This window comes from Papaver somniferum, chromosome 5 (assembly GCF_003573695.1).
Source record: "Papaver somniferum cultivar HN1 chromosome 5, ASM357369v1, whole genome shotgun sequence".
Classification (NCBI taxonomy): Eukaryota; Viridiplantae; Streptophyta; class Magnoliopsida; order Ranunculales; family Papaveraceae; genus Papaver; species Papaver somniferum.
Window position 1 is genome coordinate 144,189,284 of NC_039362.1, and position 63,845 is coordinate 144,253,128.

Sequence of the window (63,845 nt, forward strand, 5' to 3'; positions counted from 1 at the left end):
TGCTAATTTCGATATTTTTGTGCTACATTACAGCATGTAAACGTAAAACCTGCACATTCTCAAGATCTTTCTATCAACAAAAAGGAGGAGTTAAACTGCTGTTAGATTGAGCGTCATTGGTCACAAGCTACAAGTTCAAGAAGTTTTCCAATACTTAGCATTAAATCTATCCCTACTCCTAGCTATCTACTTGCCTTGTGTTAAATCAGAATTCTAATATTGTAATTAAGATGCTAACTAGTATGTTTTGAAAGCACAAGACGATGCTGAGTGAAAAACATGCTTTTTGAATTTCTCGTTTCCATTCCTCAGCTTAGAGGAGTGTGAACTACAACATATATCCAATATAAGTACTGTTCAAGTTTTAAGTTCCATCCTTTTTAAATTGCCAAGTTGTTTTTAGTCTTCTTGGTTTCAAGCATTCTAGAGCTTTATCGGGAGTTCTTCAGGAAATTCTCAATGGAACTGTTTCAAGGAAAAACGAAACAGCCAAGCATTTGCCCTTAGCAAGACTTGGTTAAGAAAGATACTTGTGGCAGGGTGTAATTTACATGGAACTTACCTCCAGTATGTGATTTTCGTTGCTCTTGCAGAAGAGAAACAAAGTTTTGGAATTTGGGCATAGATATTAAAGATAGAGACTAAAGATGAACTGTTTTTGCCGTGTACATCATAGTGCATTTCTTATGGAATATGGAGAGCGATTTATTGCTTTATGAATAAGCCATAAAAGTTGCATATCTGAACACTGTACTGAATAAGCCATGTACTAAAAATAAGCTGGATCTGAGCTTCCTAGACGTTGCTGTACCATCAACTTATCCGATCCTGAAAACATGTCGGAATCGATATAGGCCACCCTCAGGTGGGAATCTCTTTGCACTAAGCCATTGAGATACAAATTTTTGTTTTATAGATTGTTGGGTTCCTCTTGTTCAAGAGAAACCCTCCAAAAATAGGCGTATGCCGCTTATAAACGGCAAGCATTCGGTGTTCTTTAGTAAAGCGAAACGAGAGTTGCAAAAAAAAAGAAAGAAAAAAAGAGTATCCAAACAGTACTACAGACCGATAATAACCACTAATCAACTGAAGCAGGGATTCAAAAACGGCCAGTGAATTCGTAGTAAATGTTGCTGTCAGAGTCCCATAATGATCCTGAACTCTTCGTTGTGTATTTGCTTCTGATTCAGTTTATTATTTATTGAACCCCTCTCGATTTCAAAATTCTTCTTCCAGTCGTGCAGCTGCAGTATTCTCTCTTCAATTGTATTTCTAGTTATCAGTCTTACAATCTTCATGTCTTCTTGTCCAATCCGATGAAGCCGGTCCATAGCTTGTTCTTCAACTGCAGGGTTCAGCCATGGCTCCAACAGGTATGCACTGGATGCAGCTGTCAAGTCTATCCCAGTTTCCGAATATTTAAATTCTACCAGAAGCACGGTAGGTGAATTTGAATCTTGGTTTGTGAATTTTGTCATCACATCGTCCCTTCTCTTCACAGTCGTCGTGCTATCCAGTCTCAAGACTCCAAAACCAGCAGATTTAAGTGGCTCTACAAGTAAGACCAGCATTTTTCTAAATTGTGAGAATACCACAGACTTCACTGAAGGATTCTCATTCCTAGCTGCAACCAGGAGGTTCAACAAAGCACGCACTTCGGAGGAGTAGGTACTACTACCACTTCTTCCAGGCAAAGACACGTCCATATTAGTATTTTCATCTTCATTGGTACAAGGCTCTTCTGATGGGGAAGAGAAAAGGTCTGATTTAGAAAGACGGTGACGGCAAATGGGACAACATTTCTTCTTATGCATGAGGGCTTTCAATATACACTTTTTGCAAAAGATGTGTCCACAGCATGTAATGACGATACCCGACAGTGGAGATATGCAAATGGGACAATCAAGGTAATCTTCTCGTAGTTTCGAGAACAACTTTTGCAGCAGTTCTGGGTTTTTGGATACATCTGCAACACCAGTTTCCCAAACAGCAAGCTTTAACATGTGATACAAATTTAAGATACAAATACTTTTAGTTCTAGGAAGACAAAATAGAGCAAGCACATATACTATGGTAATTATCTCATTGATACATGTACTTGCACGTAATAGAAAAAACAAAACACGTTGATACTTAAGGAGGAGTAGGTAACTCCCATGTTTTTGTGTTCAAAATGGAGGATGCGATTGAATCATGATCAGTTTAAATTAAAAAGAAGTGTTCCAAGACTTGTTGTACCTTCAATATTGACGGACTTAGGCAGTTCTGAAGTGCACGAGGCTACATCATTACACAGTTCACGAAACCTTTGCACAGTGGCGAGTATAACTGAATACTGAGCAACAGCACGGCCATGACGGATGTACGTTTTAACCACTTCCTTGGAATCCAATTCCTTTTGGTCATACTCCACTAGTTCTTCATCAGAAAGCTCCAGATAAACAGTCTCAACAGCTTTCGGAGGCAATTTGACCAGACAGTCAGCTTTTAATCTTCTCAACGAAATGGTTGTCACCAAGTCCTACGAAACGTTACACAAAACTACTTTGTTATATTTCAACAATGACTGAGATTCTGGCAGCTCAATACAGACAGATACAAGCAGATCATTGTAAGCTGAAGAAAAACTGTGCATCGATCAAATATCATGATGACAACACAAGCAGATCATTGAAATTACAATTCCTGAAAAAGCATTTAGCAAGGAAATAGAAGTTGGAATTGGAAGTGGATGTGCAGGCACTATATATCACACAACAACTTTATCTCCATCTGGACATAAAAAAAGGATAGACAATATTTAAAGTTTCTCGAAGGCTCCGGTTGGTATCTATTTGCATTACGCCGACGAGAAATATGTTGTGAGGGAGCCATGTGTTATATAAATTATAGTTTTGGATTAAGCCTGCATATACAAGGGAAAGGGCATGGATTTTTTTACCATTCCAGAAATGCAAAACTAACCACATTTTATATATAATTTTAATACTCAGAGAGTCAAGTAGAACCTTAATTTCATGTTTATACCAAGGATTGAAGGCTGTGATAGGAGAATGTACAATTACGTGTTTTGATGTGACATTTTGTGCAGTATCCATAGGACTAATTGTAGTGTGCTATAAACTCCTAATCCACAAGGAATGCGTCCACTTACAGAAAGCGATTCTGGTAATAGATAGCATATTGCTCAGTGAAACTTTTCAATCCAAAACTTGAAGGTAGGAGAACAATCTTAGATGTCAACTGCTCGAGCCTTCAGAAAGAATAAAAGGGTATAGAAGAGAGAGAGTTACCTGCAGATATGAGAGCCCAACCTTTCCTCTATTAAGAGGGTTTTGCACCAGGATTTGCCAATGGTACTTGACTGAAAATGGATAGAACCTCAGAAAAGCCATGGCATAATGCAGATCGTTTGAGCTGCTGACGATGGGCATACCCGTAACCACCCACCTACACTTAGCTCTTAAATTAAGAAGCTTTTGATCCTTAAAATTCCATCTTCTAAGTACATGTGCATCATCCAAAATAACTCTAAACCACTCCATACATATCAGAGCTGAGTTTACATAACAATTCTCAGCAACCACGGTATCGTAAGTGGTCAAAACGACATCATACTTGCAAAGTTCTTCAACCTTAATTTTATTACCATACGACAAACAATTTCAATGCATCAGGTTCTGTGTGTTCATCTAACTGCCTCATCCATGTTGAAATAACCGCCGGAGGACAAACAACCAATGTTGTTCTTTTAGAAGTCCATAAATTGCTAAGACAATTTTCGCCTAAGTTGTTAGAAGACTCAGCAGCTATTCTAGGTTTCTTCTGTGTTTCATTACTTTGTTCTCCTTCCATAGACCTCTTTCCACCCACAAAGAGACATGATCTTAGCTCATCATTTTCTTCATCTACTTCAAGATTTTCATTAACTAGAACTCTATTACTTGTGTTAGCTAGTGATGGAGATAAATTACATTTTGTATAAGAAGTATAATCAGTAGCTATAAGAGATAATAATGTTAAAGTCTTACCAATACCCATATCATCTGCAAAAACCCCACCTTTCAATGTTGGCCTAATTTGTGTTTTTGTGTTATCCAATAAATTCCTGTACAGAATTACTCCATGTTCATTGATCTCTTCTTCTACCCAGAAAGGCTGCAATTCTTCTGAATTCTCTCGATGATGTAACCAACCCAACCCTTGTTTTTGATGGGTATATAGATCTGTCTTGATAATTTCCTTTGAAGGTTCAATTGCTTCCCAGCTTGTATCATTCTTCTGGGAACTCAGATGCTCATCAAAAGTTTTCAATTTTATCTTTCTTGGACGAGCTCTTCGCCTTTCTTCCCTCCTCCTTTGGGGTAAGCTACTGCATATAGGAAATGAAATACGACGAGCAGGTCGTAAATTGTCCGACATGACAGAAGCAATCCAAGAGAAAACAAATCCGAAACTAGCAGGGGTAGTCCTCGAGTGATTTCGGGGGAATTGAGTGTATTTTAAATCTCAGGAGGATTTTGAGAGAGTTTGAGAGAGAGTAGGGAGTTTGAGAGACTTTTGTGTTTTTGAGTTCAGGGAATTTGGAGGAGTGTAGGGAGTTTGAGAGAGTTTATTAGAGGGAGTTTGTGGGAGTTCACTCCTAACTCATTCTCTTTTAAGAAACAATAAACCCTTATTTGCAAATAACATTGATCTTTAATCAAAAGAAAAAAATAAATGAAAATGATCATATCTGTGTATCAATAGTATGTTATTTTGTGCAACGAGATAATTTATTTTCCCTTCAATTTAACGGTCTCCATACAATTCTAACTCCCTTTGTTCACGAACATTTTCCCACATATCATCCGCTATACTCTTTCTCCATGCATTAGCTTCTTGACGTTGTTGTTCTTGAGTTTGTTGTGTCAAAATTTCATCGTCATTTACAAGCGTTGATGGATGGATATCTTCCTCTTCCTCGACCGGAAACTCATCTGAACGGCATTCTTTTCGTAAGAAGTTGTGTAGGCCTGCACAAGCTGTCATTATCTCCGCTTGCACCTTATACGGAAATGGAGGTTGAGACTTAAAGATCAAGAAACGAGACTTCACAACACCGAACAATCTTTCAACTACATTCCTCAAAGAAGCATGACGCATGTTAAATAATTCTTCAGCCTTTTTCGCATGATTACCTGTACCAGAAAATTCTTTCAAATGATAACGTTGGCCACGAATGGTGTTAAACAATATCGTCGGTTTGCAAACCCACCATCCCCAAGTAATATTTACCTGAATAAAACACAAAAAGAAAACTTCGTCAAGTAGAACCCGAATATAACTTAACCAAAAAACTCAAAACTTCACATTAGATAAAAGTAAAATTACCTTGCGGTATTTTCAGTCTATTTCTTTTTGTCATTGCGTCGTTAAGTATTTTCGAATCATGAGAAGACCCTTCCCATCCACTGAGCACGTATATGAACTCCAAGTCGAAGTTGCAAACCGCTAACACATTTTGAGATGTAATTCCATGTCGATTCCGATAAACGGCTGCATTTCTTTTCTCTACCATTGCTGGGATATGTGTACCGTCCATAGCTCCAATGCAATCCTTAAAGTAAGGATAAAATCGTGTACTCTCACGAATTTTAAATGGAGTTGCACTTGTTGGCTTAGCCATCATCCTCGGAGCTATAGAATTTAAAGCTCGCAACATTCTGTTGAAGTTTTTACTAACTGTCCACCGAGAGCGACCAAATGTGTCACGTATTGTGCAATATCGTGAACTTTGGCCAACAACGAGTAAAAATGTACCAAGCATTTCTTCAATAGAAACACATCTTGTATCACATAATGATGTAGTTTCTCTAATGATACAACATAGTTTTAGAAAAATATCAGGGTACATCCTATAACTTCTTCGAAAGTCTTCTGGGTCTTGACAAAACTCTCCTTATATAGTTATATCCAAACAAAGTAACTGGGGTCTCATTGGTCTTTCAATACGCTGACTTTGTATGTATTGCAATTGCTTGATTATATCCATCAACCATGAATGCACCGCTGAAAGTATATTCAAAAATATGGATAGTTCAAATTCATTATTGCTGCTTACCTCTTCATCATCACTGCTTTCTTCTTCTGTATCAAAGGCTTCATCTTCACTATCAGTAGATAAATCCAAATCAGACATGTTCACCTAAAAGATGATAAAAGTACTTTTTTTTATTAGAATCATCATTATTTCAAAAGCATAAAAGTATATGTATATAGAAAATAAGCATATAGAATATAAAGTTCATAAATTCAATCATAATAACCATAAAGATGTCAACCCATAAAAATTAGTAGCAATCAATCCATAACAATAAGTTCTCAACTAGGAGAAAAGAAAAATTAAATACTAATAGTTATGAAGAAAAACGATCAAATGTTGTAACTCTAAAAGCCCATTAAACCTAATAGAAACTTGCAAAGATGACAGGTTTATGCTTTTAACTTTGAACCAATCCACAACTTTCTCTCTTCAGGAGTAAAACGTATGAATAAGTTCTTCTTGTGATTGTTGTCCAGCATTTCAATTACTTTCAGCTTATCTTCCAAAGAAATTTCATTCATGCCATAAACAAGATCCCATACTTGGTTATCTTTCTTATCCTTATCAATTCTGCGCATTTCTTTTTCAATTTTGCGGTCTTCTTTCTCTTTCGCAATAAGAGCATGCATTGAATCAATAGAAGAAGCAATCGATGAACTGTTGGCAATCAATTTCTCTAGATAATCAGACTGCCCAGTAGGATTAGTTGATGTAGAAGAGTCACCAATGTCACACCTTGGTCTTTTCTTTGGTGCCGTTTTTCTGACAGGAATTTTCTTTGTGTTCATATCTTGAGTTTCATCTTTATCTTGTTCATCACTTTCCTCTAAGCCATATCCCACGTATGATACGTTAAAAGCATTATCATATTGCTCTCGTTGAGTATAATCAACATCGAAGTAATCATCTTGTTCATCTTCCTTATCACAGGTTCTAGCACTTGTACCCTCATGGGTAAGATCAACTGTAACTTTTCCAGAAGCACATTTATTCCCAAAAACAATAAGCAAGTCACCATAGTCTTTACCATTATCTTCCCTTAAGTTAGTTTGGTTTGGATGGCTCTGTTAACATACAAAAAATAAATAAAGGATAAAGCATGAATTAGAACTCTGCACAAAATAGAAGAAAAAAATATCAAATTTAGTTTTCAGTAAGTAACACACATACCTCAAAGTAATTGTTCCACATCTCGTCGGATCCAGTAATCATCTTGTTAGCATCATCCCAACCGAATCCAGAAGTACAAGATTTAAACAAATCCTGGTATTGACCAAATCTAGTCTTCAGCCATCTATGTTTCCCTTTATAGTTCTCAAAAGATTTGTCACAACCACATGCTTGGTTAAGTTTTGGAAGTATCTCCTCTTCCACTATTCTCTTAGTAAAACATCCACTAGTGTCTTTCTTCTTCTCAAGTGTAGCTTCTACCAACAGTTCCAATAATTTCTCAGTCTCTCGAGTTGTCCATTGTTTGTAATTCGTAGTCACTTCCGTTTCCGGTTCCGTATTCTTATTCTTCCTAACATTTTTTCTTCTTGTTGTTTTCAGCAGGTTGGCTGGATTTTTCCATTCTATGGTGTGACATGTTAGCTACATTAGTACTTAGACTAATACTAGAACTTAACAAAGCAAGGATAGTAATAACACCAAACAGTCTAATGTAAACATGATAAAAAATGTGATACTAGATTACACAGTACTAACACGCAGAGCTACTTAGCCAAATTGTTAATCAAAGAAAATCCCTTAGCAACTCCTTGCAACAAAAGCACCGTATGAATTGGCTAAAACACGCCAATACGGAATGAAGTACGCCACTGTATTGAACTTTGGCATATAGAATAGAAGAGAAGTATGTGTCTAAATAAGAGGACTTAACAAGTGATAGTGATTCTCAATGACACCCATGCAAAGTAGCAAGCCAATTAATGCATGATGACATAACAAATTATGAAGATAGCTGTAAAGGAATTTGTTTCACCGAAACACAGTTTCAGATTGTCCAATCTTTGCAGTACTAATACTTACCTGATCCTCTTGAAATTTTTAGGTACACTTACAACTCAATATTCCACACAACAAAAAATCATAGCATTCCAACGGTTCATTAAAAAGATACATTACTCAGAACCCGACTACTTTCAATACGTGCATACAGAATTCAGTTCCGGATTTCTCACACTTTGGTGTACCTAAAGTGATCAGAACTTCATGAAATTTCAGTAGGAAACCTTCATATATAAAACATCATACTAAAATTTCAGCTTTGTCCGATAAGCGGAGAATGAGATAAATAGGAATCAGTCCCCTATTCGGGATTTAAACTCAGCAACCATAGTCATATATTGTGCAAGCTTTGCAGTAGAAAACGTGACCTGATCCGCGTGAAATTTTACTGTACTTCTATAACAAGGTAAACTACGACTACATACTCAAATTTCATCATATTCCAACGGTTGAATTTAAAGATATCATTATAACAAAAGCACCGTATGAATTGGCTAAAACACGCCAATACGGAATGAAGTACGCCACTGTATTGAACTTTGGCATATAGAATAGAAGAGAAGTATGTGTCTAAATAAGATGACTTAACAAGTGATAGTGATTCTCAATGACACCCATGCAAAGTAGCAAGCCAATTAATGCATGATGACATAACAAATTATGAAGATAGTTGTAAAGGAATTTTGTTTCACCGAAACACAGTTTCAGATTGTCCAATCTTTGCAGTACTAATACTTACCTGATCCTCTTTAAATTTTTATGGTATACTTACAACTCAATATTCCACAATACACTCAAAAATCATAGCATTCCAACGGTTCATTAAAAATATACATTACTCAGAACCCGACTACTTTCAATACGTGCATACAGAATTCAGTTCCGGATTTCTCACACTTTGGTGTACCTAAAGTGATCAGAACTTCATGAAATTTCTACAGTAGGTAACCTTCATATATACAAACATCCTACTAAAATTTCAGCTTTGTCCGATAAGCGGAGAATGAGATAAATAGGAATCAGTACCCTATTCGGGATTTAAACTCAGCAGACCATAGTCATATATTGTGCAAGCTTTGCAGTAGCAAACGTGACCTGATCCGCGTGAAAATTTTTCTATACTTCTATAACAAGGTAAACTACGACATACTCAAATTTCATCATATTCCAACGGTTGAATTTAAAGATATCATTATAATCAAATCATGCAATTTCTTACCAAGATCTTTTGAACCACAAATTAGGGTTTTGACAGAGAGAGAGAGTACCCACAAAAAAAAACTATACACACAATCAAAATAAACAATCATGGAGATAAAATATATTAAAAACAATCAAAATAGTACACAAATCAAACTATTATAAACAATCATGGAGATCAAAGAAGAAAAAAAACATACCTGGAAAAAAACGTTTCCTCTTCTTTCTCCTATGGTTTTCTACGCACCAAACTCCTTCCCAAATCTCTACTCTTTTGAGAGATTTGTTGTGAGACCAAAATACACTAAAAACTCCTTCGAACTCCCCAAAGCAACCAACTCCCTAGTATTGTAGGGTTTTATGACTAACAGGGAGTTCAAGAGCTTTTTTTAAACTCCCCAGCGACTAACAGGTGTTTTCTAGAGAGTTTAGGAGACTCCTCTAAACTCCCCCACGACTAACGGAGATTTGGAGAGACTCCCTCAAACTCCCTCAGGACTAACAGGATAAAACCTAAATACATTAAAATCTCTCGAACTCTCCCATGACTAACCCCCTGTATATTCTCCCTTTCAGTGTATCACCTAATTCAGAAAAGGATAGACAATGAACCTCCCGGCGGTCAGTATATATATATATATATATATAGGTGAGGTGAGGTGAGGTTTTCCAGAAAATAGAACACTTTCCCTTTCTATATCAAACAACTTTATGGGCTTTTCCTTGAAAGGTCCACCGACCGAATAACTTACCCGGAATCCACGAATTTTACCCGTCCCAACCGTAAGTTTGTTGATGGGTATACAGACCGTTCGCTAGTGGGCGGACTTTTGTTTCTCCATACTGCAAAGCACCGACAGTACTTCAATACAAAGTAGTATCAGAAAATAATGGAGAAACAATGTCCTTTACAGTAGAAGGAAGAGCAATTGGGGTAGGCACGGACTAAGGAGAATCCAGTTTAGTCATTTTCTACAATATATTGTTTTTGACTTACAAGCATTCCAGAAGATTCATAACTTGCTTCAATATGCAAAAAGAATGAAAAATTTCCTAAATATTTGATAGCAAACTCTTGACCCAACAATACAAGAAGAGAAGAAACAACAGCTTGACTAATACATGTTACTACCAGAAGATATAAAGAATCAATATAAGTGACCCTGAAGAATAAAGATGCATCTGTTTTTGAAGCTTGAAAGCCTTTGCTTAATACATGTGTTTGTACCCAGAAATATTTCCAGGCACAAAACACGATGATTTTGGAATTGTTGATGACAACAGGGATAAAAACATGAAACAAACAGAAATATTAGAGACACAAATTTTACGTGGTTCGGCATGGTTTGCTTACATCCACAGACGAATCCCCTTGGGGAGTGATTTTTTATTGATAATATAATTACATAGGATTTTTTCTCTACCAGCTACCTCACTCTCTTTTTTTTCTTCTTTTTTTCTTCAGAATTACCTTCCCTCTATTTATACAATCCTGAATATAAATGGTATTTACTTCCCTTGCATTAATTCTGCATGAAACTGCTCATTCGTGCCTCCATGTTAAATTCTGCATGAAACTGCTCATTCATGCCTCCATGTTTAATTCTGCATGAAACTGCTCATTCGTGCCTCCTGAATTAATTCGCATGAAACTGCTCATGCATGCCTCCTGAATTAATTCGCATGAAACTGCTCAATCATGCCTCCAGAATTAATTCTACATGATGGCAGACTGGATTGATGGTTGACTGGATGACATGCATAATGGCTGACAGCATGGATGGAGGATGGTTGGCAACACAGCTGACAGCATGGGTAGAGACTGGCTGGAAGTGCAATATAGTACTTAGCTGGGAATTGGTTGGCAGCACCGCTGGTAACATGGGTGGAAACTGCATGGCAGCACCATTGGCAATATGGATTGAAACTGCATGGAAGTACCATCGGCAACACGGCATTGACATTGACTGATAGTTGACTTTGACCGTTGACCGGTTGCTGACTTTGACCATTGACCGGGCGTTGAATTTATGTAACACTGGGAAGGCTGGTGGGATGCGTCGGCTGACTGGTTAGCATGCTTGAACAGTGGCCCGGGTAACATTCTGGCCCAATATGTGGCAATTTTACTCATGGTACAAACAACATGTTACTACCAGAACATTTAAAGAATCAATATAAGTGACTCTGAAGAATAAAGATGTATCTGTTTTTGAAACTTGAACGCCTTTGCTTAATAAAAAAAAATTCTAGTCTTTCAAACCTGGCCCTTGGAGCCTGCTTTAAACCATACAAAGATTTATGTAATTTACATACTTTGTTAGGAAACTCTTTACTCACAAAGCCTGGAGGATGCATGATGTGAACATCCTCTTTTAAATTTCCATATAGAAAAGCATTTTTGATACCAGGTTGTCTAATTGTCCGTATCTTATAAAAAGCAACTGAAAGCATCAGCCTAAATGTAGTTGGCTTGACAACTGGACTAAATGTGGCATGATAGTCTACACCCTCTACCTGATTATAGCCTTTTATCACAAGCCTCAACTTATACCTCTCCGTAGTACCATCATCTTTAGTATTAATACTAAAACCAATTTACATCCTAAAATATGTTGACCAGGAACTGGATCCAAGTATCATTTTCTTAAGAGATGTAATTTCTTCAACCATGTGACTACTAATTTCCCATAGTCTACGTAATATGAACAACTCAGAGAATCTGATACTAAGTAGTATGGATACCTCAGTTGAACTGATGTTGTTGAGTAAATAAAAGGTATGTTCGAAATAAGATCTACTCAGAAGATCATATACTAAGTAAGTAAAGATACTACGCAAGAGAAGATGCTAAGAAAACAATGGTATCTCTGTAATACATAGGCGATTAAGCAAATAAGATAAATAAAGAGATATCTCAGATGAACAGATAACTCAGAAAACAGAGATAGCTCTGAATACAGAGATAACTCAGAAAACAGAGATAACTCAGTAAGTAAATATCTAAGAGAGGAGATAATGTAAGCGCATCTAATTTACAAGAGATTACGTGGTTTGGTTAATCTTAACCTACGTCCACGGGTAAAGATGATAAGTTTATTATTGATCTTGTTACATTTGAGTGGAAGAACTCCATTGAAGAAAGTATGAAGCTATAGAAGTAAGAGTAGAGTGAGAGAGAGAGCATTTTCCTTAATTCCTAACTAACCCAATTATCCCCTTCTCTTTAGATGAGGATGGGTATTTATAGCTCCACATGCATCATGGATATCTTTGATGTCTTATGTTCCATAGAGATATGATGGTCCTTGGTCAATCTAGTACCTTTATTGGCCGCCCACCATCTCCAATCACACAATGCCACCATGTGCCACCGTGAACTGTGAACCCCCCGTACAAGTTGTACTTTCGTTGGCCGCGTACCTTCTCCAGTTAGAGGATGCCACCTTAGCGTCCTCCATGTGCCATCATGAACTGTGAATCCTTCGTACAAGTTGTACCTTCGTTGGCCGAGTACCTTCGCCAGTCATAGGATGCCACGTACTCCGATCCCACGTGGTTGACGAATGCGCCTTCGTAATAAAAGTTGTGCAGACTGCTCAGCTACCTATGACAGACAGACACACCCACGTGCCTATACTACAACCTATTGCTTAACAACAAAGCAATCTTGGCAGTGATTTGGTGTACTCCGTTGTAGTTACTTTGCTACTCCAGCCTTTAACATTGCGCCACACGTTGATGGAGATAACTTCATAACTTAACATCCTAAGGAAAGATGTGGTGCATGTTGTTGTAACATAATACGTTGCTCCACCTTAAATATTGTGCCGCATGGCACAATAGATTTTTGGTATCGACGAACCATAAAAAGTTACCACTTTGGGTGTTTACAAGATTGAGTATAAGTAGTATGAGTAAATAAATCAGAGTCATAATCCACAACAGAAGTATATACTTTAGGATTGAAAATTCCATTTTTGGATCTAGTAACCATACCATGAGTAGATGAAATAGTATGAGGAACTGTGAGCTTTTTTGAAGATGGAAATGTGACAGATGGAGCTGAAGAACTAGAAATTGAATCTGAAGAAGTACTAAAAGAAAAATCTGGTTCATCGAAAATGGGTGTAACAGAAATGGATGTCGATTGAGGTGAGGAGGATGAAATAAAAGAAGAAAACATACTCAAGTATGGAAAGTCGGACTCATCAAATACTACATTTCTGGAGATAATGATTTTATTGGTGTTAGATGATAAACACGTAATTTCTATATTTTATACCCATATTTATATTAGGTAGAACTCGATATTTTAACTAATAATACTATTTTAGTGCTTCTGTAGAAAGTACACGCAAATCCGGTTTCCGAAATAATAAGCAGATAAATGAACAACTAAATGGCGTTTGCAGACAAAATTGATCAAATATGCTGGCATGGTATTTCTATATATCAGCAGCACTTATTATGCTGGCCTGATATTTCTATATATCAGCAACACTTATTTTGCTGGCCTGGTATTTCCATGTATCAGCAGCCGGGTTGGCCTGGTATTTCCATGTATCAGGAACCACAATGATTAAATGGGGTTGGCCTGGTATTTCCATTATCAGCAACCACAATGATGAAATGAGGTTGGCTTGGTATTTCCATGTATCAGCAACCACAATAGTTACTCACTGTACCGACCGGAGACAAAGAGGGATGTTAGGCTACCTATTTATCACCACAACCATTTTACTGTCAGAAAGAAACAAAGAATAGCTTTTCTTTGTTATATCATGAGCCCACTAGTGGGTGTAAACAAGAAAGTGGTGTCACGTGCCCACCATCTCGTTTCTTAATAGACACATTTTTGTGACCGAATTGTCCTCAATTTTCAGTATTGTTGGTACTCGATTTTCTACTTATTATGGTGTTATGTGTTTGTAGGTATTTTTTGAAAAATAAACATTTTTGGAAAATTCGGCTCGAAAAGTTGGTATAGGCACCCGGAGGACACATGTTATTCGGACTCTCAGTTTTGGATAAGGGGCATCTAACTGATAAGGGAAACCCCAGGGAGCCAACTGCTAGTCGCACCCCATTACTGGTTAAGGGGGCTCCATCTTCTTCTTTGATTTGAAAAGAAAAATTGGCGGGAAATTTGGTTTCAGCGGTAAAGGATTTATTATCTTTAAGATAAGAATATCTTCTTGCCTTACAAACATGAAGTTTTGAAGAAAAATGAAGTTATCTTGTATTAAACAAGAAAGATATCCTTAGAAGATTTTATCTTGGATTTTATTCTGCGAATTAAAGAAGATATGGGTTTAGTAAAGACATGTGTAGAATAAAGAGAAGGAAAAATTCTAGAAGATATTTTTAATTAAAAAGAAGAAGATTTTGGAGTTATGGAAGAATATATTTGAGTGATGTGTATTTGTGTGTATAAATAGAGAGCTAGAGAGCACATTTGGGTGGGTTTTTTGGAGAGAAAAGAAAATCATTGCTTTAATAATTTTCTCACATTTTCATCATTTGTAAACCACTTTTTGAGCCATAAATAAATATTTTAAGTGTGTTTTCGACGTGATGAGATAATCCCCAACACTGGGACGACGGAGGAAGACGAATTTCATACATGGGTAAAATTATTTAATTCTTCTAATACTTTTGCATTAATTTTAATTGAAATATGATTTGAATTAATTGGTTGTCATTGAATTTGATGAGGTATGCTTAGCTTAAATGTTTTGATACATCATGCTTATGATTTACAACCAATCTTTTGAGAATCTACCTTGGAAAAATCAGAGTCCATGTTAATTTTATTTATTGAGCTTTAATTGTTGAGAATAAATAAATCGAACCCTATGTTATGAATTCGACGAAATCCTAGTCCCAATAACTCTCTTTATCTTGTGACAATATTTTGTATATATTTTTCTTTTATTTTAGTTTATTAATTCTTAAAATCAATCTCATCAAGTCCGAGTGAACGACAACTCTATTTACCACTGTATAAAATTCGATCAATTTTTGGCGCCGCCGACGCGGACTTGTGTATAGATTTGTTTTTAGGTTTTATTTTTGTTCTTTTTTACGCCTTTTGGTATTTCTTGTTTGTTTTCAGATTTGGAGCTGAGCTAAAGAAAAAGGGAGAAAGTGCTGAAAACAAAAGCGAAGCCAAAGAAGGAAAGAAAAAAGGAATCCAAAAGGAGTGAAGAAGAAGATTTTTTTATATAGATATTTTATTTTATTTTATTTTTGGAAACTATAATTAGGATTTTATTGTTGTATTTTATTTTTTTTTGGACTTTATTTTTGGACATTGGACATTATTATTTTTAAAAACCCTAAGGAAGGGTTCATTTAATTAAAAATGTTGCAGGGAAGGACGACGGTTACGTTACCGTCTCGGCCCCTCGGGTTCGTACACTGACATTGGAGTCGATTGCCTGAGTCGACTTCAACGGTTCATCGCCCGTCTGGTACGGGAGGTAAGGCTCTATCCACCCACGAATACCCTGTCAGTGGGTTTATTTTGTGTTGAGAATGTCGAACTGGTATTAAAATAGCCAATACAACGAATATCCGACTGATTTTAAAAATGGACATTACTTTGACCATAGTGTGAATAGTGGTTGGGAATGCCAACCTTTTGAAGATTATGGCTCATACCATGGTGATCCCAATTACTATTCACATGAATACCGGTCATACGAGCAAAATTCCTATAATTCCTCTTCTCTAGATGAGGAACGTAAGATACTTGAGTCAACACGTAAGTTACATGAGTCGACACATAAGTCATCGGACACAGATGACTTAGTTATAGATGAAAGAACTGTAACAATTAGTGAATCTTCTTTTGAAGATAACCTCAGGAAGTTAGCTGAGTCAACATGTAAGTTAACTGAGTCAACACGTGAGTTTGCTGAGTCAACACGTAGGCTTGAGTTAGAGACGGAAGAAAGAATTGCTCGAATTACACTGAATTGCCAATACATTGCTTCAAAAATCAACCTTGAAAGTGAGGAAAATTTTTATTTACATAATCAAGATGACAAGGATAGAATTGGAAGCAATACTTTAGATGAGGTTCAACCATTTTCATGTTATTATGAGTATGATGAGGATAGTGCTGATGAAGAATCTGAAATATTTAGGCATAGTGATCAGGAATTTGTTACCCCAACTGAGCTTTATAATGATAATAGTATTTCTAGTTCAAACCCAAATAATTTTAATAATTATTCACCTATTCAAAAGGACGAGGATTTGACTAAAGATAAGACTTCCTTAGATGATGTAGTATTTCCTTTTGATTACGAAGGCGATGATAGTTTAGAGGAGCGGGTTTATCCCGAGAATATTGTTTTCGAGTCTAGCGATTTAGAAACATTAGTCTTAGAAAAACAAAATGAAATCATAGAGATGAGTGATGATGTACCTGACTTAGAAGAATCAATTGACCATTTTCAGGAATCTGATGACCTTGAAACTAGGGAAGTTGTGACTAGTCTTTATAGAGACACTGAAAACTCTAAGTTTGAGGTTGATTTTTATTCTCAATGTGCTTTAACTCTTGCAAAGGTACCTCACTTGTAACTTAACACATATGCCTCAACCATTTTACAAGATTATCTTCATACACGTTTTCCTGAACCTAATGATGTCCAGAAAGAAGTTCAGCTGTTAGAAACCCATCCTCTGGTTGATGTGGTTAACTCAGGCTACGATACCTCGATTGACTTTGTTTTCACACCACAAAATTTTCTCCAATTGTGGGAACTTATGAAATTCAAATGTGTCATATATTAAGTTTCGAGACTAAACCTAATTACTTTAGGAGATTAGGGTCGACATATTTGTTTAAGGAAGACCACCACTCTCTTTGTGGTCAGTTGTGTTAGTCAAATTTGATTGACTTTAAGGATCCACAATTATTTAGGTTATTATTACGTGCTTCTAAGTTTTTATTTGAGACTCTAGAACCTGAACATTCGGGTCTAACTTTTGAGGAAATGCAACCCAAGAAAATATGTTTTCTATACCCAGTTATAGAACCTGAACCTGAACCACAACTGGATGTAGTTGTCTTAAACAGGAAACTAGACAAGGGTATGCTTTATTTGTTAACTTTCTTGGCATGGTGCAGATTCCTTTTACTTGTGATAGCTCTATTTGGTTTTGGTGATCCGCAGTTATTCCGGCTATTATTTTATGATTCTATAAGGTGATTAATCCTTTCTTAGTCTGGCTGAAGACTTTAAACTTAGCACTTCTTGGGAGGTAATCCAATTTCATGCAATACGGTAATATATTTCCTTAACTCTTTTGTTTCAAATGGTAACAGTTTTTCCTTGTTCATATGGTTTTAATTTTATCTTTAGAACATTGAGGAGAATGCTAGATTTAAGTTTGGGGGTATGGGAGAAAATTTTTAGTTGCAATAAATAAACTCCAGAGCCTAGAAATTTATGTTTATTAAGGATGGCATAACCAATCTAAGTGGATTGAAGCATCTTGGTTATAGGAGTTGAGGAACCAATGTGATTAGATGGAAACATCTAAAGAGTCTATTCATAAAAGCACAGAGCTCGGGTGTTAGAATTTTTAAAAAAAAACATGGTAGTTTCGTCATATCTCGTTGAATCCTTTTCACCTTCTGTTTTTATTTTCTTATAAGTGATTGGGTGAAATAGAGTGATTGAGATACAAAAAAAAAAAAAAAAACCATACCATCAGACCAACCGGAATAAATTCAATAAAGTCGACCACTGGAGCCCTTTTATATGCAAGTTGTGTTGATCTAGAGTTAGGATTATCACCCGCTGGTTCCCTTGTATATGCCAGCTCTGTTGATATTAGTCAGACCGGTATCTCAGTCCATTAGGATAGGTTCACCTTAGTCAACATCAAAACCATCTATGTTTTTCTCTACATCCATCTTCTTAATATTTCCATGTGATTGGTTGACTCCGGTTATGATGTACATAAACTATCTGAGTAGAGCTCTGTCACTTATATGAATTTTAGTATGCTTGAGTGCAAACTCGTGTACAACAATTGGAATTTCACATCAGGGTACTTCCTCCTGTAGTCAATGAGAGTATGCCAACCAAGGAGATTCTTTAGTGCCTTCCAAGGTTTTGCGTAGATAGGTAGGGTCCGGAGTAAAGGTTTTCTGGGTACACCTCTGGTAAACCCTCCGCCGCTAGGGCCACCTAGCGGTTTAACGGCTTGCTGCACGTGCTAAGTGTAGTCATTTTATTTTTCTAGATTAGATTTGCTCGAGGACTAGCAATAATAAGTTTGGGGGTATTTGATAGACACATTTTTGTGACTGAATTGTCCTCAATTTTCAGTATTGTTGGTACTCGATTTTCTACTTATTATGGTGTTTTATGTGTTTGTATGTACTTTTTGGAAAATAAACATTTTTGGAAAATTCGGCTCGAAAAGTTGGTATAGGCACCCGGAGAACACATGTTATTTGGACTCTCAGTTTTGGATAAGGGGCACCTAACTGATAAGGGGAACCCCAGGAAGCCAACTGCTAGTCGCACCCATTATTGGTTAAGGGGGCTCCATCTTTTTTTTTGTTTTGAAAAGAAAAATTGGCGGGAAATTTGGTTTCAACGGTAAAGGATTTATTATCTTTAAGATAAGAATATCTTCTTGCCTTACAAACATGAAGTTTTGAAGAAAAAGGAAGTTATCTTGTATTAAACAAGAAAGATATCCTTAGAAGATTTTATCTTGGATTTTATTCTGCGAATTAAAGAAGATATGGGTTTAGTAAAGACATATATAGAATAAAGAGAAGGAAAAATTCTTGAAGATATTTTTAATTAAAAATAAGAAGATTTTGGAGTTATGAAAGAATATATTTGAGTGATATGTATTTGTGTGTATAAATAGAGAGCTAGAGAGCACATTTGGGTGGGTTTTTTGGTGAGAAAAGAAAATCACTGCTTTAATAATTTTCTCACATTTTCATCATTTGTAAACCACTTTTTGAGCCATGAATAAATATTTTAAGTGTGTTTTCGACGTGATGAGCTAATCCACAACACTGGGACGACGTAGGAAGACGAAATTCATACATGCGTAAAATTATTTAATTCTTTTAAGACTTTTGCATTAATTTTAATTGAAATATGATTTGAATTAATTGGTTGTCATTTAATTTGATGAGGTATGCTTAGCTTAAATGTTTTGATACATCATGCTTAGGATTTACAACTAATCTTTTAAGAATCTACCTTGGCAAAATCAGAGTCCATGTTAATTTTATTTTATTGAGCTTTAATTGTTGAGAATAAATAAATCGAACCCTATGTTATGAATTCGACGAAATCCTAATCCCAGTAACTCTCTTCATCTTGTGACAATATTTTGTATATATTATTCCTTTATTTTAGTTTATTAATTCTTAAAATCAATCTCATCAAGTCCGAGTGAACGACAACTCTATTTACCACTGTAGAAAATTCGATCATTTCTCATCAGCCAGAAGAAAGTCTCAAGAAGCTAATCTTCTTATCAGAGAAAGGTGAATAACAATTCGGTGGTAATTAAGTTTTGTGGTTCCATCGAAGCAGCTTAACTGCATGGATTAGTTGTAGGAGGAAGATTAGATGTTGTCCGAAACTGTGTCTCGTACGGTAGCTATCTGTGAGAACTAATGGAAGAATATTGAGCTCAAGATGGAAAAATTATGGATTGTTCGATGAGGTTATGGTCTGTGTACGGACTAGAGGTGGCAAACGGGCGGGCCGGGGCTGGCTTGTTACGGGTTACACGGGTTCGGGTTAACACGGGTCCAAGATTGCGGGTTGATATTCTTCACGGGTCGTCATTTCATCAACCCGCACCCGTAACGGGTAAAACCTGCGGGCTTACGGGTTACCCGGCTTGTTACCATTTTCCCTCATCAGCAGCAACTTGCTATGCTAGCGCATCAACAATATCTTATAATGGTTGCTGCTGCAGTCATACAAGGAGTGGGATCCCAATTCCTCGCAACCTGGCTCCAACAGGGATCTTAGCTGGTGCTAGCCTGGTACTCCAGTATCGTCCAATTTTGGTTACCAAGTTCCCGGCATGATAGCTCCAGGAAGGTCGTAGTCTACTACAGGTTAAGTTTATAATCTGGAACTATTATTATTTAATTTTTGATTTTTCAGAACTGTTTAAGTGTTCTGAAAAACTTCAGCTTGTACCGTCTCAAGAGGATGTTGTCTTTCTACCTAACATGAAAGAACTGCGGCACAAGCTTAATTCTGGCGGTGATAATATTTATCACTCCAAATATCAGCTGCACCATCATGAGGAGAACTTTGTTTCTCTACCAAACTTAATTACCAGAAGGAGTGGCATGCATATCTAATGTGTATTTTCATTGTTTTGGTTAGTACACATGTGTACTAACTTATCTTGTTAACTTCCGTCACTTTACTAGATTTTAGTTTTGTAGTCAAGTTTTTAGAGTATCTGGCATGCTTCATTAGAAGAACCTAGAATGCAGACCCTATATTATATTTATATTGATACACACGGGTTTACGGGTTATATCCGCGGTTTTGCGGGCCGGGACGGGTTAGCCCGTTTTTCCACAAACTGGCATTTTTCCAACCCTAACCCGACTTGTTTAGACACCAGCCGAGCCAGGTGCGGGTTTTTTACGGGCCGGGCCGGATAAACCTGCGGGTTTTGGCTTGTTTGCCAGCTCTAGTACGTACAGAAGATGGAGAAAGGTGTTGGCTGAGGTTGCATTTGGTTTCTGTAGATCATTCATATTGCAATAGCCAAGACGGAATCTGTGCAATCGATAATAAGAAAAGGAAATGCAATCGATGTATGGGTTTTGTAGCAGATGGACATAATGGAAAAGAAAATGTGGTGATAGTCGGTGTTAAGCTATCGCAGACGACTGGGAGAAATGGTTAGCAGCAACAACAATGGTTTTCTGGTGGTGTACTTCGATGTTGAAGGAGGCAAAGCTAGGTATTGGAGTTGGTTGTTCTTCATGGCTGAGAGCAGACGAGAATGGAGCAGTCAAGATGGGGTTGTTGTGGAGTTAGAAGAATCAGCAAGAGAATATCATTTTTAAAGCTAGCAAGACATTCACGAGAGCTGGTGATACAAGAAATGGTGCCTCGGAATTTTGGTGTTGGTACCGTAAACACAAGAAGCTGAGAAACATTGTTGCAGGGGTCTTGTTTGCCGTTGATAGATCGAGGAGATAAATGGAGCTGTTTTATATTGAGTTGTTGTTGTGACCCGAGGAGAGCTGGACTGAGTACTGGAGATATTTGGTGGTGGTGCTTGAGTCTCTTCATGTCCAGTTGTGAGTTGAAGAAGTGCTGGTGGAGACTGATTTGAGTTGTGCAGTCCACGGAGCAAAGAAGAATGGGATCGTCTCTATACCCGCTAAAACAACAGTGGAGCATGGGAAGAAACTAATTAAGAAGATGGTGCAGCGAAGACGAGAACTTCGTGGCAGGGAATTCAGACGAAACACTGATGTAAACTGAAATGCATGGAAAGAATGGTGTTGTGTATGATTGAACGCGACTGTAATGGTGGACTGATTTGCATTAGACAGACAAGAAGATAGAAGAGCTAATGGATCGAGTCTGGTTAGTTTGGCCTGCCGAGAAACCAGTGTTGAAGTGCACACTTTGTCGGTGATGTGTAGGTCGAGATTTGAATGGTCAATAGAAAGATGTGGTGGCCGAGATTTTGGAGCAACAAATGGAGTTGGACTTGGCTTGAATTTGGAAGCCGGTGGTGGATTGGGCCTGACAATTTCAGCTGGGTCCAGTTTAGATTTGTGACAGCGCATATATAAACATCAGTGAATAGAAACTGAGAAGAAGGGAGGGCGGCTACAGAGCCGTGAATGGTAGAATAGGGTTTGTTGTTCAATTCCTTTTTCAATTAGCTTGTCGTATAGATTTAGATTTATTTTATGGTTTTTAGAAACATGTCGAGCTAATCCATGTTGGGGTGAAAGGATGAAGTTGTAGGTTAATTTATTTTGTGTTCTAAACCATGGGTTATTCATAATATGGAGCTTAATGATAATTGATTTTTTTTTTCTCTTTCATTGTGTTAACCTTCTAGATGTATTTTTCATGTTCTATGCCATGTATAGTTCATAGTTAGATTAGTAGAAGAACTCATTGAATCTTTGCAATAATTGAATTATGAATCTCATTTGACTATTTATGCCATGTATATCTAGTGCTTAAGAATTCTACTTTAAGGTGAGAACAAACTACCGTTTTGATAATTCTTGTCAATGATTCTTAAAGAAATATCTTCCGTGTACTAGTAGCTAGGTTTACTATCTTACATGAGTAAATTCGAGACCTTTGTGATTGAATACAAATAACTTACCTACAATGGATCCCGGATCCTTAACACCTTCACATCTTTGGTTACATTTTATTATTTTGCTACAATTCCATAATTGTCTGAAAATATTGAATTTGATCCATTATTCTTGGTATTAGTTAGTAATAGTATTTTCACACTCCTCGTGGGAACGACCTGTACTTGCCATTGTTCTACTAGTTAGACACTGTGCACTTGCAGTAATTTATTGTAGGTTTCCCAACCTACCATTAGGATTGTAACATTTATAACCTTTATGCATGAGACTGTATCCTAAAAATATACATTTCACTTATCTATTCTGAAGTATATGATAATTATAAGGTCAGAAGCATGAAACTTTCAAAGATCTTGTCTTGAAGAAGAATAGTTAGGTTTGGTGTGAAATAGAGTCTCAAATGGTGTATTAGTGTGAAGAACATATGAAGGCACCTATTGATAATGTAGTTTGCAGTTTCAAATGCATATGACCAGAAAGTGAGTGGCAGGAAAGTAGTAACTCAAAAAGACTAAACCAGTATCAATAATGTGTCTATGTTTTCTCTATGCGGAATCATTTTGTTGGTGAGTTTGTGGACAAGAGACTCTATGAGAAATTCCACAAGATTGCAAATAGGCATACACATTTCTATATTCTCCAACCCAGTCAGATTATAAATAGTTGATCTTTCTATCAAACAAATTCTCAACTAATGCTTTGAACTTCACAAATGTGTCAAACACCTCAGATTTATAGGAAAAACGATAATTCCAAGTAAATTTGCTAAAAACATCAATAAAGGAAACATAATACCTAAATCATTCACAGAGCAGACTGAAGAAACCCAAACATCATAATGCACCAAACCCATAGGACCATAAAAGTAGATTTTTGTGGAAAAGGCAAAGCATGAGATTTATCTATTTGACAATCAACACATACATCCTTATCCAAATGAGTAGTAACAGAATCATTGATTGTTGTAAGCACATGTTTAAGTGTCCTAAAGGCTGAATGACCTAACATATTGTGCCAATCATGACTAGCATTATGCTTAGCACTAAAAACAGACTTAAGTGTCGAAGTATCTAAGTTAAGATCATATAATCCATTTTCAAACCTCCTTTCAGAAATTCTTTCTTGCTGACTAAATCTTTAATAAAGAATTCATAAGGATGAAACTTAAAAAATCATTTGTTATCCTTGGTAAATTGATGCGCAAATAAAAGATTATTAATAATTGATGAAACATAAAGCACATTGGATAAGGTTAGAGTAGTGGTAGGATATCTAAATGGAGCTGAACGAATATGATTAATTGACAAACCTGAACCATTTCCCACTTTGACTCGATCAGAACCTTCATAAGGAGAGTGCAAGTTGAGGTTAACCATTTCAGAAGTTATGTGGTGAGTTGCACCAGAGTTCGGTACCTAATTGTTGCCAGAATGATACTCTTCTTGATAATCTGCACATGCTTCTGGTTTCGGAAACCATGAACCATCATCAAACTCATTATAACACTCCTCGATATATGTATTATGTGCTTGAATACCTCAGTATATGTATTATGTTCTTGAATAGAAGAATGAGATGAAGAACCAGAAAAACGATAACGACATTCAACTGTAGAGTGTCATGGGTTAAGAATTATTTGTCAGACTATATAGTAAACATAATGTAGATTATGGGAATAAAAGTTAAAAGATACATATAAACTACAAATATTTCTTATGAGGCGGAAGATCAAACCATGAATCTGAAAAAGAAGCTAGACTTCTCATCCTTTCATTTGAATGGGAACACCTCCATATGGATGATAACGACTCCTTTGAGGATTTTAACTCTAAACTTTCTGAGATTGTTAATGCATTTTTTCTCATTGGAAAGGCAATACCTGAAAAGGAAATAGTATGCAAAATCCTCAGATCGTCACAATCCAAATACGAGTCTAAGAAGCATGCCATAATAAAAGGGAATGATCTTTCTAAACTTTCTCGAAGCTCTCTTTTAGGAAAGTTAAAGATATTTGATAGAGAAATTCTGCTGAAGAATCAAACTGAAAAACGTTGCCAAAAGGTTATGGCACCTGTTGAAAAGGAGCTTGACTCAACTATTGTGCTTCTTGCGCAACGAATTAAGAACATATTATCCTGTGATAAATGTATTCCTGATACACTATCAGTTTGCCATAGAAATGGTAATGATGAAGTTCAATGCTTCAAGTGCCACCACCATGGTTTGATCTTCCGCCTCTAAAACCACCACGAGAAGGAAATCTGCCTCCACGAGAATTTCCATGAAATAAAGGGAAATAACCACGGGATCCAGAGCTCCAATTTTGATAAGAATGTGGATTATAACCATAAGGAGAACCACGTGCATAATAACTGGACTATTGTTGTTGATAACTTGTGGATGGTTGATGTTGACTAACCACATTATCCGAAGTTGTTGAAAGATCAAGATTGACAATAACAGATACACGAGATTCCTCAACCAATAATAATCCAAGAAGATTTGGATACGTTTTAGGATTTGTATTCTTTAACTGTTATGTATTAACAAAAGTGGTGAAAGAATTATACTCGGATGAAAATCCATTAAGCATGTGGGAAACAAGATCTTCATCCGGAATCTATATGCCAATCTGAGTAAGTTGATGTGAAATTGATCTTGCCTTATTAAAGAAAACGTTCTTCGAATCAAAACTTTTTCTTGAGATTTTGTAATTCAGACTTCAACTGCATCAATCTATATCTTGTAGTAGCATTATAATCACTCTCGAGAGTAGTCTAAACCGCATTTGATGTTTTACAACCAAGAACCTGAATATGAAATTCTTCAGTTAAAGAAGAAAGTAGCCATGAAATAATCGCTTGATCTTGATTCAACCAAGCAGTAACCTAAGGATTAAAACATACTGCGAATCAGAAATCTCCACAGATGTATATTTGAAATACTTCACAGGACAAAAAAAATGAACCATCAACAAATCGAAATAGATCATAACTACGCATAAGAGGAACATTGCGAAATTCGTAGGTATAAGTATAATTTGGGGTTTGAAATTGAGAGAAACATGAGTAATAGACATAGAAGGAGATGAAGTTTCCATGATTTTATAATAGAAAGCTTCGATTTACATAGAGATGAGAAATTCCTAGATTTGGATTAACTCTGATACCATATCAAGGTTCAATTGAATTATTTCTCTGCACTTCTCTCCAGAACAATGGAGAAGGTAAAGTACATTTTATATTGACAGTTATTACAGACGACATATGGACAACTATCAGTGGGCAACTCACAACGTTCACTCACACATCCCCCGTACACGCTTATTTATTTACAGGAAAACGCTCATTAACACTCATGTGACATCGCTTATCTAACATAAACCAAGTTTTTTTTCTTATTCTATTTCGTTTGATTTTTCATAGTAGTTATTTTTTAATATTATAAAAAACTATAAAATCTAGTCGGCAATTGCTAAAGTACTATCCCGGTACCAAACGAAAAACAACCCTTCAAATTTTCTAACCAGCGTCTAAAATGTTAATCAAAATTTGACTTCTGAACACAATGCATTATCTGTAGGTTTCAATGGACACGTGTTCTTGGGCACACCTCAACTACTGCAACCAATATTTTGGGAATTCAAAGGAATTTTGAATACTGAAAAGCTTTTGATGGACCAACGTCTTAGAAACTCAGATTTAGCCTATTTTAGTTCATGACTCTTACTCAAAAAGCACCGTGGAGATGCATATCTTCTTTTCTCGCACTATTGTACCAGTTTATTAGCGGTAATGTAGATTCACAAAGATTTTTTGATCTTACGACATATACTTGTCATTCATATGTCTATGTCCAAAAGTATCTTCACAGACCACGTCACTGGAGCTACTCTCAAGGTCAAAGCATGTTTCCTTTTTAGTAACCGAACCAAATTGTTGTTCCTTAATTTTTTAGAGGCCCTAGACGTAAAGGTGGGGAGTAGAGATGGTAGTAGATTGGTACTTATGTTTTTGTCAGTGAAAGTAACAAATATTAGCCCACGTCGTTCGAACCATAGCTAGGAAAAACATCTTCGCGTTTGGAGAAAAATGACGAAAGCTCATGAGATATTTTGGTATTTCCTACCCCCTCCTCGGACTCAGGTCCTACAAACTTCAATCATCTAACCTAGTTAACCTAATCTAATCTTTTTAGAAAATTTTCTATAAACTCCACAAATATATGGTCGAAGGCTTCAACTTCATATCGGTTAACGACTTGCCTAGGGGTGTACGAATTGGTGGACTTTCCCCTCCACCACATGATTGTTAGTGGTAGGATTTTTAAATCAGTAGTGAGACCCTAATATTTCAATCTAACGATGGAGAGATTTGGTCCGCCAACGTGGTCCACCATATAACTTTTTCGTATTGGTTAATGACTTATAAAAAGACAAGATAAATCAAGTGTAGTATGATGAATTCTTATCCGTTTAATTTAATGGTAAGATTCAATGTGAGATTTTAGATACCTGATTCCGGGTCTGCAAGTCGTTTGGGTGGATATAATGAACCCGAGCACTTGTAAACTCAATTATTGCCAATGTAGGGGTGTTCCAGAATTTCTTTTCTGTCTTGAAGTGAATAATATTTTTTTTTTTGCTCCCGTAAAAGAAATGTACACACAAATTTAATTACATTTACATCATTTATGGTGTGGGCTCACTATATTTTACCATTATTTTTTCAAGAGATTTAAAATGAGTTTTTTCAAAGTGGAGGAAGACAGAACTTCGATAGACAGAGAATAAAAATTTTATACAAAGTTGGTACCTAAATCTAATTATGTGGATGATAGCCGCCCAAATTTATTGTTTTTTTTCTTTTTTTTTTGGTACGACGAACATCAGTTACATATTGTTTGGTTATTAAAACTTTGATCTAAAAAACGTTTGCAACGGAGTAAGGGTTATTCAACCAAAAATAGTATAACAAGAATGTATAAAAAAAATTCAAGTCCTAATTAACATTATTAAACTTTTGTCATCATATTTTGTATAAATTATATATAAGTCTCTAATAATTATTTATTAACATGAACCCCGAAGTGTAAAAGATGTATAGTGTTGCCTCCACCCCTTGTTTCCCCAAAATGGGGCTTGTCCTGCTTGGCCTTCAAGACCGGCCATCGTAGCATAACATAAGAAGTAAGAAACTAAATAAAATTATCAATGTGACTTATATAACTTACCACATCTCCAATGCAATTCCTGAATGATTCCTTTTCAATTATGAACTCATCGGAAAAGTAATTAGAAGCAACCTGTTAGTCTTGTAAATTAAGTTTAGTTTTGAATTCATAACCAACAAAAATATTTCCTCCAAGTCTTGTCCAAGATCCATTTGTTCCTGTCACAACTCGTCTAATGTTGAGGCCACCCACTGGGTTCACGCAAAACAATGGGGAGAAAAGGAACGACTCTTGATTTATGATAAAGATGTTTAGCGTATATGTTTCCTTCTCCTATAATATCCTGATGAACTTGGGTAAAGTCATCATCATGTTGTAGTTTTCCAAGCGAAAAATAGTTAACAAGTTTAATATCAGTTGGCTTGAATAGGACAACTTCAGGTCTATCTAACCTGCATTTGCAGATATATATGCCATCCACTCGTGTTGATGTTCAATAGTCAAGCAACTTTTTACAAACTTGGCTAACAATTCAAAAGGAATACTTCATGCAGAAAGCTATTGATAATTTCTGGAAACAAATAAAAAGACTTCTTATATTTTATTATGTTGTTAGTTTAAATAAAAGGAGATCTTATATTCATGAAATATAAGGTCTTCTTGGATTATGGTGTAACTCTAGAAATGAAATTGAGGATGTTTACCTCTCTCATTTTTGTAATTGCACTCAAACCGTCATATACATCAAAATATTCTTAATCTTTTTGATCCATGAGTTAAGATATCTTTTTCATTAAATTAAGCTTTGATAATTAACCTCGTTAATATGAAGTCAAGTTTTGGTGATTAATTAACAATGTAACATCAGACACTTTATTTCATAGAGATCCTATACTTTATATTGATATTTGTAAGTCTTGAATTTCTTTCGTAGTTGTTCAAATTTGTTTTCAGTAAGTCTCTTGATCGTTAGTTAATTATTTCTTATAAAAAACAACTGTATATTTCTTGATAGAGATCCTACGGGTTTTAGTTTCATAATAGAAAATCTATAATTGTTAGCTTTTTTGTGTTTCTAGTATGTTTCTTGATAGAGAATCTATACAAGTTTTAACTTATTAATAAAGAATCTACAAACGTAGTTTCTTTTGTGTCTCTGGTATGTTTGATGATGGGGATGTTATAAGTTTAGTTTCTTAATAGAGATTCTAATATACTTTCCAGGATTTGTTTTTACTGTTGTATTGAATTCTTTGTGGATATAAGATTTTTTTTTATTAAGTTGATATTAGAAATAGTTGTAATTCCTATACATATTTTTGAGTTTTCATTCGGGATTTTTATTTTGTGTTTTCTTTAATTGAATCAGAAATATTTTTATAATCCTTGGTTTCTCTACTTTGGTTTTGATTCAAATGAAACTATTGTTAGTTAATTGATTATCTACTTTTAATTTGTCAAAGAAAGAATCAATAGCTGTTGTAAGACATATTATTTAGTGTTGACCTTTGGTGACCCAAATAATTTTTTTGTTCCTTTGTATTGAATAAATACTGAAATGTTTTTGCATGTGTACTACCTATTGAAAAACCCTTAGATCATGTATTAAAAATACTATAATTAATTATTTGTACAAGATATATACAAATTGATGGCTATAGATGATTTGATAAGTACATACATGATGATATATGGGAGGAAAATATGTTACTTTCGATATTACAAAAAAATAATTTTGTTGATATATACAACACCAAAACAAAATAAAACAATAAAAACAGTAGGTCGCATGGTGTAGCATGCCATAAGCTCCACTTTCATTATTACCTTACCTAGACTTGTGGTTGTGACGAACCCTTTTTTGTTTGCACTCTGTGCAATATTATTTCGTATTAATTCAACTGTTAAAGTAGTTTGTTTTTTATTGATGTGAAATTTTATCTGAAACGACGAGGGTATCCAAGTACACCACACTTTTCGTGTCAACCTATAAGTTCGATACCAAGTGCGACCGTTTATGGAAAAAGTCGAGAAAATACAATAACTTGATATTCAGTTGACAATATTTACGGTACAAAACCGATTAACTATGGGATCAAAGTCAAGTTATTAGGATTAACGTACAAGTGTATTTAATTTTAATTGTAATAAACAATTATTATTGCGGAAAAATAAAAGTAAATGACATAGCAAGATTTTGTTAACAAGAAAACCACAAATGCAGAAAAACCCCAGGACCTGGTCTAGTGTTGAATGCTTTCAATATTTATCACCTACACACAAAATACAATGTCAACTTTGTATAGTTGAGACCAAGTAAACTACCCCTAGTTACTTACTTCCTTTAGTATCCCTGCGTCTACGACCTACTAGTCACGTACGTGAATCCCAAGATAGAAAATCATTATCTTAAGTTACTTTACCGATGTAAAGTCTTAAGCAATCAACTTCTTTTAATCGTCTTCCAAATAATAAAGGAACAAAGTTGTTTGGTAACTACTCCAATAATCTTTTAGAAAAAGATTTGTTGAGTTTGGCAAGGGTTTTTCCGTTTAAACTAGTAAACTCCTTTGTTGGGTAAGATCAATCCAAATAAATAACTTAGATTCGGATTCACAACTATCAGATTCAGATATTGAAGAATACCATCAAATGATAGTTGCCGATCTAAACAGATTTATGATCAGATAAATCCAATATAAGTCGGATCTTAGCCGATCAAGATGTGCGCGCAAATCACGAGATACGAAACCAATAAGAAAAATCTTCTTATTCTTAAAATTTTCAATTGCCTTCTTATATACCTGCACAACAAAAACTTGAATCCACTTATGTCAAAATGAAGTCTGTTAACAATGGATGATCACAAGTTGTCTTTTGATCTAACAATAGTTCTAAAGATCCCGTCAATACTTTGATTTAGTTTCAGTGACCCTTATGTCAGAAGATAAGGCTCTCAAGAATAATCATACTAGGTGCAATCAAAGTTTCAACAACCATTAGTCAATCAAATCAATTATCGAAAACAAAAATAACAATGCTATTATCTAGTTTCTCACCAACGGTACTCGTAGAGCTTCTTGATTCTACAGAAGTCTTTAAGCGAGCGGTATCTTCATTACATGTTGTCGATATATCTTTTGAAAAAAGTGTATATTGAAAGCCCTTATGCATAAGAATAAATGTTTCCCCACATGTCATCATCGTCTTTCTTAATCATACCTCTTATCTTCTCCATCAAAAGAGCCTTGTAGTGATGAAGATGAAAATAGTAATGTGGATGTGTCTTTTCCCGGAAGAATTGGTAGTAATAGCTACTCATTCAAAGTGTATTCTTTGTTGAACCTCCTAGTTGCAACTAGGAATAATAATCCTTCCACAAAGTCTGTAGTATTGTCACAATTTGGAAAAATATTGGCCTTACTCGTAGATCCACTAAAGTATGTTGGTCTTGGGGTATTGAGATCGGATAACACGATGACTGTGAAATTAAGGAATGATGTGATTAAAAAATTCACAAACCAAGATTCCAATTCACCTACTATGCTTCTGGTAGAATTTAAAGATTCGGAAACTGGGATAGACTTGACAGTTGCATCCAGGGCGTACTTGTTGGAGCCATGGCTCAACCCTGCAATTGAAGAACAAGCTATGGACCGGCTTCATCGGATTGGACAAGAAGACATGAAGATTGTAAAAGTGATAACTAGAAATACCATTGAAGAGAGAATATTGCAGCTACACAAGTGGAAGAAGAATTTAGAAATCGATAAGGGTTCAACAAATAATGAACTGAATCAGAAGCAAATACATAGTGAAGAATTCCGGATCATTATGGGACTCTGACAACAACGTATTCTGAGAGTTTACTAGACGTTTTTGAATCCCTTCCATGGGTATAATGGTTTTTATTGGTCTGTAGTAAAGTGCTTACCTCCGATTTTTTTTTTTCTTTTTTGCAACTTATATTTGAATCGATTTTTGAACCATGGACTAGGAAAGTCGAAGCACCCACATAATATCAAGATTTTATAGGGTGTTTGGATGTACCCCAAAAAGTTGAATAGTCAGAAGTCAGTTTTGCAATAATTTTTCAGAACAACCTCTAAAAACAGAAAAATCAATTTTTTGTGAAGCAAAAAAATTATGCTGCTGACTTATTCTTCTGGAGAAGCTGAAGCTCTTTTTCTTCTGGCATCCAAGATATGAGCCTGAAGCTGTGACTGAATTCGCAGTAAACATTTTTTTTTTGTTGCTTCATTTCATTTGTATTCATTGGATGTAAGCTTCCACGAGGTCTGCCCTGCCTTATAGCCTGTTTGGATGCAGAAGTAGAAGTCAGAAGTGCTTTTCCAAAAGCGAAGTCAAAAGTCCAAATTTTGTGCTTCACAAAAAATCGACTTTTCTGCTTCTGAAAGTCATTTTGAAATTCTACACCCAAACTGATTTTTTGCGTTTTGACTTCTAGAAGTCAAAAAGTTACTTCTGAATGTGTATCCAAACGCGCTATTAGCCGTAAGGTCAAGGTCAAGGTTGTCAAATACCCACCATCTCTTTAGAGTTTAGACCAATTCTCCTTATGAACTCTTCATTTTTCCCCTACTACTGAAAGGATCATCGACTATTGCCAAGACCAAGACCTCTTCACTGAGAGTGAAAGAAGGAATACGGCGATGTCATTTCAAATTCACTCCATCAGAAAACTTCCTTTCTTCTTCTTCACTTCACGATCGTCGCTTAAAGGTAGTAACTAAACTAAAACCCTAATCACTCATTATTAAAATTCTCTCAAACCCTTGTTTCTTATTACTGATTCCTTCTCTTTGGCTCTAAGTAGTTTGTTCGAGGATTTCTCCATCTTCTTCAGCTTTCTTCTCTACCAGCATTGTTGGAGAAGAAGACCCTATTCTTGTATGATTTCTCTCATTTTGAATTTTGATTACTTTCATCTTATGGTCTTGTGGGTTAGTAAGTGGTGAATGGTAATAGTCTGTTTAAATTTTGTTTTTGTAGGTTAGAGATTATATTCATTCTGCTCTCTACGATCCAAACTATGGGTATTTCTCTAAACGATCAGGTTCTGTTGGAATGCTTGAGTCAAGCATCAAATTCAATAAACTTGAAGGTACTTTGCTCACTAAACCCTAAAAAACATAAAATTGTTAGATGTCTGGGCGGATCCATTAAGGAAGAATCATTTGAATTGGTGGTGTCCTGTGAATTATGAGTATTTCCTACTTAATTGGTTTCCAGTATGCTGTGTATCAGTCATTTAAGTTAGAGCTTGCCATGGGATTGTTAGATAGTTGAAATTGAGATTCAGACGAGTTTTTCCATTTGTTTTTCGTAAAGCTAAATATAAGCCATGATTGTGTATTGTTCGCTTAACTAGTTTGGCGACTCTAAACTGAATAAATTTTGACATCATACCAGTTGAAATTAGTTCCATTATGGTATAAGTATCATATGTATGTAGGAAATTCTATCCGATATCTTGTTGTGTGTTGTGTCGTAATAAGTCACATTATTTGAGGAACCATGGATCTGTAGTTTGCACTTAGGTTCAACGTAGGCTCAAAAGGTCAAAGTTCTTCTTTCTTAAAGGAACAAGGCTCTTGCCGATCTCAGTAACTCTGTGGGGAGTTGGAGACAGATGGTAATCTGCATAAGTCTAAACAGTCCACGTGCTAAGAATTGTGATAAATTCAGAAAAGGCCTTGACATATGCGATCTAGTAGGTCGACTTGATATGTGAATGGTGTAATTGTACTTACTGTTAGCATCAATGATTTTCTTTGTTTTGCTTATTCATCTGTTCTGGACTCTAGAAAACTCACTCATTAGTCAGTATCTTAAGCGTACTTTATATGGTTCCCGAATTAATGGTAAGCACTGTGTCTAACAGAACCTGCGGTGTGTCGTTCGCCTTTGATTGCCATTCTACTTAGTTAGCTTGTACAGTTTACAGCTAGGGCTAGTCAAGTTTAGGTAAAGGCAATAACTAACTCCACCTGCATTACTTTTTAATCTCTTAACATAGGCGTTCGGAGGTATATGGGAATTTTATACTTCTTTCATCAAGTTCACCCGTTGAAGCGTATTATTGTCCCCTATTACTGTGATCAAATTTGATGTAAAACGAATTACAGAACACTTAGAGAAGGTGTAAAGCATCATTATCACTATCACTAGATGAGCACTGGGGGTAGACATAGAATCTGTAAGAATCTGAAGGGATGTCATTAAACCTGAGGTAACTTATTGGAAATCAGGGGATTATTTGTTGCCATATGCTTTGGCACCGTTCTAGGGCTTACCTGTGGTTCTATTTGCTGTATTCTACTTCATTTAGGTTTCACTGGCTAGCAGTATTACAAGATGAAGATGGTTGGCTGAACAAAGGGTTCATGCTCCCTCTGCTCTATTCAACTGGTCCTATATATAAGGAGAAGACTTAAAATAGGAAATCGTTGTATTAACCTTCTCAGAGGTAATTAGGTATATATTAACCTTAAATCAAGCACTTCTTCACTATGTCTTTAAAAGTTTTGAGAGTCTTATACATAACTGTCTAGGGTCAATAGTCAAAGATAAGTTCTTGTTGTGTTCCTTTTTTAGTGATAGTAATTTTTGTGGACCTAGTAATAATTTGTAAAAGAATGTTGCCCCTCCCCCCCAGCCTTGGTTTTGGTCAAAGTTATCTTTTTCTACGTGCAGGAAAGAGAAAGTTCTGTGGCTAAATTTTAGATAGTGGTGTGATTGTTTGTTCATTAACATATTTCAGGCAGGAGGGCTTACTTGCGGCACTTGGATAAGATTTACAAGCAGAGTGATATATCATGGTTTACTCCAGTGGAGCTCTTTAAGGTGATATTTTGTAACTTCTGTTAACAGTTGAATCATTATGAATTATTTTCTTATGTAGACCCTCTAGGTTTTCTTTGTATTGCTGAATATTTAATCTCGCAGCCTTTAACTTTTCTTTTTGTATTTGTCACTACATCAACGATTTGGTTTACTTTGGTCCACTATGGTAATGTTACATCAGTCATGGTATGCCATTTTCACATCGACCGACTAGCGAACTAAGTTGTAGTTTCTCCACTTTTTGATGCAAGTTTAAATTCCCTTCTCTAGTTGAATGGCGTGGTGATGACCATATAGCTATAAGCTAAATGTTTATGAGTTACAAAGGAAGTTGAAGCACACAATTCTCAAATACTGGTAGCTTTTGATAATTTTTTTTTTTGGTTGAATTGATTGTTAAACTATTCATCTAACTACACAATGGTAGTTATTAAGTGCTACATTATTAGGGCTAGACCAGTGCATGCAATGTCACATGATCCACCTCTCTTGCGACTACCGAACTATTGTAGTTGAAGAAAGTTCTGTTTTAAGCAAAACTACAGATACTAACAAATCATAGATATTCCCATTCAAAGGTATCTATCTGCTCAGTTGATCACTGCCTTAGTTTGGAAGGACAAAAATAATTTTGCTACACCAAGAGATGATAAATATAGCTCAAAAGTCTGCAGCGCTGGCAATTGAAGTAACCATACAGATAAGACACTGTTGATGCTTTTCCAGACATAAAATTTTTAGTTCTAAAAGGACAAAAAGGAAGTGTTGTACCACCAGCAGATGGTAAATCTAGAAAAATGCTGAAATATGTGTGCAAATGCAACACCTACTGATTCCCTTCCAAAATCTCATTGAAATGTGTTATATTGGGGTCATACTATCATGTGGGTTAGTTTTTGAATTGCATATGATAAAACAATCTACATCATGCATTAAAATATTTTGTTGCACTGTCAAACTGAGGTACGTTGATGTCTCTTGTATTATCTACTTAAGGGGATACATGAAGGAAATTAATAATTGCTGTTTCTTGTAGCCCTGGTATGCTCATGGAATTGCTGAAGCCATTATGAGAACGGCTAATCTTTCAGTTCCACTAAAAGTAAGCTCTTTTAAACTGATCCTGTCAATTTTGGAACTTTTAGTTCCAATTCATGTTTATCTTTGTCATATGCTTGTTAGATTTATGAAATATTGGAACTTTTAAGTAACCAAAACTGTTAGATTTCAACGATTCCGTAGCTATATCTGCAGTTAGATTTCTTGTCTGTTTGTTATGGATCTTAATTATGTTTTCTGCTCTCAAATTTGGTTGATCATAAGCTTCATGCTAGATCTATTTTTTGTTATTATTCTATTTCCTTGACAGGTTAATGCAAAACTAAGATTTTTCTTTATATTATTTGGAATTAGATTTATGAAATCGGAGGTGGATCAGGAAGCTGTGCAAAGAACATAATGGATTACATTATGCTGAATGCCCCTTCAAGAGTTTATAATAGCATGACATACATGTATGTGTATTCAGTTTATCTTTTCCATTTTTCTAGAGACTGATATGGCTTTTATGGTAGTACTCTTAAGCTTGAACATTGCCGTGTATAAGTGTATTTGAATTTTCAATCATCTTGCGTTTTCCCGAGCATGAAAGTTTAAATTAACATATGGTTTTGGATTAAGAGAGATTAAAGAAGTAGTTGAGCTCTAACTTTTACAGTGGGTACACAATATTTTTCCAATAATGGTTTGTGTGCTTCACGGGAGTTGCTAAGAAAGTAGTGATTCAGCTTTTCAAAATACGAAAATGGTTCAGGCTACTTCTTTTGTAGTTAAATTACAAATTTTCTGATGATAATAAAAACAACAAAACTGTTTGCTGAATCAGTATTTAATTCAAATCTTGTTCAGACATTTATTCTGCCATTACAACTAGTTGGTATTCGTTTAATTTATCTTATGCATCTCTAGCAGCCTTTTCCTTAAATTTGCTATGTGAGAATCCAATATTACTATCTTCCTGTACCTGCGGTTCCCTCACAATTTTACTAAAGTGGGTTCTTGTTTGAGCTTAGCTCAGTAGAAATTAGTTCTTCATTGGCCAAGAAGCAACTAGAAACTGTTGGGGAGGTTCGTAGTCACTTATCGAAGTATCGAGTTGAATGTCGTGATGCTGCAGACCGAAGTGGATGGGGTATGTTAAATTTAACTCAAATACTTGATCCATGGTTCATTTTTTTGAGCAATTCTTCTTTTCTGGTGGAAAGAGATTTATGTGTAACTTCCATATTGGTAACAATTAAGCGAATTCACGTGGCTTAATTGAAGATGAACCTGTGCCTTCTGAATCTCTGATACTTCAAATATATAAGCACTTGAAATAACATAATTTCTCTCCTCAGATATTTGATGATATGTAAGACTATTACTTTGTTCGTCCTCTTGGCAATTTATTTTTGGAAGGCAATAAAGAAAACAGTGCTTGGTTCATATGCTGGTCAGAATGTGTGTCCCAAGGCACACTAGTTTAAGTACATTGTATGTCATAGGATTTATTCTCGTTTCTGTTCCATCATTCATATCCATTCTGTTCCTGGCATTTCAAAATTACTCGTCAATTTCAATAGATACTTATGTTGGTTGGGAGATAGGTATGAATTTGCTGTTAAAAGTTTAGGCCTTAGTAGAGTCAGAGCTCCCTGTTATAACAAAAACTTGACTATTAGGGGTACGAGTTTGTGCTTTATCTAGTACTTGTGAATTCCCAAAAGACAGTAATTTCCAAAGGAAGAAAACTTTCATCGGCTTGAGAAAGTATTTTATTTGCCATCGACTTCACCCTCTAATTACCACCTGTCATATGAGCATATCTATGCGTAATCGTAAATTTAAAATATTTGTTGTATGTATTTTGGTAAATAATAATGGATTATTCGATTTCTTTTAAATAGGGGATGCGGACCTGCAGCCTTGTTGGGTGTTAATGCTTGAGGTTTATACTATCTTCTATTGTGCACACTCTTATGATGCATCAATAAGCTTTCCTTTCTAATCCTCACACTTTTAAGTTCTGGTTGCATGTCAACTATTTTCTGGTCCCTCTCATAGGTTACACATGAAACTAAACGTAGCAAATAACAAGCTTAAATTTGAATATTTTCTTTGTAGGTTGCATATCAACTTTTATTTACTGATAGCAATTTTTGTTTTTGATTGTAGGTGCTTGATAATCTTCCTCACGATCTTGTATATTCGGAAAATCAAGTTTCTCCATGGCAGGAAGTATGGCTCCAGAAGCAGCGAGACAGGTGAGAGAAATGAATATGTTGCAGGAGAAAAGGCTATTTTAAATATTCTATTTTTAACTGTACATTTTGTCGCTGATTCACTGTAGCTCGAATATCTCTGAGATCTATAAGCCATTACAAGATCAACTGATCAAGAGTTGTATTGATATAATTGATCTGGAGAAGGACCACACTACTGGGAGATCCAGAGCGATCACGGCAGCAAGAAATATTTGGTCCAAAGCTTTCCCAAAACCCCGAAGATCTTGGTTGCCAACTGGCTGTATGGTAAGAAAAACTCTGGAACAGTCCCATTGACTTTAAAACACTCAGATACTTATGGCAGAGCTTTTGAAAATGCAGCAACTTTTAGAGGTTTTGCATGGGGCACTACCGAAGATGTCTTTGATTGCTTCTGATTTCAGTTACCTCCCTGATGTCAGAATACCTGGCGAAAGAGCTCCTTTGGTTTCTACCAAGGTATTCTCTAATATCTGGGCAAAGCATTCAATTGTTTCAGTGCAGTTCCTTTTTTTTGTCCTTATTCCAAGTAAGAAAGCACTTCAATTATTGATTACTCGGTAGCTTAAATTTTTTTGTGAGACATCTTGGTGGACGATTCTTACCAATATACCCCTTCAGTGGTATCTTCAGCTTGATTATGTTGATAAGGCCATATTTCGTTAAAATGGGCGAAATCCAAAATAACCATCGAGAATCCCTTCACCTTTTTTTCTTTTCTTTTTTGGTATTGTTTACTTATCATAAGGTGAAGTATGTAGTAAGTGCGCTTAAATCCAAGACATCATAATTTAGAAAAGAACGAGTCATTTCTAGCACACATCATACAACTTAATGGGTCAGCACATGTATAAGATGATTTACTGACCAAGATAGAGCAGTTTTTCAATAGATGTCTCTGCAAAAATATCCAGTTCTTATTTATCAATTACAAATAAGGCTGACCCTTTTCCCTTCTAATTCTGCAGAAAGATGGTAGCAGTACGGATTATAACAGCTATTTAGATGCAAAGGTTTGTTTTACCGTTCTTTTCTAACATTTTCCAACGAGGAATGCATAATTCTTTTGGGGAAAAATAAACAATAGAATCGTGCGATTTCCTTCAAAAAATGAGCTCAATCTTGAGTTGGAGCACTTTGTATTTCGTTGAAGTTCTTATTTCCTCTTTCTTTTATTGTCTGTCAAAATCTCCTCCAAATTATGAACCAAGTAATAAAGCTTCAAGGTCTTTTTATTTGTAGGGTGATGCTGATATCTTTTTCCCAACGGATTTCTGGCTTTTGGAACGGATGGACCATTATTGTTCTGGATGGAAGCCTGATGTAAAAGATGAAGCCTCTAAGAAAGGGAAGAAAAGAAGAACAATCACTGTAAGTCTTTGAAGAATTCTAATTTTAGGGAGATTGGATTCTTCTAAACACATTGTAGTTCTAACATGTTTTCTTGAATGTAGCTTGGTACAGATCAATTTATGGAGGAATTCGGACTCCCCACAAGAACAAGGACCAAAGATGGATATAACCCACTTCTAGACGATTTCACCAATACCAAGTTTTATATCAGTGTGCCAACACACAATACAAAATGAAGTCATGCCTTTCCTACTGGAGATTTTTTGTATCACAAAGCCAGAATTTATATTTACCTTTTAATAAAAATATTTTCCATTTAACACACAAGTTTCCACTTTCCATACAATAACAAATAGTTAGTCTCTCTTTTTGTATTCCTTATCGTTCACAAAATAAAGATCAGAGTTCACTTTATCATATTTTATGGAGTAATAATTAATAATTAATCCATGTTCATAACAGGGTAGGAGTAGGACTACATCACGTGCTGATATTCATCATTAAGCCCCCTGATAATCATCTTCATGTTCTACAACTTTCCTGTCAGATGCAAGTACCTCTAAAGGAAGTTCCATATTTGACCTTAGACTTGATAATAACCGATGGAGTTCTCCGCGTGGATATTCTTCTTTTCTTAAGTTTCCTGATTCCTTACTCATCATCTGTTATAACAAACAATAAGTTAGATGAAAATTTAGAATCCCAATAAATACCTCATACAATTTCATCTTTGAGGTCAAATCAGAAACAAGTGTTAATAAATCCCATCCACTCATCTGGCACCCGAACTCGTAGATAAACTTCATATGCTCTTTCTTCAAGTTCGGATCTTTTAATAATTTTGGTCATGGTATGTTTTGTTAGTTGATCCAACTGCTTCCAGATCATCCACTCTTTGAATTCTTTAGGACATTTATATTCAGAAGAATGAAAGAAATCGTATAAATCACATTGAACCTGTTTCAAAAAAAATATCAAGGGTATAAGAATTACTCAAGGAAAAATCATATAAGGAAATGAATATTTTTTTTTAATAAACTCACCTCCCCCATCCATTTGTACAATCTGTTACGTTTAAGCTCAATTATGTAATCTTTAGCTTCAATGGACGTCATTTCCTCAACTAATTTCGCAAGAGCCAACTACAAAGCAAAAAAAACACGAATACTAATTATAACCAGATAATAATAACACTACAACCAGATAAGAAAATAATTATCATTACCATATTATTTACCTTGCTCAACTTTAGATCTTCAGATATTTCACTTTCTGTTGAATAACCACAATAGTCGAGTTTCCTTTTGATATTCTCTGAGAATAGGCTCAACAAACAGAATTTATCTTCGGGAATTTTGATAAACTGCCCCACTTCCAAATTACGGTTTAAAAAGTTGCCCCCGTTATTTTCAACTTTTCAAAACTGCCCCTCAGTTACAGAATCCGTTAAAAGGAAAATATTTATTGGTCAACCAAGTCAACACGTGGTCAAAACTCCACCGAATTTCCCAGTCTATCCCTTTGTCTTAATGACCTGTCGAGAGAGAGAGACTTTCATTTTCGTTTTTCTCTCTTAGGTTTCAGTTTAGCAATGGCGATTGAGAAAGAGATTTGTAGATCGTGATTGTTCTGCTATTTTAAGTGAAATCGAGAGTGATTGAGAGAAAACGAAAAGAGGAAGAAGATTGCAGACAGGTTAGTTTTATCAAAACCCTAATTTTGATTTATTCTTTTTGATGATAATTTCTTCGTTTTGGTGATGATTCTGTAGTTGAATGATGATGTTTATGTTATTGCATGATGAATATTCTACTTTATTCATCTGATTTTGTAACTGTTACTAGTATATGACCCGTGCCGTAACGTTCCGGGTTGTGATTTGTTGTTTGAACAATATTATGTTTTCTTCTTACACAAAGGGAGTACACGCTACCGTAATGTTTCTCTAACAAAGGCCAGCTCGGGTTTCTTGTCCGAATTACTTGGATATGAGATATTATCTACAAAATTAATTTTGTTGCTAATTTTACAACATGTGCATGGCTAAGAAAGCCTAAAATAAACAGAGTACAATAGTTCTTCGCGCTATTCGCTGGCCTGAAAAATGATTTGTTACATTATTAATATCAGGGAAACACGCTAACAGCCGAGGAACTTAACTCTAAACACCTCAATGATCTCAAGTTAAACAAAAAACTACAGAATTTTGAGCTTGGATTGCAATAGAAATATCACCTTTTAAATTTAGCTTATTTTGGCTTATTTGTAACCTAAAATCCATGAACCGGTATAAAGAAAAAGAGAAAATCCACAAATGTCAACAAATAATAGTGTAACTAACAAACCACATTCATCGTTGTCGGAAAGTTTATTTTCCTCAACAATTCCAAGGGTTTGTTCTTTAGAGGCGCGGCATCCCCAGCAGCTTGACCACTAACATAAGTAATGTTCCACTAACTAAAATAGACTGGCTTCAAAGTTCATTCATCATTGCCCGGAATTTTAAAAGATAAGAAAGAACAGTCCATTATCTGATAGTCATTTAAAATTACACGCACATGTAGTGGCAGCTTTCAAGACCAATTCTCCAGCTGCAAAGGCAGTTACGGAGCTGCTTCAGACATTAGTTCAAGAGGAAAGTAATCTGTCGCCGCAAATCCCTGCTATAAATGGGTGATCCAGGTTTAAAATCCTTCAGTTAAATAATCAATGCCTTTAGCTACTTAGGCCAGAGTTGCAGCGAACCTCACTTTATAAGACCCAATGATTTACAGTGAAAATTTTAGGCCTTTACACCTCACTTTATAAGTCCGAATAATTTACAGTGATTTTAAGAAATGACATTATGCATGTCCCCATGTCATGTATGTTCATAGTTAAAGCCTAGAATTGGTCTGTTTTTCTTGATTTACAAAATATGAGAACATACGACATGGTGAGATTTATCAAAGGCATGTACACATAAACACATAATGTTGATACGGATTATGAAAACAATAAAAGAGGCAGAAAAGTGGTGAACTTATCAGTTTTAGATCTTGCAATCTCTCACTTGCCTTACTCTGGTAGTCTAGGAAACTTAAGTGGGATTGATCATCTAAGAAGAGGGACGTGTAAGAGAGTGACCAAAGAAGAGGCAGATAGTCGAAATGTCATCTATTGCAATTCCTCTACTCTTGCATTTTTATGCCTTCCCTGCACATTCTATGCTAATCGTTTTGCTGATTTTCCTCTATCCGGTGTCGAAAAAACAACCCACATTGTTTTCTGACACTATGACATCATATTTTCAGATTATGAGAAAATATACTGTTTGTGTCATGTTTTGACGAGAAATCAACATCAAATTTCTTAAGCAATTTACGAAAAATATTTTGAAAAACTTTCCAGAAATAGAATTGCCAGTGGTATAGGATATGTACGTACCCTGTCTGTTGCAAGCATAACATAAGGAAAAAAAAAAGACAGACCAAGAAAGTTTTGGGAATTTCCGAAATGAAGACATACGTCAAAAATTTGCAATCTTAATTCGTTTTGGAAACACAAACAACATGTATTGAAACCCTCCAAAGGTCATACTACAATACTCCATGCTCAATGTAATAGCACCTAAAATGACATTAGCAGCTTGGCGTCTAATGCCAAGTGATGAGCTCTTCAACTTACAACAATTAATATTGAATTAGACGTCCACAAATTCAAATCTAAGCTGATCGAAAAGATGGCCTCAGAAAAAGAAGATTGAATTATTTACTACAACAGTTATGGGCTCCGATCATACTTCGTCAACATGGGAAAGATGCAAATGCTCATATTTACCTGCCGAATCCAAACAAAAAAAAAGAAAAAAGAAAACTTCTTAGCCAAGATTCGAAAGACGGTTCCTTTATCAAATCATAAATTGTAATTACTTACTCGATCCATATTTCACAAAAGTTAAGCTGAGAAGCATAAAATAACAATCATCAAAAAGAAAAAAAAAATCACCAAATGCTTATGAAACTCTTTCCACTATGAAACTATACTACAATCAAGCTTGTCTTTTGAAGATAATAATACGGTTCTGTTGCAATATCACATGTGATTTGAGTCTACCAACTTTTCTCACCTGGAAGAATTTACTATCTAATAAAAAAAAGACAAAAAGAAAACAGAATTTTCCATCTTGCAAGAACCTTGTAAAAGACCATGACCAGCTTGTATTTGTAAATGCACAAATTAAACTTTAGAATATAGAATTTTATGATTCTCTAATTACCTGATTTAAACAAATAAGTCCAATCAGAAAGAATCTATAATGAGACCAAAAACATTTATCTATATCATCAAAAAAATACATGCTAACAAATTCCTTGCATCCATCTCGGGTTACTACTATGGATGGGTTCTCATTCCATAGTATTTAAAACTGGAAAACATAACAACATCGATGGATGAAAGCTCCTTTCCCCATATACCATCCAAATTCTGCAACAATACACCAAAAATTTAAGAAATCCAATCGTTGAACAACAAATTCAAATAAAAATTTAAAAGAAATTAATTCAAACTAGAAGAGCAGTGACCAAGTAATTTTGAGAGAAATTGGTAAGGAAAAAAATGGAGAACCCTTGGAAGATGAAGATCTCTCTTGAGGTTTATATAGGGGAACATTTCAAGGGGTTGGTAATCGGTATCTTTGATCAAAGGGATAATAACGTATGAAATTGATTAGCAAGTTTGAATTGAAGGGATAAATGTCGAAAATAATGGTGGTGTTAATGTATATCAGACGAACAATAAGAGGAGAACAATAAGAGGAGAAAATAATGTTGGTGCACTGTAACGGCAGAAAAGTGAGAGGAGAAAAGGAGAACGAAGCCCTAAATTATGCCAGAAAGAGATCACGACCGTCGGATGAAGGCTTAAACAGGGATGCATTTTTTAGCCGAGATTTATGTTTTGCGTTTCATAGCATCTTGAGTGAAATGTGAACCATCGACCGGTTAAAATATTTATCTCTGGACCGTCGGATTTGGCAAAACCATTTGTTTTTGTAAGATAGATATGTTTATAAAGTTAGGGTTTGTTAAAAATTGGGTTTGGGAATTTGTTAACAGTGCTTGTGTTTACCAATCAATTTGTTTGAGTATATGATTTTGTTAAATTTATTTATGGATCTAATTTTAATTTGTTCTTCATCATCATGAGCTTAAACCGTTTGTTTTTATGTCTAGGTGAATCAATATCATCCTGCACTAATGATTGCAGTATCTGAAACACTATAGACCAACTAGTTAACAATATTTGATGCATGCTATTGTTTATGTTTGTAATGTATTTTTTTTTTTAAATTTCTTGAATTTTGGTATGATACTAATGTACTTTATATGCTTATTTTTCAATTTTTCAGTGGAAATACACCATACAGGGATGTAAATTGTTATTGTACACAGAGTCAGATTCAATTTCTATTGAAAAACCTGAACAAAGATGAACTGAGCTTGAAGATGATTGAGCAAAAGATTCACAGTAGGTTACAACTGGAAGATATTGAAACTGTTGATTTAATGTGGATGGACAATGGAGTTGGTTGTAGCTTAATGAGTGATCAGGACTGCTTCACATTTTCGGGAGAAAGGTGAAATGAATTGTAATGGTTGTTTAGAATTACAAGTAAGGATACTCAATCCAGAATGGGATACTTTGCAGGCCATTATGAACACACCTGAGAAGACTAGAGTGTCAAAGTCACCATCAGTTCCGGTGAGAAGAAGCTCTAGACTGAAAGGTAAAGGAGTTACAAATTCTACTTCAAAGAATTTGTTTGGTGAGACAGGTGGTTCAAGTACCAAACCAGTTGTACTTGATAGTGATGAAGATGTAGAAATGAGAGCTGCTCAAGATGAAGATATTGAAAATAGACAAAGTGATGAAGACATTGAAGATGTTGGTGTATTTAATCATGATTATTGGGTAAATCAAGAAATTCTAGATAGAGAAATGGGAGCTTCTCAAGCTGATGACTATGTTGTTGAACTTGAGAACATTTGTGAGGATGAGTGCAACCCTGTAGAGGACCCTGATGCTACACCAATATATGATAGTGATGAAGATAATGATTGTATGAAGTATGATTCAGAAGAAGATAGTGCTGATTCAAATGATGATGCAAAAGAAGATAGTGGTGATTCAAGTGATGATGGTGAACAAAACAACGATGAAGGTAACTGTTACACATTATTGATTTTTTTTTTTTGGTTTCCTTATTATGCTAACTCATGCTTTTTGCTGTTGTTTAGGTGATGTTGAGAACAAGGATGATGATCCTGAATGGTTCAAGAACTTTAAGGATAAGAGGGCATTGAACTTCCCTGATGAAGTTATTGAACAAGAAGATAAGGAAAGAGATAAGGGAAAACATAATGGAGGTAACAGTTAGAAGTTATTGTACTAACTCATATTGGTTCCATTGCTTGTACTAACTCATTTTTGTTGTTGTTGTAGGTACCGCTGAGATGAAAGATGATGATCCTGAATGGTTGAAGAATTTTAAAGCTGAGAGGGTAATGATCTTCCCTGAGGAAGAAGTTATTGAAGAAGAAGAAGAAGAGGAAGAATTGTTCCCAGACCAAGAACATAATGAACCTCTTGACCCCTCACAAATGGTGGTAGGTACATTATTTCCTAATAAAAAGGCATTTCAAAGGCATCTTAGAGCCCATTGTGTACATGAAGAGCATGAATGTAAAGTAAAGAAAAGTGAGAATAAGAGACTTAGGGTTTGGTGTCCATATAGAAAAGAATGTAACTGCAATTAGTTTGTGTTTGCATCTATAGTTAAGAAAGAGTCTACCTTTAAAATTAGGAAAGTCAACCTCACACATACTTGTGAAGGAAGTTTTGAGGGTAGAAATAGATTTGCAGATGCAAGGTATGTTGCTGATGTATCACTACACCAAATTTAACGTTTAGAACAGCTTATATCTGTTGCTGACTGGGATTGCAACAGAGTTTTGCCGTTGCTAAACACCCTGTCGCAGTTTTTCGCATAAGCTCTAGCTCTGTTTCTAATTTCGGTCAGCAACCGCGTTAGCAACAGAAACAACTTGTTGCGAAATTAAAATAAAGAAACAGAAACTAGCTGTTGCTAATCTGTTGCTAATTTTATAGTTATTCCAGGATATATTTTAGTAGAACAGGATATAGTTGTTCTTGTTCAGGTTTAGCAACACATATTTGCCGTTGCTAAACTTTTGCAAAAAAAAGGAAAGAGGTCAAGTCTTCGTTGACCTAGTCAAAATCGGTTTCCCCCAATTTATCCTGTAATATCCTGATTCTTCCTATTCTGGTGATTCGATTCCTCACATTCAATATTCAATTATAATTGGTTCTTCAGTTGTAATTACGCAATCTAATAACCCACATATTCATCAAAGAATTTTATATATAAAAAAAAAACGATTCACAATGTGAACTTCAAGTATCACAGTTAGAGACGTACAATGTTCTATCTTGAGATATATACATGGAATTGGTTCTTCAGTTGTAATTACGCAATCTAATAACCCACATATTCATCAAAGAATTTTATATATAAAAAAAAAACGATTCACAATGTGAACTTCAAGTATCACAGTTAGAGACGTACAATGTTCTATCTTGAGATATATACATGGATAGTGGTCCTAGTTTATCATGACCCAAAGAATAATCATACAAAGATGACAACATATTGATACAAAATTTAATCTGAATCCATTTTAGAAGACCAAGCTCATCGAATGCAAAGCTGAAATTTAACAGAATGCTTTTCATCACCGGTAGGACAAGCATCATCTTATGTTGTCGAAAAACTGAAAATTACAAAAACATGAAAAAATTAGAAACCCACGTAAAGTTGAAGCTTGTTCTGGGTGCCATTTTCCTTGGAAAGAATTAAGTGTAGAAAACAGGGAATAGTTGTGATTATTGATTGTAGCCATTGACGATCTAAGATGAAATGCCAGACTATGTTACCTGATTCAATATCTAACTTCCATTGATGAATATTGATTGTGTCCATTCAAGAATTTTAACTGCAGCTTCTACTGCAATATTCCATCGTCGAAGCAAGAAGCCAACAAAGAACCAGAGGCATCCCATTAGAATTAAACTCTCCCTGGAATAGCACGGAGGGAAAATTAATTCAATACCAACATCAAACAAAAACTACCAACAACGGATCAAAGAATAAATACAAGTGTTGGCATCTTTTTTTCCAACTTAATAACATGAGATGAGTTGAGTGTATGAGTTGTGAAGCTGTGCAGTGCTTCTGAGTTATGAATTGAGTGCGAGTTATCTTCACAGAATATAAGTGCAGGTTATCTTCAAAGAATTAAGTTATATCGTAAAGAATTCAGTAATTGAAGTTGAAGGCTGCACACAAGGAAAAAACTCTACATATATGTGTACCATGCTGTACATGATGATCAGGTACATGTCCTAAACGACCAGGTCTTCAGATCATAAACGTGCGGGAAATACGATTACAATGTAGACTCTAACAGAAGGCCAACTATGTGAATTTAATTGCATGTCAAATGGCAGCAAAAAACTTACCGGTCCAATATATTCGATGCACTGAGGTTGATGTGTGCTCCTTGGGTACCTTTCGAGACTTGCTTCTTTGCCATCTCAAACATCCAACCTTTACATAATAACCAACAAGTATTGAAATATAAGAAAACTGCATAAGCTGGTGCTGTAGTCAAACAAAATATAACAACACGAAACGTGCTTAACTGAGATATCTGGGAGTTTTGTTTCAACCCAGTGAGGAAACGAATGTAAGTGGGCTTCATAAGTAGGGATGGATCTGATGTTGGGAACAGAACATTTTGTAACCTGCAGGAGACCAATAAAGAACATAACAGAAATTACTTCCACTGATGATCACATACATACAGAAAGAGAGAATATGTTTGCTAGTTTGTATAAAGGTGAAGTCATAGATGATTTTTTAAGAGAAAAGTGTGTCATTTAAAGGTGACAAGTGCCTAGTGCCGTCCACCACCAGACTATCCGAAAAACTTGTGTATTTGTTACCCCTAAGCCAACAAAATGAAATAAATGCACACAACATCCAAGTATCAGAATTTGAGTGGATGACTAGTGTATGATTTAAGTATCAACAGTGGTATCTTATGGTATGTACGCTGCATTCTAGAAAGACGAACCAAAAAGATATCAAGGAAAAAACCTATTTATGAAAACATTTTGATATATTAACTTCAATATTATTTAGAGAGGTGGTGCTAAAATCCTACCACTTCAGCTGGTTCTGCCAGGATGTTAATGAAAAACTTAACCTGCAATAGAGGATATGGGTCAGTCTCAAGATTAAGATCCTCTGAGAAAGATCAAGTGGAGAAAGTTCTGTAGTCGACCTGCTTCATCATGGCCCCAGACATAAGAAGATCAGTTGTAACCATCCCCGGCTGGAAAATGAAAAAAATAAAGTGATCTAGGTGAGGATACATACAGTATTAAGGAAAAGGTACGAAAAACCTTGAAAGCTGAAAGTTAAATGAGTGTTGCACATACTTCAGCGATAATGCGCACAAGCTAATTAGTAGTGCCACCAAAGGATGCACCACCATACTCTGAAAATATAGTACCTTGGAGTTGGCATTCAATATGAACTAGCTCCATCAATGTTGACCTCCTCGAGTCTAATTGAGCATCAACTTCATCGCCTACATAATCTCATCCATTACCACGAGTCATTGTAGGTCTAATAAGAGATATTTTAGGACATTATACATGTGAGTTATTATCATTTTTTACCTATATACAACATATCAATAAACCAAGAGTATTCGGCGCTACGACTTCATTGCAAAAGGAAACTGTCTCATCTTATATGACACACCGCATTCCAGTTACGAAACACCAGTCTCAAAAAGCTTACATAAGGTCTTCATCTGACGTTTCTGCTAATGGCTTAGAGATGTAAGCATTTGATCCTGTACTTACAACATACTTCATTTCATCATAGTTTTTGTAAACCACAATCTTTGTTTTACCATTGTTACCAACAGGAGAAAAAATCCAAATTAGCTCTAGCAGCAATAATGGTATGAATAAGATCACCTTTGTAAATTGACTTAAAAGAGCAGGTCATTTACCAACAACACCAGCCACCTACATCCAAAAGCTTTATATTCAGTTTACATCAAGCTTAAAATCTGATTTAACAACACTAACAAGTTGAACTTACAACCTTGGAAAAATAGATGTTTCAGTTTACATTTCAAAACAAAATCGGGAACACAATCATAATTCTTCAGCGAAGATCAATTCTTCATTAAAACCTGGATTCAGTTTACAACACAATCTAAATTCAATTCACAAGACAACCTAATTCAGTTGAATCAAGACAACCAAATCCTCATAATCACAAATGCGTTCTATGATACCCTGCATCAAGAGACACAAAGCACAAAGTTTAGTACAAAGTGAATGTATATCAAGAACAAATTGTTAGTTTTTGGCCTCAGACTAAACTGCTTACAATTTTGACAGAACTAACCAAGCAAATCAAACTTATTGTAGAGAATCTGAGGTTTTAGGTTAAAGTTCTTGGTTACACCCAAATCAAAATCAAACCCGAACTGATTTTTTAGATTTAAGTTATTGGTTACACCCAAATCAATATCAAATCCGACCAAAAAACCATTCAAAATCAAACATAATAAACACCCAAATCATAAAAAATCGAAATAAAAAAACACCCATATCTCGGATACAACCTATTGACCTAAAATAAAACTGAAATAAAAAGATGAAACCATACCTAAGTTAATCACGCTTAGAAAAATCTCTCATAATAGTGCTTCCAGCTGCAGTAACAGAGATGAAATCCATTAGAAAAAACCAAACCCTAAACATCGATCTAACTCACACAACTGAGAAGATGAAAGAGACAGATACACACAAAGTTTATTAACTTACACAACTGAAGCTGTACTTGGTAGAGTATCATCGGCAGTAGAGTTTTAATGGAAGACGAGCTATTTCTGCAGATCTAGATGAAGATGTAATGGAGAATAGAAGATAAGGAGAGAGAATAAACGAGTTTGTGGATACAAATGAAGAAGGTGGGCTGTGTACCCGATTTTTCCTGGGATAAATCCTGGTTTTGCAAAGTCAAGAAGTCAATGGGGGAAAATAACTTAAAAGATTAAAACTCGTATCCAAAATATGGGTGGAATTAGGGTCAAAAGTGTTACCTGGTAAGCATGTGAATTGCATGCTTATACTCCCGGATGTTGCTATTCGCAACTGAAAGTGGACTGTTGCGAGTTTCGCAATAGATTGCTGAACTTTGGCAACTGTATTTTCAGTTGCAAATTCGAAACAGATATAGCTGTTGCTAATCTGAGTTGCTAAATCCAAAATTTGGTGTAGTGTATTAATAGACAATTTGAAACACAGTGCCACGAAAGTGATTCCAAAACCAAGGAAGATTAAAGAGGATTTTAAAGCTTCTCACATGACTAAAAGTCCTTACCATACTGCATGGAAGGCTAGGATGTTAGTATTGGAATACATGCATGGAACTATGAAGACAGTTTTAAGATGGTTCTAACATTTTGTAAGACGGTAAGTAACTTGGACAAAGACATATATGATTCCTTTAGGGTTTCATTTTTCATTTCCCTTTATTGTTTGGATTTTCACATCCTCAGTATGAGTTTGGATTTGCAGGTTGCAGAAAAGCAAACCTGAATATGCAGTGCACAATCATTATAGCAATGGTATTCTTCTCCACAAACACAACAACTTTTTGTTGATGGTACCATAATGACCTTGGATTTACAGTGGTCTAAAGCATCTTCAAACTATTCAAAGTAACTACAGGTTGGTATTGTGCACTTGAAGAACATTTTTTCATAGTTTTCAGTTGTTGTAGATCTAAGTAATGGTCTCACACCAACACATGGAATATGCTTGCACCTAGAATACATCCAAGGACAGACTTGTGTGTCATGATTTCCTTGTTTACACATTGCACAATCAATCATGCCTTTTCCCCCTTATTCTTGATGTTGCTACTACTTGGAGATTCATTCTGACCACCACCCATTACTTGTTTGCGTTTTGTAAGTTTGAATTTGATGAGTAACTTAAAAAAAATATGGTTTGATTGATATGAATGAATTAGGGTTCTTCTCTGGTTTTTATAGAGTGGAGAAGATGAAGATAGCCATTTTTTTGTCAGCTTAATCATGGTCGTTCATTTTTGTGTGCACAGGATCATGCCACGTGTTTTCTGGCCGTTATGTTACCTGAATCCGTGTGAGTTGCACGTGCGAAGAATTTCCAGCCTTGTTACTGTTGTGTGTGTGAGATGCACGCTCGAGGGGTGTATATGTCATTTGTAAGGTGCCAGCTGGAACTTAACCATCCTACAGTTACCCGTTTTTTTTTAAAAAAACGAGGCACTTTTGAAAAGTTGGAAAAAACGGGGACACTTTTTTTTGCTATATTTAAAAGTGGGGCACTTTATCAAAATTCCCTTTCTCTTCCAACTAGAAAGTTTCCCAGCAATCTACAAGCATACGCGCGTGAGAAATCTTTGTTTTAGTTTATTAATAATGTGTTTTGCTACATATGACTTGTCTCCTATTTATCGAGAAATCACATTCCTAATATAGCTCTAATTATCCGAAAACAAGAAATTCTAAAAATAAACAATTTCCTGAAATTAAATAAATTCTAAAAGTAGCCATTCCTGAAATTAAATAAAGGAAAATAGGCGGAGGGCCGGCTAGATCCGGTGGCATGACCGGCTGTGAGGCCCACCCTCACAAACGGTTCCTATTTTACAAATTTGTAGGTAATTATAGTGACAGGTTCACGTAAGTTCGTTGCAAGCAAATGAAACTGAAAATTTATATACAAAATGCATCTTTTACATGTTCGTTAAAAGTTTGACTGCTGCAAATTTGGAGGAAGAAATTAATGGCTGCTGCAAATTTGGAGGAGACGAAAGGAAAGGTTTCGGTGGGATCTCTAAGGCTTCGACACTTCCTTACAACATTTCCAGCACTTTACTCATTGATGGACGACTCAGTGGATTCATTTGTATGCACCACAAACCCGCTATGATCATCTTTTTTTGTAGCCTCCTCTCTTTCTTCCGTCATTACTCCATGAAAACCAAGATCTTGGTCCTGAATAAGACGCTCGTAAATCCAGTCTGGAAAATATGGTTGCGAATAATGGTCCATCCCCACTTTGGCATCAAAGTTTTTTCTACTCCCGACCATTTCTAGCACCATCATTCCATAGCTATACACATCTGACTTGTTAGAAATACCACCAAAGTTTCTACTGAACACTTCTGGAGCTTTGTAACCAGCTGTCCCCCTAGCCCCCAACATTGATATGATGCTCTCTTTTTGAGGACACAACCTGGCTAGTCCAAAATCCGATATCTTTGGACGAAACTCCTCATCCAAGAGAATGTTATGAGGTTTTATATCGAAATGTAGAATTCGTGTTGTACAACCACGGTGTAATTACTCAAGTCCACGAGCAATTCCAATTGCAACTTGGTACAATAACTCCCATCCTATAGTAGAACCTGATTCTGATGATGCTAGATCTTTGCTGTAAATGAATTTGTCAAGTGAACCATTAGGCATAAACTCATAGAGCCTTCCTTTGAAGAAGAACCGTACCCTCCTTCTCCAAGCTTTTCTTTAAAGGAGTTAGTCATTTTCTTGACATCCATATAACTATATCTCTTTGGAGCCAAGGATCCATGAGTTTTCAAAAAGGCCTCAACATTTTGGTCATTCTTATTTAGGACTTCCCAAAATCTTGAGGGCTTCTTTTTCAAGCAAATGGCAATAGATAGACACAGTACCGATGAAGCAAATGCGGCCCCAACACCTGTAAATGAAAGATGGCATCAAAATATAAGAGTTGTTCGGAGCTATAACCATTTCTCCTGCCTCGATTAAACTTCTGAGCTGCACCTACATAGCCATGATTGGTTCCAGACGTTGTTGAAATTACACAATATGAAATAAAAAAAAACCGTCCATTTTGCACCACAAGTTTTTGCGCAATGCATCAAGTTAAGTAAATAAATCTACAGAAAGGAGATGGCAACAACATGCATTATATGCAGGAAACAAAAACAAAAAGAACCATACCCATTTCTGTTACATGGGAACAAGAAATTATAAATTAGATAAATTTGTTGGAAAACGATTAATAAAATATGGTTTTTAAAGTTTTAATAAAATTTATAATTTATTGTTTTCTTTTGTGAATGAAAAAACTTATTAGTACACCGTGGAGTTTCCACTTTTTAGTTGTTTTGAGAGACTATGTAAGCTTTTTATTCCCACATCGGGGAGTTCTTCTTTTTAAGTTGTATTATTCCATCATATAAAGAAATCCACTACTTTTGTAAAATCTATGGGAAAGGGGTTTCTCTATATTTTAGAGGGACCCCCAAGGGAAGATATTTTATATTGTTTTCTTATGCGTTCCCGATTTTCCTTAAGGGTTTTTTCGGAGTTGCCAAGCTCAAGTTGAGCATCTACTACATATGCTAGTAGTAGGTGTAGTAGAGTGTTTTATCCTGGAGATATCCGTCTTGTGAGGGCTATAGCATCACTCTTGAGTGTAACCGGACGCTAATGTCTTAAGGGAAACGTGTTGAACACGTGACTCACTCTGTTTTTCCAAAGTTTTTCCTTGTTGCTGTTGCGAAGATCTGGGGAGCTTGTCCGTTTCATCAAATCGATCACTTCCATTATAAAGGAGCTAAGTATCAATAACTTTTGCTTATTTGATTTTTTCCTTGTTTTTGATTATTGCACCCAACAATCTTAAGACATTAGAATTTGTAATAATCATGGATGTTAATTGTGAAGTGAAAAACAAAAAACGAATTTTTGGTCAGTTGTAGAGTTTCGAATTTATCTCTTAACCTAGAAGGAATTTAGATGAACTCTTTTGTCCTAATGTAGTAGACATCTTTATAGTTACCCACATAAAATTTCAGAATTTTTGGAGTTCAAAAAGTATTTTTTTGGTATTTTACAAAACAGAGAAACGTTTCTGAAAAATTCTGACGAGCAGAAATTTGTTGTTAACTAAAGTAGTTTTTATGGGGTAACCATGAGTTTTTTGATATGGTGATTCAAATGAAGTTTGTAGATCTAGATGTTATCTTCAAAACTCATATTTTATTTTCCGATTCGGAACTAAGGTTTGTGAGATGTGGTGTATTAGGTGATTGGGAAATTACCGTGTCCGTGGTCAAAGTATAAACGAAGATTATGACATGAAATTGGAAAGGGACATGGATACCAGGAGCATGTGGATGAACACAAGTCTTCCAAATCCGACAAAGGCGAGAACATCAAACAACTCTAAGTGTAGTCTTCATAAGAAAGGTATGTTTCGTAAAACTGAATGCGGCATTACTTTAATTAAGGGTGATTGTTATGTTTGTAAAATTCCTGGCCACGCGACAGTAAATTGTAGACAACATAAAAACCTTAATAAGTAAAAAGTTAATGCTAATTTAGTTGAAACAAACTAGAACGAGTTCAGTGGCATGATGTCGGAAGTTATTTTAATAACCAATGTGAGAGACTAGTAGGTGGACTCTGGAGCCACCAAGAATGTTTGTTGAAACAGAGACTTGTTCACCTTCTATCAGAGGATAGAGGATGTCGAGAAACTCTTTTTGAGTAACTCATCTGCAATAGAGGTTGCATAAAAGGAAAAGGTCGAGCAGAACCTCATATCTGTAATATTCTCATATTGAATGAAGTTTTCATGTTCCGAGCATATGCAAGAATCTTACATCTTGTTCTGTTGTAGATGGAAAAAGATTTAAGATCTTAATTGAATTTGGAAAACTTGTTGTAACTAGGCAGTGATTTTTTAAGCAAGAGTTATAGGACTTTGGGTCTATATAAACTTAACGGAAAAACTGATGATGTGAACATAGTTGATTCTTGTGCTTTCTTTGTGTGATTGATTGTTTTACGTGGTAGACTTGGAACCGTAAACTTATAAGTCAATGCTTAACTGGCTAGCATAGGCTGCGTACCCAAATTTAGTTTGGATTTTGAACACAAAAGTGAAATCTGTGAAGAATCAAATATGCTATAAAACCTTTTAGCACAAATGTTCAGAGTAATTCTAAGCCTTTAGAATTAATTCAGTTAGGCCTAGTTGACATGAGTGCAACCCAAAATCAATGTGGTAAAAGATGGTTTATAACTTCCGTAGATGATTGTACGAGGTACTATCTTGTATACTTTCTTAGGGATAATACCTTAAGATGTATAAAATTGAAGTTGAAAACCAATTAGAAGCCTTGAACTTAACTACTGTATCCTTAAGGAGATGATAATTTCCATGTTGATTAGTTCAGGATTACCTGCGGCCTTGTGGGGGAAGGTAGTCCTCTTAACTAGTATATCCTGAATACAGTACCTTTTAAGGATCAGATGAAACGCCAAATGATTTATGGAAAGGTAGATGACCTTCTCATGAATGCGTCAAAGTGTGGGGGTGTTTGACTAAGATTGTAATTCCTCTTCCTAAAAGAACTAGATTGAAACCAAAAATGTTGATTGTGTCTTCATATAGGGTATGCTGAGTATACTTCTACATTTAGATTTTTTGTTGTGTGTTCTGATTTTTTCTGACTTTGGTGTGAATTTTATTACGGAATCTAGGGATGCTGAGTTCTTTGAACATATTTATTCTTAAACCTGTACCTCATTAGAGATGTGATGTTGATCCCCTAGATTTATTTTCAAATAGTTAGAACTTATCTTAAAGGAAAATGAAGTTAAGGTTGAGCTTAAGAGAAGTAAAACAAATAAACTTGAGACTTCTTATGAAACCGGCTTTATAGCATACCTAACTTAGTCTGAGGCCAGACTTGTAAAGAATCCTTAACATCTACTGAAACCTCATTCTTGTAAGAAGCTTCATTTAGTGAAATGGACTCAGTCCGTTGGAACCAGACTTAGGAGCTTGCTAGTTTACCTCCAGGGAGTAAGACCATGGGATGTAAATGAGTCTTTAAGAGGAAAACGATAGGTAGATGGAACTGTGGAAAAATATTAATCTAAGTTGGTAGCTAAAGGCTATAAACTGAAAGAAGGTGTAGATTTCTTTGATTCTTATTCACGTGTGACAAAAATTACTTCTGTTGAGATGCTAATTGATATTGCTGCCATAAACAACTTGGAGATACATCAGATGGATGTTAAGACAACTTTTCTAAAACCGTGAATTAGATAAAGAAATTTACATAGACCAACCTGAGGACTTTGTAGTGAAAGGTTTTGAAGACAAAGTTTGTAAATTGAACGAATCTTTGTATGATTTTCAAATAAGCACGTAAATAATGACATGGAAAATTTTATCATGTGATAATGTGTAGTGGATTTAAGTTAATTAATGAATCTTACAAGTGTATTTACAAGTAACTTGTTAAGGATTCTTGTGTAATTGTATGCTTGTATGTGGATGATATGCTTATACTTGATATAAACATAGATGTGATTAATTCGACTAAAAACATGCACTGAATGAGAACGTTAACTAGAAAGACTTAGGATCTTTTGATGTAATTTTAGGGATGAGGATTAAAATATAATCAAAAAATTATAGTCTTAGTCGTTCTCATTATGTTGAATTTGTGCTATGAGATACAATCAGTATGATTGTAAGCCTGCGTGTACTCCGTACGATTCTTCTTGTAAACTCGAGAAAAATAAGAGTAATGGAGTATCTTAACTTGAATACTCAAGACTTATAGGATGTCTGATGAATTTAATGAACTATAAGAGTCCAGACATTGCCTATATTATGAGTAAGTTAAGTATATATACTTGTAGTCCAGAACAAGAGCATTGGGATGCACTGAGTAGAGTATTATGGTACCTAAAATACTTTATTACTTTTTGTTTAATTTATGAAAGGTATGTTGTTGTCCTTGAGGGACTTTGTGATGCAAACTGGATAGTTGACTCAGAGGAGTCTAAGTCTACGAGTTGATATATTTTCACTCTAGCAAGAGGGATTGTTTTTGGAAGATTTTTCAGACAAACATATATTGCTCAATTCATTATGAAATCTGAGAGTATTGCGTTAGGTAAAGCACGAGAGGGGGCCGAGTGCCTAAGATGCTTTTTAGAAGACATTCCTCTCTGGCATAGGCCTGTTCCAGCTATATCTATACATTGTGTTAGCCAAGCTATAATAGCTAAAGATATAAAGCTAAAAATAAATAATCTCAATCGCCGTTATTTCTATTGATTGGATAAAGTCCAAGGAGAATATCGCACAACCTTTGACGAAAGGTTTATCCAAAGAGATAGTTAGAAATGCACCGAGGGGGATGGGGCTCAAGCTCATAAATTAAACTTGCCATGAAGGATACTCAACCTTGCTGACTGGAGATCCCAAGATCAAGGTTTCGAATGAGACAACTAATTTGTGGTGGGTAAAGGTAAACACTATCAGAGAATTTCATTCTCTGTCCCTTCCCTATGGTGTAGACGTGATAGTGTGACTGCATGTGAAAGATGACTTTTAAGAAGTCTTAATGAGTTATATAGTTTCAATTTAAGATTGAAGTGGGGTGTAGCATTAACACTCTTTATGGAAACTCACCTATCTGAATGAGGAAGTGGGGCCGCTTCCTATGAGAATATGAGCTTTGATTCTCTAGAGCATTCTGAGAAATAGGATATGTCCAGGGCAAAATTGGACAAAACGGCACGAGCTTGGAAGCAACCTTGGAGATATCATTCGTGGTCGTTATCACGAATTACACAAACGCTAGCAGTTCAAGACATAGTTCACTGTCTCTAGCAAGTAATTCCGGTAATATCTCACTAAGCAAAGGTTCAAGACCTCATGGACACCTCTGCCTAAAATGGTATTTCCTGAGATTTTTATGTGATTTTCGTTTTGATGGTTTTGGTATTACTGGAACTTAGGACCTAAGGGTCATTAATGGTTCACTAGTTCATGATTTTTCACTTTGGTGAAAGGAACCTTTAGTCTCACTTGTGAGGAACTAAAGATGAAAGCTCTCTATACTATATGATTTTTGCAATCCATAGTATATGGCCCTGGGGTCAACACTGTTGTGTGAGGGAGATGACGTTGGAATGACTAGTATGACTTCAACATGCATGATCTGTCTTCCTGTTCAGTCAGTTCGGTTCGTGAGATTTGATTGTTGATTTACCAAGATCTATCTGTGTTTTCGTGTTTTATTGAGTTTTCATTCATGTGGGGGATTGTTGGAAAACGATTAATAAAATATGATTTTTAAAGTTTTAATAAAAATTATAATTTATTATTTTCTTTTGTGAATGAAAAACTTATTAGTCCCACACCGTGGAATTTCCACTTTTTAGTTGTTTTGAGAGACTATATAAGCTTTTTAATCCCACATCGGGAGTTCTTCTTTTTAAGTTGTATTATTCCATCATATAAAGAAATTCACTACTTTTATAAAATCTATGAGAAAGGGGTTTCTTTATATTTTAGAGGGACCCTCAAGGGAAGATATTTTATATTGTTTTCTTATGCGTTCGCGATTTTCCTTAAGGGTTTTTTCGGAGTTGCCAAACTCAAGTTGAGCATCTACTACATATGCTAGTAGTAGGTGTCGTAGGGTGTTTTATCTTGGAGATATCCGTCCTGTGAGGGCTATAGCATCACTCTTGAGTGTAGCCGGGCGTGTTGAACACGTGACTCACTATGTTTTTTCAAAGTTTTTTCTTGTTGCTGTTGCGAAGATCTGAGGAGCTTGTCCGTCTCATCAAATCGATCACTTCCATTATAAAGGAGCTAAGTATCAATAACTTTTGTTTATTTGATTTTTTCCTTGTTTTTAATTATTGCACCCAACAAAATTTACAGTTACTAATTATGCAGCTTCTCTGATGAGAACCATCGAAACAGAAACATACAAATTTAGTATTTTCAGAACCGCAACGTGCCAACGTCCACCACTTCTTTGGCATTCATTGCAGGAACTTACTGATAAATTCGATTTCAAAACAAAACCGTTTTTCACCAAGTCGGAGTACTGCTTTGTCATCAAATTATTTAAACTCGCTCCTTCCTCCATCTCAATTGGAACACCAACTAAAGACTCACACTTCTTTGAACTAGAATTCACAAATTCAAATCCCCCTTCTTCATGGATGATTGTTGCATAAAAAGTAAGATTCTTATTTGAATTTTTCGCGCAAGTAATAGGAACATACGTGGAGAGCATGCGACAAAGTCATCAAAGCATGATGACGTGTGCCCACAGCTAAGACGCTCATCCCGCCGACGTTGGATATTTTCCCAAATAAATCTACGGGCAGAAGTTAAAAAGATGTACCGGTATCACGATGTACTGCGGAGCACCAGATAACTCACGAAGAGTTACTTTATCTCATCCCCAAAAGAATCCAAGATCAACGGTGGAGAGAAAATGAACTGACATGGATGTGACAGGGGCAGAAGACGCTTGCCTGACACGAGCAGGCACCTCAACTACCCGCATTAAACACTCTGAGCAACATACATGTCGATCAACCCGTGGAACGAACGAAGAAGACTCTGCGTGATGAAGTAATAAACGAAGACCCCCGCGGGAAGGACACAAAACACAAGAAGATAAGGTTCCAACGGTCCTCAGAGATGGGTCCCACACTCTAACCCTATAAATACCCCCTCTCCACCAAGAGTGAGGGGATCGGAAAGGGAAGGAAGAGAAGGAGAGAGAAGAATTTTGAGCGTAAGTTAGTCCTTTACAATATAAAGACATGTAAACTCAAAAGTCATTCGACTACTCCTGTAATCGTCAAGTATATAGTGAAAGAACAAACCCCGTGGACGTAGGCCTTAGTGCTGAACCACGTAAACCTCGGTCTTGTTAATATTTCAGCACTTTACGTTTTCCTAAAACCCCAAATCTTTATTTCTATGTTTTGTTTTCTTTGTTTTTACTTATATCCCGTGCGCAAACGCCTCGCACGGAGTTAGATGAGGCTGTGATAAACCCGAGGGTTTTGAGCCAAGGAATCGACACTATGATATCATCATTACAACTCATTCTAAATTACGATGTTTGGTTGTGAGCATTCCGATGCCTTCGTGATTTGTGTGTTCACAATTTGGCGCTAGAAACAGGGACTTCGTCCCGGTAAAAGATTTATCTTATCCTGTGATTTCATAGTCAAATTAACGTAAGATTGCTCTTCTTCATTATCTTTAACAGTATTTATCTCTTATTAACTTTACCAAGTTCAAAAATGCACCCGTTGTCTTCGGTACTACCGACCGTCTTTAACAGTATCGTCATTTACTGGTTAAAAGATTTATTACTTAGATCCACAGATCTACATTTTTCTAGATCTCGTACGGACCTATCTTTCCGTCACTGCGGAAATCACTTCGCCTATGAATGTTAATTCCGTTGCAGCCGCGGCCCTCAGAGCAGCGGCAACAAAATATAATACGACAGCGGCAGTCCCGAAGACTACGGAAGCCGTGAAAAATCTTGCTACGAATCAATTTCACCAACCAAAAGAAAGGGTGGATGATTCCAGAACGTACCAACCCGCGCATCCGCCAACCTTCGGAATGCCATCAACCAATGAGCTGAATCAAACTGTGCAGGTGGCTCTAACACCGCAGATGGGCACTCCGCCCGATCTGGGAATGCCAACAATCGAAGCTGAACCTCCCCCGCCTTTAGTACAAACCATAGAAGAAGGAGGCACGATGGCCGTAATAGCACGAGCTGGGACTCCCAATCAAGGGTCGAACCAATCAGACCGATTGATGGCCGAACTCGAAGAATTGAAGAAAATCCAAAAGGTTTACGCGGATGCTGTGGCTTTGTTGGCCAGAGAAAACCAGGATTTAAAAGACCGGATTGCCTTAATCACAAAGACGAGCCAACAACTCGATGAAGAAAATTCAAAGGCACCCGAACCAAACCGAGACCGAAGAGTCATCATAGCAGCCAATGGAAATGCGGCCGGAGGAAGTAGCGCATCCGACCCAGATTATAACGATGGAGAGTCAAGCTATCACGAGCAGAGGAACGTAGGGCACCACCGCGCGATGGAAGAGCTACGTGATGAAATGATGGCAGAGATCAGGCAATTAAAAAGTAGACAAGGCGGAGGAAGGTTAGAAGAAGTCATGAGAGAGGCTAACTCCACACCCTTAACTCACCGCCTGGCCAACACCCCTATTCAACTCAAATGCCCTGTCCCGACATTCGAATGCTATGACGGATCCAGCGATCCCGCTGCACACATTCGGTATTATAACCGTGTACTGGCTAGATGGATCCAGAACAACGCAGTACTATGTAGATACTTCCCGTCGAGTCTGAAGGGATCGGCATTGTCTTGGTTTGATAATCTGCCGCCAAACTCCATCCACTCCTACGACCAACTCGCAGAAAAGTTCTTAAGAACTTACATGTACAACAAGGATGTTAATAATGGAATGGATAAGCTCTTTTCACTGGCAATCGGCTATAAGGAAACCACGAGGGAATACACCAACAGATGGCACAAGGTCTGCCAAGCCATAGGAAGTGTGGACCCGGTGGTAAGTATCAACTGCTACAAGTGGGGATTAGACCGAATGAGTCCACTCTTTGTTGAGATTCATGGAAGCGTGCCTAAGACAGAGGGGGATCTTCGAATAATTATTGAAAAACACGCTCGTCTTGAAGAAATCCAGCGTGAAAACCCGAGGGCGTACCCACAGAGAACTCACCGTACAAATTCCGCAGAACAAACCACTGGAACCAAAAGGAATTGCTCGGTGGAACGACCTCACGAAGATAGGAAAGAACGAAGGGACGAAAGGCGAAAAGACGATCGGAAGTTCGAAGATCAAGTTTACACAAAGCTCAATGCTAGCTATGCTCGGATCCTGCGAGAGGTCAAAGGAAGGGAAAATCTGGAATGGCCATGGTCTAAGGGAAAACAACCCCCAAGAACCGAGAAATCAAAAGATTACTGTGAATACCACTGTTTCAACGGGCACCAGACCGAAAAATGTAAAAACCTCAAAATAATGATCCAGAAATTGATTGATGCGGGCGAGCTCAAACATTACATACGAAAGGATGTCGCAGAGGATAGATCTAAACGAACCAAGACAGTCCAACTTCCAGAAGGGAACCGCACAATCAACACCATCTCGTGTTCTGAAACCGCAGGGCCCTCACTTACAGCACAGATAGGAAAGAGGCTACGGAAGTAGTTCGAGGACCGATGCGAATTGTATAAGATCGATGGGATAGAGGTGGACGAACATGAAGAGTGGATGGACTCACCTATTATCTTCGATGCTGAAGATATCGACGAAGATATGGAAGACCATAACGACCCCTTGGTCCTCACACTACCCGTGGCTGGATGTAACCTTAAAAAGATCCTCATAGACGGGGGAAACTCAGTGAACGTTCTATTCTACGATGCATTCAAACGAATGAAGCTCCATGAAGAACAGCTAATGACCTCTTATTACACCATCTACGGATTTAATGGAGCACCCATGAAGCCATTGGGAGACATCGTGTTGCAGGTTGACGCCGGACCCATGAAAGTAGAAACACGGTTCAGCGTAGTGGACGCCTCGTCCCCCTACAATGCCATCATTGGAAGAAAATGGTTACATAAACTCAAGGGAATGGCGGAAACGTACTTCCAATATCTCAGATTCCCTACACCTGAGGGAGTAATGGAAATCAAGGGAGATCGGGTCTCTGCAAGAGAGTGCCAAGCCACTCAGGATCGCATCAACAGCGAACAAGAAAAGCAACACAAAACCCGAAGACTTAAAAATAAAGAAGCTGCGAAAGAGAAGTCCATAGACCAGTTCCTTAAGGAAACTACAGGAAGGGATTTGACCAAAGATGATAATGTCCGGAACACAGAGACAAGTACTTCAGCAGCCAACGCGGGACAGAAACATACCAAGTAGCAATTAAAGAACGCCCCATTCCTCGGGGATCCAAAGCCGGTTTTCATGCCAGTAGAGCCCGTAAAAGAAATCAACATAGGAACGGAGGAAAACCCGAAGATGATCAAAGTAGGGACCATAATGGACGAAAAGAGAGAAGATTCCCTGACCAAGTTACTTAAAGAATACGCAGATGTATTCGCCTGGAAATTAGGAGATATGCCTGGGATTGACCCAAAAATAATCCAACATGAGCTGCGCATCAAACCAGGCACGCCACCTTTCAGGCAGAAAATAAGAAAAGTCGCGCCGGAATATCATAAGGCAGTGGAAAAAGAACTTCGAAAACTACTAGACGCATGTTTCATCAAGGAGGTCAAGTACCCTACTTGGATCTCCAATATGGTCATCGTTCCTAAGAAAAATGGGGGGG

The 63,845-nt window shown here is 36.2% G+C and overlaps 3 protein-coding genes, 1 long non-coding RNA gene and 2 pseudogenes across 10 annotated transcripts; 1 reads left to right on the top strand and 5 right to left on the bottom strand.

Annotated features, from left to right (window-relative positions):
- Positions 1-846: 846 nt before the first annotated feature.
- Positions 847-4,484, bottom strand: LOC113283045 (annotated as a pseudogene).
- Positions 4,485-4,845: 361 nt separating this feature from the next.
- Positions 4,846-5,668, bottom strand: LOC113283526 (the record flags this gene model as incomplete). Its single annotated transcript, XM_026532816.1, has 2 exons — positions 5,374-5,668; positions 4,846-4,991 (listed from the first exon to the last, which is right to left on the bottom strand). Coding segments are annotated over exons 1-2 (441 nt in total), but the record flags the coding sequence as incomplete, so codon positions are not given.
- A 26,780-nt stretch (positions 5,669-32,448) lies between these two features.
- On the top strand, positions 32,449-39,828 carry LOC113283046 (protein arginine methyltransferase NDUFAF7 homolog, mitochondrial-like). The gene is made up of 14 exons (XM_026532195.1): positions 32,449-32,603; positions 32,698-32,771; positions 32,874-32,985; positions 34,645-34,727; positions 35,764-35,829; positions 36,141-36,241; positions 36,800-36,918; positions 37,676-37,716; positions 37,944-38,032; positions 38,119-38,299; positions 38,375-38,491; positions 39,001-39,045; positions 39,275-39,403; positions 39,487-39,828. Exons 1-14 carry the CDS (start codon positions 32,534-32,536, stop codon positions 39,619-39,621), a joined length of 1,362 nt encoding a protein of 453 aa, XP_026387980.1. The 5' UTR covers positions 32,449-32,533; the 3' UTR covers positions 39,622-39,828.
- Positions 39,829-39,952: 124 nt separating this feature from the next.
- LOC113279790 lies at positions 39,953-40,943 on the bottom strand. The gene is made up of 4 exons (XM_026528455.1): positions 40,920-40,943; positions 40,623-40,748; positions 40,429-40,527; positions 39,953-40,342 (listed from the first exon to the last, which is right to left on the bottom strand). Exons 1-4 carry the CDS (start codon positions 40,941-40,943, stop codon positions 40,127-40,129), a joined length of 465 nt encoding a protein of 154 aa, XP_026384240.1. The 3' UTR covers positions 39,953-40,126.
- A 5,997-nt stretch (positions 40,944-46,940) lies between these two features.
- Positions 46,941-50,502, bottom strand: LOC113283047. Of its 7 annotated transcripts, none has more exons than XR_003327301.1 (12): positions 50,363-50,502; positions 50,205-50,250; positions 49,659-49,828; positions 49,502-49,552; positions 49,196-49,341; positions 49,027-49,104; positions 48,796-48,846; positions 48,676-48,717; positions 48,152-48,253; positions 47,969-48,056; positions 47,384-47,525; positions 46,941-47,220 (listed from the first exon to the last, which is right to left on the bottom strand). It is a non-coding gene; the product is annotated as an uncharacterized LOC113283047 (long non-coding RNA). The 7 variants fall into 7 exon arrangements; XR_003327300.1 differs by having other exon boundaries at positions 49,632-49,828; XR_003327302.1 differs by having other exon boundaries at positions 49,196-49,552; positions 49,769-49,828.
- Positions 50,503-52,325: 1,823 nt separating this feature from the next.
- Positions 52,326-53,581, bottom strand: LOC113279791 (annotated as a pseudogene).
- Positions 53,582-63,845: the final 10,264 nt, after the last annotated feature.

Excerpts from the sequence above, each read along its gene's own strand:
- LOC113283046 (XM_026532195.1), top strand. The coding sequence starts at position 32,534 with ATGTCATTTCAAATTCACTCCATCAGAAAACTTCCTTTCTTCTTCTTC. Across the intron at positions 32,604-32,697 it reads TTCACGATCGTCGCTTAAAG|TTTGTTCGAGGATTTCTCCA; the intron begins GTAGTAACTAAA and ends GGCTCTAAGTAG. Across the intron at positions 32,986-34,644 it reads CAAATTCAATAAACTTGAAG|GCAGGAGGGCTTACTTGCGG; the intron begins GTACTTTGCTCA and ends AACATATTTCAG.
- LOC113279790 (XM_026528455.1), bottom strand. The coding sequence starts at position 40,943 with ATGAAAGTCTCTCTCTCTCGACAG. Across the intron at positions 40,749-40,919 it reads AAGTCTCTCTCTCTCGACAG|TTTATCAAAATTCCCGAAGA; the intron begins GTCATTAAGACA and ends GAAGTGGGGCAG. Across the intron at positions 40,343-40,428 it reads TGTACAAATGGATGGGGGAG|GTTCAATGTGATTTATACGA; the intron begins GTGAGTTTATTA and ends TTTTTGAAACAG.